Below are 72,089 nucleotides of genomic sequence, written 5' to 3'. Positions count from 1 at the left end.
AAATTCGGCAAACCGAAGGAATGCCGCCTGAGTACAAAACCATAATCAGCATAAGCGCATAATCAGCTGCAGAGGATGTGCCTTGGTGAAGAGTGAGAAGCTACTCCTCAGCCCCACTTCCGTCTGCGGTGTGGTTAAACACATCCTTGAAGTGTGCCCAGAAAACCCTCAAAGAACAGGTGATGGGACCTCGTTGAGACCATACTGCTGCTGCCCACTGCAAGAAGGGTGATCATGAAGGCGATCTTGGGAGCGTCATCAGGGAAGGTGGTGGGTCGGTTGGCAAAGTACAGGGAGCACTGCAACAAAAATCCTTCGCATCTGTCTGGAGTACCATCATATTTAACCAGGACCGCGAGGTTGACCTCCCACTTCTCTGCTGTGGGCACTGTAGCCGTAAAAGCAGCAGAAGTCACCGTGACTGCAGCTGCTGGTGGTGGTGAGAGATTGGGAGTATTGCTCTCTGGTAGGCATAAAAGTATGTGGTTCAGGGTGTCCACAATCTGCTGTAGTTTAGGGTCGTGCTCATCAAGTTGGGCATCCCAGGCAGCCATAGCCGAACTGAGTGGAGACCTCTCCCCTGGTTCCATAGTGGGCTAAGTCTTCTGTGATACCTGACGTGGGGCAGAAGGGTAGAACCCAGGTGTGGAGATGCACAGTGTAGTCGTACGGGCGTGGGTCAAGTGCCAGCAAACGGAATCCACAGGTCAAGGCAAAAGAATGGTCAAGGATACAGGCAAGTGGTCAGGCGATTGTGCAAACGAATAAGTAAAGGGTAATCCGAGAGCGATGGTCAAAGGAGGTCAAAGGTGGTCAAAGGCAGTAACACAAAAAGAGCAACAGGGATACTGAACAGAGGAAAGTTGGAAACAGGGATGTGTAGTGTTGGGCCAATCAGAGTAGAGTGCTGATGGTGAATGTGCAGATGGTGCTGAGGAATGTTAATGGTATAATTGCTCGTTGTGCTGGGGAATTGTGAGTGTCGGGTTCAGTATTCTGGAATGGATGACCTCTGGTGGTGAAATGTGGAAGTGTGAAAAGATAAATAGAAAAAAATACCAACTAAGCTTTAATTTTTGTAACCTGGGCTTTTTCTGAATTGTAAGTGTGGTTCATAAATTAAATTCAACTTTAGATTTCAATCTTGAAGATCAAAGACTTGGACTCAAACCACAGTGACTCGGACTCGGACTGCTGGAAAGGAATCCAGAAATAAACATATATTTTTTGTAATTAAGCTGAGGAACAGAGTTCCTACAAAAACCTCCATCAGCTTGAAAAACTAAAAGGTATTTTTGGTTATGTTTTGGAGGACCAGTCTTAAAATTGCCTGAGGTTTTTGTTTGTGTTTTCTTTGTTTGCACTTTGTTTGACCCCTCTCCCCTTACTCCAACTGTATGCTTAATAATAAATATCTCCTTGGTATCTGACCCAAAGTACAGCAAATGTGTTTACAGTATATAAATACATGAACACACACACACACACACACACACACATTATATATACACTACCGGTCAAAAGTTTTAGAACACCTCAATTTTTCCAGTTTTTATTGAAATGTATGCATTTTAATGTCTCAATGTACTCTGAAATTAAATCAAAGAACAAATAAACAATTAGAGATCAAAAGATATCATGGAATCATTTTGTTTAACAAAATGTAACCCTTAAGCTGACAAAGAGGGCACTAAATCCATGTGCTTCTCTTTAATCCCATGTGTACTCTTCACTGTTGTCTTGTTTGCCATTGTTTGATATCCCATGAAAGCTGAGACTCTGAGATGTGAAGCATTCTCTGATGTGAAAAAAATGTTTTTTAACACCCCCCCACCCCATATTTACGCCTGAGTAGGAATACAGCGCTGTGAGTCCAGTGTTTAATTTCTGAAGTGCAGTTACTTTTTATTTATATATAAAAAATGGAATTGTTTCGTTTTACATTTTGAAATGGGGGAGTGGGGGATATTTGGTTTGAGTAGGAATACAAAATCTCAGAAAATATTTACAGTTATGACACACCCATAGAGAACTCAAAATGTCAAGATGAAAATGCTGTACTAATACACAATGATATTACATATCCAACCCACTGACAGGTGTCATGATAACAAGATTATTATTGTTATTCACTTCACCTGTCAATAGTCATAATTTTGTGGCTGATCGATATATATATATATACATACACACTCACCTAAAGGATTATTAGGAACACCTATTCAATTTCTCATTAATGCAATTATCTAATCAACCAATCACATGGCAGTTGCTTCAATGCATTTAGGGGTGTGGTCCTGGTCAAGACAATCTCCTGAACTACAAACTGAATGTTGAATGATGCTAGAGGTCAGAGGAGAATGGGCCGACTGATTCAAGCTGATAGAAGAGCAACTTTGACTGAAATAAGCACTCGTTACAACCGAGGTATGCAGCAAAGCATTTGTGAAGCCACAACACGTACAACCTTGAGGCGGATGGGCTACAACAGCAGAAGACCCCACCGGGTACCACTCATCTCCACTACAAATAGGAAAAAGAGGCTACAATTTGCACAAGCTCACCAAAATTGGACAGTTGAAGACTGGAAAAATGTTGCCTGGTCTGATGAGTCTCGATTTCTTTTGAGACATTCAGATGGTAGAGTCAGAATTTGGCGTAAACAGAATGAGAACATGGATCCATCATGCCTTGTTACCACTGTGCAGGCTGGTGGTGGTGGTGTAATGGTGTGGGGGATGTTTTCTTGGCACACTTTAGGCCCCTTAGTGCCAATTGGGCATCGTTTAAATGCCACGGCCTACCTGAGCATTGTTTCTGACCATGTCCATCCCTTTATGACCACCATGTACCCATCCTCTGATGGCTACTTCCAGCAGGATAATGCACCATGTCACAAAGGTCGAATCATTTCAAATTGGTTTCTTGAACATGACAATGAGTTCACTGTACTAAACTGGCCCCCACAGTCACCAGATCTCAACCCAATAGAGCATCTTTGGGATGTGGTGGAACGGGAGCTTCGTGCCCTGGATGTGCATCCCACGAATCTCCATCAACTGCAAGATGTTATCCTATCAATATGGGCCAACATTTCTAAAGAATGCTTTCAGCACCTTGTTGAATCAATGCCACGTAGAATTAAGGCAGTTCTGAAGGCGAAAGGGGGTCAAACACAGTATTAGTATGGTGTTCCTAATAATCCTTTAGGTTAGTGTATATATAGTGGCAGTGTGAGACGCAAGGCTGTGGTCAGGGCGGATCTTTCAGTGGAGGAGACTACAAAACCTCTCCTCCAAGACTCCAAACCCCAGAAGCCAGCAGAGATCCTGATGGCCATAGCCCCACCCACCACTTCCTCTATAAAAGGAAGCAGGAAGCGAACCAGTGTGTGCATGCTTGGCTGGGGTAGCAAGGTGCACAGGAGGGTGAGAAGATGACGGAGAGAGGAGAGAGGAGAGAGGAGAGAGGAGAGAGGAGAGAGGAGAGAGGAGAGAGGAGAGAGGAGAGAGGAGAGAGGAGAGAGGAGAGAGGAGAGAGGAGAGAGGAGAGAGAAGTTCACAGTTGACGGATTCACTGGCTTACGACCCTTTTTCTGGACCTGGACCATTCTCCCTCTTAAACCCCGGACTGTCTGACAACCTCCCACTGGTAACGAACTTTGATCACGGACTGTGACTACGAACCTGGCTTGCACCTGTCGTGCTTCTGTTTGCCCGGTGTTCGGATCCACCGACCCGGGCATTTACTGTTATTGTTAGTGTTTGTTTTTAGTTAGGGATTGTTGACGTTCAGTTAGTGCTCGGACAGAGCTAGGTTTTGTTTTGCTTTTTGACACTGTGCCTGCCATTTAGGGAAGCAATAAAACAACAGCAAGCCTGTTTTGTACCCTTTGCCTGCCTTCCTACTGTGTGTTTCAAGACCAGACCCCGCCTACATACAGCCTTTTCTTGTGATGGCCCCCCAACCCATTAAAATATATATATAATTTGATTTTTTTACTGAAGTGTTCAATTACCACTGTGTATTTATCTGAAGTTTGTAATATTCCTTTCTTGTTTGCAATTGAGAAATGAAAAAACAATATGCAAGGAAAAAAAATTGCTTATATATTGGACTTGATCTGGAAGAGTGGTAGGTTTCTTACCTTTACCCTATAACAACACATTAAAACAAATGATGATGTTAGATTGATGGGAGTTTTCCTTTAAGTGCTTGAGTTTGTGTGGAGAAGTTGGGTAATACTGGCCTGAGAGAGTGAGAAACATGGCTACTGTTCCTTTCCTGTCCTCCCTCATTTACCTCAGCTGCCATATGTAATAGTATATCAGACTTAAGTAATAAAGTGAGACTAACCGTCATAGCAAATGAAGGGAAGGTATGATCCACAAAAATTATCCCACCATCCACCATAAATGTTCATTGCTCCACAGTTCTCATTGCCTGCATAGTTATTTGGTTCTCCTGACTGCCAGTTATGATACACAGACTGCCCCCCTCTGTAGAAATCAGTGTCTGTCAGGGACCACTGCCAGCTGTTCATGTCAAAATACAGTCCTATCCAGGTCAGGCCTGTATAAGCGCTGTCTGCAGTGTTGAGCAGTCTGTTTAGCTCTTCTGCGTTGTTAAGGGAGGCCAGGTCAGTGTGTTTCTCTCGGCAGTATTGTTGTGCGCCAGTCCATATGAGGGGTGTCTTCACAAAGACATACTGACGAGTGAGACATGAGGAGAGGCTGCAGAGCCCTGGAAACACACAACACAACACACACACACACTGTTACTCGGAGCAGAGCAGGGATGTACTGGACTTTGACTTTGACCCACCACAACTGGCCCCAGGTACTTGCCCAACATTTACCTGTTCATTATAATTTAAAAATGTAGATTTCCACCTAACAGACATATCGAACATTATTTTTTGATTTTCATGAGAGGGCCATGCACAATATCTGTAATGCTGAATAGTACAAGAAATATTAAAATCTCACCTTTCTGATGAAAATTGCACAGGTATACATAGTACAAATATGATGAAAATATAAATATATATGGTGTATTTTCTATTCAACAAACATTGAGGAATAGAGCTTGAAATTACTGATATGGCTGGCATGTACATTAATCAACAAACTGTCTGTCTGGTATCATCTTGCTGGTACAGTGTAATGTAATTTAGTAAGGTACACAGCCAAGTACACAGCCATCTAAGTATGACATTGGATACTTCAACAGAGAAACATTACTTGACTGAATACAGAAATAGTGCAGTGCCCAGAGATGCTTCCACATATATGCACAACTGTAATACATTTAAACTGATTGATGTTTTCCTGTTGCTGTCGATTTTAAATATTGCTAAATTATTAATAATGAACTTCACCAATTGATCACACTTTTAGAACTAATGGGTTAAACTGAACACTGTGTTTGAACACAGTAGTGTCTTAACACAAGTCTGTGAGGGGAAACACATAATTGTGTTAAAAATACACATTATTGTGTTAAGACACATTGTTGTGTTGTATTTATGTGAATTTAAACACAGTTGTGTAGAATTTAACACATACATCTAATACAAATCTTACAGGAAACAGTGCAAATGAATGGATGTCCCCAGATACTTTAATTGAGCGGTTTTGTGTTTGTATTTAGTATTTGGTGCCATCTAGTGGCAGTATTCATATAGCAGTAAGTAGCATGTCATAGCTTTGACAGCTGAACTTGAAACAGGAAGTTAGGTCTTTGTGTATCACGACTACCCTAGTGGATCTGTTCCATCTATTTGTTGCTTAAGTGAAAGCATCATCTGTAAGTATTTAGTGTTCTATATTATCAGTACTACATATATCAGAGAATATTTGTGACGATGACACAAAAGAAGTGTTTAGGAGCTACCTAAGTCAGACACAAGACAGGTAGAGAGAGGTAGAGCGTTTTTTGTTGTGTTTTTACTTTCAGAAAGTCTTAGCATTAGCATCTTTTTTTTATTGATTTGCCTTAATTGAAGTAAATCTTATTCCTAGTTTGCCTAAATTGTAGTTCAGCCAGCTGTGTGGTTAGACTAGATTGAAGGAAAGGTGACATAGTTTGGGAATCTAGAGGTGGAGTCAGTGAAGTGTCAATTGGGGGCCAGAAGCTGAACACAAAGGTATTTAAGCAGCTTTGATGTTTCTCGGTAACAACAAAAACCAAGAGACAGTGTTTAGACCACCAACAACTTACTACATTTAGAAGCATGTGGCCACTGCAGTGTCAGGTTTTCAGAATGATAGCCTTCCTGGATGAACTCATCCAAGAAGATTTCATTTGTGAACGTTGTCGGCATGTTGAAGACCTAGAGATCAAGGTCCATGATCTTGAGGCTCAGCTTGTTGATCTGCACTGTATTAGTGATGTAGAAGAATTGGTCAATCAGCCCATGAGAGAGATGGTGTGCAGCCAAAACCTATGAGCGTTGAGACTCGATTCTTAGAGGTGTAGCTCACACAGTGTGTTCTAGTGATAAGGAGACCCACATGGTATCTTGCCTGCTTGGTGCACAGGTTGCAGATCTCTCTAAACTAGTAGACGGGCTACTGGCCAAAGCCGGGGGGAATCCACTGGTCATGGTCCACATTGGAACCAATGATATAGGAAAAGGTAGGACAGAGGTTCTGCAAAGCCAAATTTAAAGAGTTAGGAAAGAAACTAAAGAGCAGAACCTCCATGGTAGTTTTCTCTGAAATACTTCCGGTACCACGTACATGGCCAGGGAGACAGGTTGAGATTAGAAAGTTTAAAATCTTGGTGTAGGGAAGAGGGCTTTAGATTTATGGTCTTTCTTCTGGGATAGTTGGGACCTGTACAAACATCTAACAGAAGGGGCTAATGCATTGGGAGAGTGTATGTGCAGAGTAATTGAGAATCTTTTAAACTAGGGACCAGGGGGGCAGGGAGCTCTGACAATGGGAGATGCTCCACTAAGGAAAGAAAACAAATGGAAACTGCTGGTTGGAAAGTCCTGAAATGTTTATACCTCAATGCCAGGAGTATAAGGAACAAGATGTTAGACTTGGAAGCCACAGTGCTGGCATGTGACTATGATGTTGAAGCAGTGACGGAAACATGGCTTACAGAAAATTATGGGAATGAATACAAGTTGAAAAGATACACACAGTTTAGGAGAGACAGGCAAAATTGAAGAGGGGGTGGGGTAGCACTGTGTGTCAGAAATGACATTTGAGGCAGAAGAACTCAAATTAGATGCCAGTAATGAAACAGAATCTTTGTGGGTTAAACTCTTGAATAAAAGATCTAGAGGATTAGCATTAGGAGTGTGTTACAGACCACCCAACTCAGATATTCAGAAAGATGTTGCAATGTACAATGTAATCAGGACTGCATGTAGCAAGGATGTAGGTGTTATAACTGGGGATTTCAATTTCCCAAACATAGACTGGGAAGTCCTGTTGGGACTACAGAAGCAGAAACAGAAATGGTTGAGATGGTAAATGACTGCTTTCTAACTCAATTTGTCAGGGAACCAACCAGGGAGAGAGCATGCATTGACTTGATATTTTCAAATGACCAAGACAGAGTCAGAGGGACACTAGTTAGAGAACCAATGGCAAACTGTGATCAAAATATGGTCAGCGTTGAGGAATTCTTTCAAAAAACAAGGACCAAGTCTAAAACAATGGTCTACAATTTTAGAAAAGCAAACCTTGAAGGTATGAGGCAGCACTTAGAAGAGGTAGACTGGAGTACACTGGTGTAGCGTTATGTTGGGTGTATTTTGATAAGAGCATTTTGGCTCTGAGCTGAAGCACTGATCTAAAGAAGACCTCTCCCCCCCCAAAGTTATCAGATTTCCTTAGCTCATCAGCTTGGAACTGGTTTGCATCAGAGTGACAGTTTTGGGGAGGATGGCACCGAGAAGAGGCCAAATAGTCTGGAATTCTGCTATGAGATGTCTGGAGGAGGGGGCCTGTAGGTGATAAAAACTCTTTGAAGTGGACGAGAGCCGAAATCTCGACATAGAGCTACGAACCCGGGCCAACCGGCATTTCCAAAAGATGGCATGGATTGACATCAGTCATAAATCAAGCCCCCCTCCAATAGGACACTGGGGGCTGAAACCGAAATCCAATCTCAAGAACTCAGGAACCAATCACCTATTGATCTGACAGACTATAAGAAACAGTGCACGGCCTCTCTCTCTCTCTCTCTCTCTCTCTCACCTGAACCAGAAACTCGCTGCCGCAGCTCAACCTGTAGCTCTGTTGCCAGAACCAGAACCAGAAACCAACCAAGTCTTTGCCGGCAACAGAAGAGTTAAACTGGGAGAAGGAGATTGAGCCGTACGAAGAATTCTTTTAAAGGACTTTATCAAATAAAGAACTTTACAGACTGCGCTGCCCGCCTGTGCCCACCTGATCAGTGGAGTTTTACAGCTGGACAATTGACAAGTCGACTGCATACGAAAGTGTCAGTCATTTAAATAGCTATTTGAGTCTTAAGAAACTTGACCCTTGGAAGGAATAGGGCCCTGCTTTCCTCAAAGACTTTGTCTTCAAGTAACTACGGTGGAACCCTGCTTACAAAGAAGATTTTGTGCACAACCTTGGAGCCTTAAAACCAGTGGAAAATCTGTTTGGAAACGACTCTACTTTCGCGAAACCCCAACTTCCAGGTGCATCGACTGAGTGGAAGTTCTTGGACAAAGCCGAACCGGACTGCCTTTGTTCCAACCACACGGACTTCGTGCCGTGTGCTGTTATCTGAGCCCGAAGACAGAGAGGCCTCTCTGCGACGAAGTTCAGATAAGTTTAACAGTTTGGAGTTCATGATTCATGACATTTGAGAAATCAATTAGAAATATTAATCTGTGATTCATAACTCTAGAATGTGTAATATCATTTTGTTTTCTTAAATATAAATGTGTGTTGCATTAAACTGTTTTGTTGATAAAATCTGTCAACGCCGAGAAATATCTTCTCATTCCTGTTTAACTGTTTAGTCTGAAATTGACACAAGTTAATAGACATTAGATTATAGGTGGCCCTGCCTATCCTTAATCATTGAATAATAATCAGTTAAGGGAAATTGTGGTAACAAGTAACGATAGGATCTTTCTCGGCACCTAAACGTAAATGAGACTGATATATATATAACGAGAAGTTACCTGACATAAATACTAACCTGCGTAGTTATTTAATGTCTGACTAATAATACTAATGAGAGACTCACCTTCGTCTTACTAACCGGTATTGTAGTCAATGTGTTTATAACCTTTTTTGTTTAACGATTTGTGTTATCATATGCGATCCCATGGTCTTTGATTTGGTCACGGAAGTGATTTGTCTCTGATTTGTTGATCTAGAGTTGAATTTTAATTAGTTTTCCCTTTTGTATAATTAGTGTAGTGCTACATTTAGTCTTTGTTTTTGAATAAATTTGACAATTTATATCTTTGGAATTGGTGTCTGCGTCCAATTATTACAGAAATTGAGTTCTACAAGATTCGTGATAAGGTGATACTATAAATTCACTTCTTTAATTGAAATTTATAAGTGTACCTTACGCTACACTGGATACAGATTTAGTAGAAACAGTTCAGTTCAGGAGAAATTTGTACCAAAACTTAGCAAATTGAGGACCAAAAAACATTGGCCAAAATGGTTTAATAGAAGTATGCAAGAAAATATAAAGAGAAAGAAAATGTTGTATAGTGCACACAAAAGGGAAAGAGATTAAACAAAATACAAGAATATGTTTGGATTGGAAGCTGTAGGCATTCAGGGTAATGTAAGTAGATGGATTATGAACTGGTTGATGTCTAGGAATCAGGGTGTCGATTAGAGGAGTTGCTTCTAACTGGAATGAGGTTGTTAGTGGAGTTCCACAGGGATCAGTACTAGGGCCTGTGCTTTTTCTAATCTATATTAATGATCTGGACTCTGGGATAGTTAGCAAACTTGTCAAATTTGCAGATGATACTAAAATAGGCGGCTCAGCAGATACAATCTCGGCAGTACAGGCTTTTCAAAGGGACTTCGATAATATTCAGTTGTGGGCCAACACCTGGCAAATGAAATTCAATGTGGACAAGCAGCGATCTGACTTCACCCCAGATGATACAGGTTCATTCATTATATCTTGCAAGTTTCTTTACCAGATGTCTACCTCTGGTTCTCAGGACACATGTTGTTGTTCTATGTTCCTGCTCAGCTACAGGAGTTTCAACAGTTTCTTCCGTGCTTCTGTTAATTACAGTTTGTTCAAAAGTCCCAGTCCTGGGACAATGATGTATTCTAATCTAATTCTAATTCTAATTCTAATCTTGAAGAACAGTACTATCCTGCAGAATCTTTGGGATTTCTTTTCTGTTTCTTCTCGGGTGTTGTCCTGCAGGAAGCTCCACGATATATATGATTTGGTTTGTTTTCTTTTCTTACTGCTTTGGGTGATTCCCAGACTTTTCCTTGCAAACTCTCACCCTTTCTCCCTCTTTCAGAGCTGGCAGTGGTTTCGCACCTTTGTCAAGGAAGCACTTCTGTTTTCCGTTTAGTTTTTTCAGGGTTTGTTTTCAGCAGAGCAGGTGACTGTAGTCCTGCTCCTCTAGGTGTATTTCTGTATGCCAATAGTGCTAGATAGAAATCCTGATTATCTGCATTCGCTTTCCTTAGCAGGTTCTTGATTGTTTCTACAGTTTTCTCTGCTTGTCCATTAGACTGAGGGTACAAGGGGCTTGAGGTGATCAGCTTAAACCACCACTGATCAGCAAAATCTTTAATATTTTTACTTACATAGGGTGGCCTATTGTCAGAGAGTACAGTATCCGGTATTCCATGTCTTGTGAATGCAGACTTCATTAAGATAACCGTGTTGTTTCCCTCAGTAGGTCCATTTCAGAGAATCCAGAATAAGAATCCACCGCCCTCTTTGCAAAGCATCGCAACCCACATTTGTTTTCCTGGAATATGCTTCAAGTCATACTGGTATTTCTGTAGTCTCAGTAGGAATCTCTGAATTTCTGTTTTGTAACATAAACATACTGATGGAATCTTTCACAGTCAAAAACTACAGGCAACATCCCTTTTTCAATTTGAGCATACCTTTGCTCTGTGTTAGTGAGTGCTCTGGGTGCATTATCTTGTAGCAAGGCAACTGCTAAACCAGTTTGAGAGGCATCCAGTGTTAACTTCACTGGCTTGCAGTTGTCAAAATACTTAAACTGGAGCTTTAGTCAAACATGCTTTCATTACAGAGGATGCATTCCAGGAACACCACCCAGCTGGTCTTCATGGATCGTAACCACAGTGGTATGATCAGTGCAGTAAAGTACAGTGTAGTGCAGTATAGTATAGTTCAGTGCAGCACAATAGAGCAAAGTGCTGTGCTGTGCACTGCAGTATAGTGCTGTGAAGTACAATAGTGCTCTACAGCACCCCTGCAGAACTGTACTGGACTGTGTCTCTCCAGGGGGAAACCTCTGACCCCTGAAAAAAGGTAATACATACAGGTAACAAAAATGTCCACTATAATTAAACTATGGGAGGAATAGAACTAGATGAAGTAATGCATTAGAAATACCTAGGAGTCTATGTGGACTCCTCACTTTCTCCATCCAAACAATGTGGGGAAGCAATGAAGAAGGCAAACAGTGTTAGGGTATATTGTCAACAGTGTACAATTGAGAACAAGGGCAGTAATGTTCAGACTGTACAATGCACTAGTTAGAGCTCATCTGGATACTGTGGACAGTTCTGTGCTCCACACTTCAAGAAAGATATTGCTGCTCTATCTAACCAGACTTATTCCAGGTCTGAAGGGAATGTCCTACTGAGAGAATGAGGAACTGAACCTTTTCACTCTGGAACAGAGGAGACTATGTGGGGACTTGATCCAAGTCTTCAAAATCATGAAAGAAAAATTGGGCTTCAAGGCATTCAAGACAGAAAAACAGAAGACACTTCTTCACACAGAGAGTCATCACAATCTGGAACAAACTACCCAGCGATGTGGTTGAAGCTGAAAATTTGGGAACATTTAAAAATAGACTGGATAGGATCCTTGGATCACTTAGTTATTAATGGACACCCAATATATACGATGGGTCGAATGGCCTCCTCTTTTTTGTAAGCTTTGTTATGTTCTTCTTATTTACAGTTTGATACTAGATGCCTTATTGTTGTCACTAGTAGCATATGTTAGCTGAGTTTGCTGTTTGTCTAGTTAATTTGCACTGTAGTATGTAGCTGTAATTTGGATGCTTATTAAGAGAGCGAGTGCTAAATTTCCTCATTATTTTTCTAATTAGTTTATTTACAGAAATGTATGTATCCTTTAAGTTAATTTAGCATGTGGCACTGAATGATTGACATTATGTCACATTTCTGACATATCCCATTATTGTATTACATTGCAGTTTCACTCCTGTTTCATGAATACATCCCAGCATCTTAATAAAAACTGCAGATTAAGATTAATTGTGACTCTTCTGCATTTAACGGATGGAGTTTGGCTTGCTGTTAAATTGTGTCAGTACACACAACGAGAACAGTACAACGGTTATTTGACTTATTGTTGCTTTTTATATTTTAAGGGAAGAAAAGTTTGAGAGAAAATAAACATTTATCAATTTGTTAATGTTTAAACTGTAAACTATTAACATCCCTATTCACATGCACACTATTGATGTTGTGTTATATGTCCCACTCCCTGCCCTGGCCCTCCATTGCTTCTACTGCAGCTGCTGCCCTGACTTTGCTGTCACTTCTCCTTCTTCTGCTACTGATTCTCTAGTAAGAACACCAGCCCGGGGCTGCGGCTCCTCTTCAGCATGGACTGGCATAGCAGCACTACTACCCAGTAAGTCAGTTAGCTTCCTACATCTGACTTTTTTCTCCATTAACTTTTCCGCCCCACCTTTGCATTCTGTATTGTGTTGTTTTTCCATGACTTAATTGAATCAACCTCTCATGGCTGTGTCTCTTTCAGTGGGTATGTGTGAGGGAAGGGGTGGCGCAACGTGTTGAAGCCAATCCTGTTTCATATTCTGACATATTCCTGCTGAACATCATTGGAAAGCCCGGGTGATCACTCAGTTTTGGAGATATTAAATGTAATATTCTGGCTCAGTAACATGCTAATTATATTATTAATTGCGTGGGCCAGCCCAGTCACACGGCCAGGGCCAGGAGATAATGTATTAATATTGTTAATGTTATTAATTAATTAAGCCTGTCCATAGGTCAACTGGGAATTCTCCCAGATCTCCAGATGGCCAGTCTGCTACTAGAGCAGGTACACAGGGACCCAGCAGCTGTCAATGGGGGCTGACAGTGGGTTTGTAGGAAACTGTGTCATGTTTCCTCTTGTGTCTTTAATGGTGTAATTCTGGGCCAACAGTGTGAGGTGATGTGATCATGGCTGTTCCGGTCAGATTGTGTGTCAGACACAGTCAGGAAACAGGGGACACTGACCTGAGAACAGCAGGGTGAGAAACGCCCTCCACTCCATGACTGTAGCCTGTCAGTCTGCAAACACAGAGACATGGGTTAGTGGCATCCTGTGTGTTCAAACTGGACAACACAGGTTTAATGTAAAAGTTAAGAACACATAAAACAATCCCATGCTTTTCTAGTCCAATAATGTGTTTTTGTGACATTCTCCGCCTTCAACGAACATCACCTCTACACAATACTGGAGGTCTAGAAATATCCATCCCTGCTGGACTGACGTGTAGAAACTGAGCACCCTGATAATTAATTAATTAACCAATGAATACAAATAAAAAAATATTATTGGAACCCATTTTACTTGTTTTTACTTTCTGAAAGAACAATCAATATATATTTTCAGTTATATTACTGTTAATTTTCTACTTGAGTTAATTCAGTTATAAATCTTTTATGCAACTGAGTCTCCTAAGGTGTCCCTGAGAAAGAACCCCACCAAATCAGTCAATGTGCCACTGAGTACTTTGTCATCTGTGTTACTAAAATTCATAATTTCTGATAAATCAATAGTTAGAAATAAACCCATTAGAAATACACATCACACATCAAGCAGGGTCTTGTTGATGTTTTAAAGACATATAATCTGAAACGTGTTATAATGTATGTTGCGCTGGGCAGTGGGAATGGCAATGAAATTGATAATAATTATAACATTATTTTACCACATGGTGTCACTAAAGAGCAAAGTTAACAGTTAAATTCAGCTTATTTCCTTGCTGTACTGTTAGATTGTATTTAAGATACAAAGTGCTGTTTTTTGTACATTTTAGATTTTATACAGTGAGGGAAAAAAGTATTTGATCCCCTGCTGATTTTGATCAGTCTGATCAGTCTATAATTTTAATGGTAGGTGTATTTTAACAGTGAGAGATAGGATAACAACAAAAAAAATCCAGAAAAACGCATTTCAAAAAAGTTATACATTTATTTGCATGTTAATGAGGGAAATAAGTATTTGATCCCCTATCAATCAGCAAGATTTCTGGCTCCGAGGTGTCTTTTATACAGGTAACGAGCTGAGACTCTCTTAAAGGGAGTGCTCCTAATCTCAGCTCGTTACCTGTATAAAAGACACCTGTCCACACAAGCAATCAATCAGATTCCAAACTCTCCACCATGGCCAAGACCAAAGAGCTGTCCAAGGATGTCAGGGACAAGATTGTAGACCTACACAAGGCTGGAATGGGCTACAAGACCATCGCCAAGCAGCTTGGTGAGAAGGTATAAGCAGTTGGTGCGATTATTCGCAAATGGAAGAAACACAAAATAACTGTCAGTCTCCCTCGGTCTGGGGCCCCATGCAAGATCTCACCTCGTGGAGTTTCAATGATCATGAGAACGGTGAGAAATCTGCCCAGAACTACACGGGAGGATCTTGTAAATGATCTCAAGGCAACTGGGACCATAGTCACCAAGAAAACAATTGGTAACACATTACACCGTGAAGGACTGAAATCCTGCAGTGTCCGTAAGGTCCCCCTGCTCAAGAAAGCACATGTACAGGCCCGTCTGAAGTTTGCCAATGAACATCTGAATGATTCAGAGGAGAACTGGGTGAAAGTGTTTTGGTCAGATGAGACCAAAATCGAACTCAACTTGCCGTGTTTGGAGGAGAAGGAATGACCCCAAGAACACCATCCCCACCGTCAAACATGGAGGTGGAAACATTATGCTTTGGGGGTGTTTTTCTGCTTAGGGGACAGGACAGCTGCACCGCATCAAAGGGACGATGGACGGGGACATGTACTGTCAAATCTTGGGTGAGAACCTCCTTCCCTCAGCCAGGGCATTGAAAATGGGTCATGGATGGGTATTCCAGCATGACAATGACCCAAAACACACGGCCAAGGCAACAAAGGAGTGGCTCAAGAAGAAGCACATTAAGGTCCTGGAGTGGCCTAGCCAGTCTCCAGACCTTAATCCCATAGAAAATCTGTGGAGGGAGCTGAAGGTTCGAGATGCCAAACGTCAGCCTTGAAACCTTAATGACTTGGAGAGGATCTGCAAAGAGGAGTGGGACAAAATCCCTCCTGAGATGTGTGCAAACCTGGTGGCCAACTACAAGAAACATCTGACCTCTGTGATTGCCAACAAGGGTTTTGCCACCAAGTACTAAGTCGAAGGGGTCAAATACTTATTTCCCTCATTATCATGCAAATCAATTTATAACTTTTTTGAAATGCGTTTTTCTGGATTTTTTTGTTGTTATCCTGTCTCTCACTGTTAAAATACACCTACCATTAAAATTATAGACTGATCATTTCTCTGTCAGTGGGCAAACATACAAAATCAGCAGGGGATCAAATACTTTTTTCCCTCACTGTATATTTTATTCACAGCACAGGCACTGACAACTTTATCTCCAAATTGTGAAAGCAGGTCGACAGAGTCTTCTGTCATATGAGTCTCAGGATCTTAAGATTGGTTAGATAGTGTATTAATATCAGGAAGTGATCCTAATAAACTAGCCACACAGGGAGCTCATATTAAGCAGTTAATTTATTTAGAACCAAATCAGTCAATGTACTTTAATCAATGTGCATGTTATCAGGTGTCCAAAATGACTCAGATGCAGGCAGGGTTCTGTTAAAGTTTAAAAATAAGGAATCTGAGATGTATAACAATGTAAATAATAATTATAAGAAGAAGAATACAAATGTTTGAGCACACGGTGTCACCAAAGACCACATCATGCTGCAAGTTCACCTCTTTAACAGTTAACTATTTTCATTCTGTACTGTGTCAAATTGTCTCTTATATTCCATGTTTTATGTACATTTTACTTCTGTTAAATTTTACCACAGCCACTGATTACATTGTCTCCTAATTGTGAGCGCAGCCCAACTCAGACTTCTGTTATATTAGCTTTGGGTCCTAATGTTTCTGCTGTGTCAGATACTGTGTTAAAATCAGGCAGAGGGCCTAATAAACTGTCCACACAGGGATCTCATATGAAGCAGTACTCCTGCTGCACTGGACACACGTGGATTAGACAGGGCTATTCTGAGTGACAGTCAAGCCAGTAAGTGTCCAGTAATTTTCCATTCTGTCTGCAGAGATGAGATAGAAGATAGTGTAAGATTAATATTTAGTAGTTTACTGCTGTTAAACACTGTCCATTAGTGAGTTTTTAAGTTACTACTGTGATTATGACTTCCTTTTAGAGGAGAGGAAAAAGGAAGAGTGTGTTTCTGTTCAGCTTACATTTGGCGTAGCAACAGAACCACAGGCGCTAAACATAAATTCTCATCGCCTAGTCTGTAGCCTACTGCAAAACAGAATCTGTAGATTAACTAGTAAATAATTTCAACAATACTTTAAGCACTGCTTAATTAAACCAACTAAATGCTCACCATAGTTTAACAACCTCACTTGCTTATTTAAAACAGAATGCCATAGATATGAACAAAAATGGAGAAGTACAAAACTAGAGGTCTTGCACATGGCATGGAATGTCAGTATAATAAGATACAAGTAGGCCCTCTCCTTGGGTAGGTATTCCTACTCCTCTAATAGAGATGCATCAGAATAAAACAAACTATTTCAACACACTAATAAGCAGGTAGAGCCTTCAGAGGTCATCCCTACCCCTACCTCCTGCAATGACTTAATGGATCATTTCAATAGCAAATTCACTGACATTAGTAAACAGATGAAATTGGAAACCTACACAAATACCACAGCCGGTGCGTGCAGTCCTTCTTAGTCACTGCCTGCCTTGGACTTGGACTGAACACAGTGAATCGTCAGGAATTAGTCTACTTAATTATTAAAATGTAAACCACTACCTGTGCACTAGATCCTATACAAGTGGTTCTTAACCCTGGTCCTGGAGGACCCCCTGCCCTGCTGGTTTGTGTTCCAACTGAGCTCTAAATTACATAATTGAGAGCCCTATTTAAGTACTAATTTCCTAAGTCAGAGCCTTTTAATTATTTTAAAGTGTAGTGGCTTTAAGTATGAAATTGTATAAGGAACGTATTATCTTATTAATGAACCAACTTTTTTTCAGTTATACAATTTAAAAAGTCAAATATAAGCAAATTACTTAAATTAAGCTTTCAATTAAGTAACTGAGAGCTTGGTTAGAACAAAAACCAGCAGGGTATGGGCTTCTGCAGGACCAGGGTTGAGAACCACTGCCCTATACCTACTAAGCTGCTAAATCAATCTCTGCCATTATTAACACCTCTCTATCTTCAGGATCTCTTCCTCACACCACTTTTTTAAAAATCTAATTCTGCCTCACTTAAAGACTATCAACCTATTTCAAATCTTCCCTTCCTGTCTAAGGTTTTAGAGAAAATAGGTTCTAACCAATTGCAAATTTTTCCAACTAAAATAAATATTTATTATACATTTCAGTAAAGCTTCTGCTCCAGCCACAGTACTGAAACATTTCTATCAAAAGTATTACATTATGTGTTTCAGTCTTCTCATTTAGGGACTGTCACTGTTATTTTACTAGACATAAGTGCAGCCTTTGACACAATTGACCATCACATCTTGATACACCACTTAGAAAACCTTGTTGGCCGATCTCAGTCTTCTGTCCTGGTTTAAACCATATCTGAAAAAGAGACTTCAATATGTACTGATTAATGTCAACAATGTCAATGTCGATACTACCGCGATACCAAATTTCAGAAACGGTGCTGAGCTATGCATTCGGTAATATCGAAGTATCGGAGCACTCTACTTATATAACGAACATTGTGTGGTTGCGTCTTTAACTTAACAGAAATTAAAAGAAATGCTTTTTGTCCGCGCAGTAACACCATACAAAGAAATGACAGCCGATGTTGTAACCAATGGACCGTATTGCCGGTCCCAGTGAAAACGAGGCTCTGAAAGCATCCGTTCCAGAAGTGCGAGAAACAAACGTGTATCACTGTTGTGTTCTAGCCGTGTGATTGATTCCCTTTATGAAATATATAAAGCCCTGTCATTTCACAGATTTCCAGTAGACAAACAAAGGAAAGCCTGGATTATTACAATCCACCGAAACATTGCACCGCTTTCCAGTAGTATTTTTGCTCAATTTGGTATTCATTGGATTGATTATATTCGGTGAGTTTTTAGCACTAGAGCCACCGAGATCTCGGATTAAATACAACCACCGCACCCGCAAAACGTCGGTCTCCTTTATAAAACAGCTGTGATACGAAAACGAAAAATAAACAATTGGATTTAACTTAATATTTTTACATATGAACATCACACAACATTTGCACAGCAGCAACATTGCATTCACATTGACAATGTTTTTTTTTTTTTTTTTTTTCAAAACGAGCACATATAAACATGAACAAACTAATAATACATGTTACACAATAAACGGTGTAAAGGTTTGGAAATTGTTATGCACATATGCTATCAAACATACAATTAAAAAACACTAACCAGTTATAAAAATAGCATAGAAATAAAATATAACATGGAATGTGAAAGCGCTTTGAAATGGGTTTGACTGTACAGCTGCGTACATCAATTCAGTGACGCGCTTTTCAACACTACAGTGCATTTACATCAGACTGCATTTCAACAGTATGGCAAATCGTTGTGACATTTAATCCATAATTGCTGATATCAAGAATTCAATTTCTGATATCCAAAATACAATTTCTGATATCAAGAATGATCTGGAATTTTTGATATCAACAATTGTGTTCTTGATATCAGAAATTGTATTTTGGATATCAGAAATTGAATTCTTGACATCAAAAATGCATACTAATTAACATCCGTTGACGTGTAACTTAACCCTTTACACTCCGCCACATTATTTTCAGATCATTATAAATACATATATCAAAATCAAATCAAATATAGAAACCAGAGACCAGGAACTTTCAAACGATGTCTGACTCGCCTATGTAGGGCTTGAGCTACAGGCTGGCGAAGTCGGCCATTTCTCACAGTGTACAGGACTAGTTTGCATCTTCTCGAGTTTCTGTTTGTACTCTTGTCAGCCGATTAGCCCTTATAATACGAAAGACCACAGCTTGTTCTTCATTTGATATAAGATGCATGCATATGGTACACACTATCAAGGAAAATGAAATAATACCCGCACACATTGTAAAAAACCTGAGAAGAAGGGGCTAAATAAATATTTTTTATGATTTTTTGGATCTATTAGTAAGTGTGCGGGTATTGTTTTCTTTTTATTTAATATATTTTTCGCTGACAAGTCGAGCTACTAGGGGTGGGAATCTAGGCACCTCTCGATTCGATTCGATTACGATTCAGAGGGCTGCGATGCGATTATAAAACAATTATCGATGCATCTATTTTTTCTATACATTATTTTTTTTCCTCAATGTGTCACTACTTGGTACTTTTAAAGACTCACAAAATTTGTAATCATCCATAATTCATTTACTTCCAATATCGTTTAACAAAACTATTCTGATTCACTAACATACTGTATAAAATAATAGACTTCTAACCAACATCATCCAGTTATGTGCAATGAGAAATATAATCCTTCAGGAAAAAAAAAAAATGTTGCTGTACCAAAATCACAAATAGCTTTCATACAAAATATAGAATTCTGTACCAGCAGCTCTCATACAAAAATAATGCTTGTGGACATAACAAAATAAAAAGCTGCCCTTATTCACAAATAAATAATAAACAGTCCAAGACTTCTCACATCAAACAAAATCCTGAGCATAGAATCCCTCACACATAAAAAAACATACAAAGCATTTTGACTTCGGTTTTGGTCTCGTTGTAGAGTGTGGGGGTCGCTGTGTCAGGAAATTATCTTCGAGATGGGACATTGGATGGCTCCAAAGTGCGCAACATAGCGATCTTTATCTTCATCTCAATTGTGTTCTACTAAACGGATCAGGGCTCAATCTGAGCTCAGATCCGAGCTCAAAAAATATCCTGCTTTTGATCTGGATCAGAGCTTGGTCCGACAGGAACTGTAGACTTCATCTACTTCACCGGCATCAAACACACAGACCCGGGTATTTAAAGACAGGCAGAAGCCGTTAGAGTTTTTTCTGGAGGAAGACGTATAAACACGGTATAGATTAACAGCATGAAACAACACAAATGTGACTTACATTATTTACAAAGATTTGCACTTTCAAATAAACAATATCATGTTTCTACTGTTGTGTCTTTATGTTGAGGTGTAGTTTGTGTGCAATTAGTACATTATTGTAAATCATAATGTAAAAGCTCGTATTTCTCCAGCACCTCATTGCAAACAGGAGACGAAAGGTGGCCGAGCCGACAGAGCAGCTGCTTAGCTCTGAGAAGCGCCACTGTAGTTTTAAGACATTGTTAAAACTCACACTTTAAAAGGCTGTTAAGGATTTCTCCTAGTTGCACGTTTTTTTTTTAAATACTCTTGAGTTACTACTGTGGTGTTGCCTGTTTGATCTTGTCTGTTTTGACTGACTTGTAGAGCTATTGTATGAGAAAAGCGCGTTATATATACAATTGATTATTGGCAAAATATTATTATTATTATTATTTTATTTTTATTTTTTGTATTTGAGGAGTTTGTGAGATGCACACCAGAGCAAGAAACTGGAAAAGTTGTGGTCTTAGTGCGGTTTTAACGGATCCAATGGGTAATGTCCTTGACGGACAACTTTGCGGATTACGGACTAATTAATTCAATGTTGAATTAATAAACCTGTCAGCAATACAGCACAGTATAGTTTTCTGAAAGGTGTATGATTGTATTGAGGTGTTCAAACAGCCGCACAGAGACGGACGAGCCGGTTTACATCAATAGGCGTCCGGGCGGTGCACTTCCGAGTTCGCCTTTATCGTCCCGTCAATATTACGTTATCAATTAACATTTAGAAAATCGATTTTTGACGTTAGTGAATCTATTCAGAATCGTCCACGTCCGCATCGCGATGCATCAACAATCGATGTTTTCGCCGCCCCTACAAGCCACCCCATCGCACCGGCAAAACCAAATTCTACAGAACTGAAGATGCCCGTCAGCCAGCGCTGGACTCGGAATAAAGACACGGCCAGGTTGCTAAACAGGGGCGGCGCCACAGGTTTTGTTCTGCCGGTGCGATGGGGTATCTTGACCTGTCGGCGAGGGTGCTTTGAAAATGTACGGTTTCCCATTGAAGTGCCGGTCGCCTCGCCATAGTTTTAATGTAACCGATACACACATGCGGGCACGTAGGCCTACGCAGTACCGGCTCCGCGACAGTAACAACCAGATAGAGATCCCTATATGGAGTCAGAACTTGTGCCTCAAACGCCAAATGTATTAAAATATAATGAACTTCGTCTCTTGTTGTGGTTCATCGCGAATAATCTAAATAAACCACATAAACTTCTTGGTAGGCGCTAGGGGGGTGCTATGGCTATCCTAGCGGTAGCTCCAGCGCCCCCAAGCCCCTCCCTGGCGCCGCCCCTGGAAATATCACTCAAATATTCTCTTAACTGGCTACCCGTGCGTTACAGGATCGATTTCAAAGTTATTTTTAAATTATTTTTAAGCACTAAAGGAACTCCTACATTTTTTCTTATCAAATAAAAACCAGGTCAGCCATTGCAATCCCAGGAAGTTGGTTATTTACTGTTACCAAAAATACACAAGAAAAGCAAAGGTGTCAGAGCATTTAGTTTTGGGCCCTGTAACTATGGAATGATATTCCAGCCAATGTAAGAGATGCCCCCCTCTGCCTCTAGCTGAAGACTCTCCTTTTAATCTCTGTTTAGTCACTATAAGCAAGGGGTGGCTAACCCTGGTCCTGGAGAGCCGCAGGGTCTGCAAGTTTTTGTTTTATCCAGAGCGTTAATTGAACCAATTATGGGTCTTAATTAGGCTAAATGTCCCTGTGTTCAAGATATCCACAAGATATCCTGCAGGATTGCGACTCTTCAGGACCAGGGTTAGCCACCCCTGCTATAAGCCATAGTGCCACGTAGTGTGCCATGGACATGCTATACACAATTGTATTCTGTCCTGCAGGAAATGTCCTGCATTTTATGATCAGCACCGGAGCACAATTTTCTCTTTTTGTTTTCCAACAATTGCCCCTCTGAGGGGCCAACGAGGCACCTTGTTCCCCACCCTAGAAGCCTGATGAGGCACAACCCACCCCAGAGGGCTGAAGAGGCATAAAGATCATTCAGACACAGTGTAGGAACCAGTCTGTTATTGAAGTTCTTATTCAAGAGCCTCTGAACTCTGCGACATGAGGGAGGAGAGAAGGACAAACAAAGTCACAGTGGGAGCAACTTTGTTTACTATCAGCAAAAAACAAATATATGCACTTGACTACATTAAAAAGTGCATATATTATGTAGATTTTTAATTTTAAAAAATAGTTTCATCTGACTTTTCTAATACATAAGATTTAGAAAACATCAGGCTATGTCAATGCCAATAGTTCCAGGTGTTTTCATAGGTTTATTTCTAAAGTCACTTATCTCAGTGGGAGCTAAGAATCTGAACAGAAATGTGCCATATTTTAGGAAAACTAGAAACAAATATTTAAAAATAAAATACTTATCACTATTATGAAGAAAAAATAGCACCAATGTTTAATGTTTAAAAGGAATTGTAAATCATAAAGTACAATAACATGCAAATCCTTACCTGCTTAGAATGTCAATGAAAATAACTTTATTCCAGTCTGGTTCTGCATGTGTCTGTCTATGTCTCTCTGTCTCAGTGCTCTCTCTCTCTCTGTCTATGTCTCTCTGGCTCAGTGTCCTCACTCTGTGGCTTTGTATCTCTGTCAGTGTGATGGTTTGCGATATTAACCTTTATGTATTCTGTGTCTCGCCCTACATGCAAATATATTTTCTCTTCTGGCAGTGAGCTCCTGTTAGCGCAGCTCCAGGACAGACTGGAATGTAACAGTGATTTCCATAGAGAGTGGAGAGAGTGATCACATGTTGCTGCCACTCCCAAGGCCCTGCTCACATCATCCAGCCCTGGCCCCTGGAGAACTACAGGTTTCTCTGAGTCATAAAGTGTTGCTCAGGAAATCTGAAGAAATATTTACTTTTGGTCATTGTTTTTATAAACAAAATGTATCTGATACATCATTATGCTTATTTATTTATCTGCTTGTGTGTCTATTTTATTCCTTGTGCTTTACATGATTGTAAACAGCATAATAAATACAGGTTTCTGTTAAGAGATATTAGGAAGAGATAAATGTGTATAGACATTATATTCAGACAAGCATGTCCCATAAGAATACGTTTCCATGTGCAACAATAATACTAAATAGCAAATCTGTATTGATATTATCGTCATTTATGCTAGTATATATGTATTTTAAACACACAGCATGACTCCCTTAATTTATTACTCTTACTACAGATTTGTAACTGCAAACAATACTTTTTGCCATATTATTTATAATTTATTTATCAGATGTCGTTAACCAGAGCAAGTGTCACGGTTCCCTAGCCCTGACCCTCTTTCCCCTATAAAGGCCACCACTCTGCCTTTTCTATCTCCCTTCACTGCTCTCATCTCTCAATCCTTCAATTAACATTCCTAACCCCTATGTGCACACTTGTTCCTTACCATTCCTCCCATTGGCCCTGCACTTGCCTTTAAGAGAGTGCTCCTAATCTCAGCTCGTTACCTGTATACAAGACACCTGGGAGCCAGAAATCTTGCTGATTGATAGAGGATCAAATACTTATTTTCCCAAAACACACAGCCAAGGCAACAAAGGAGTGGCTCAAGAAGAAGCACATTAAGGTCCTGGATTGGCCTAGCCAGTCTCCAGACCTTAATCCCATAGAAATCTGTGGAGGGAGCTGAAGGTTCGAGTTGCCAAATGTCAGCCTCGAAACCTTAATGACTTGGAGAGGATCTGCAAAGAGGAGTGGGGCAAAATCCCTCCTGAGATGTGTGCAAACCTGGTGGCCAACTACAAGAAACGTCTGACCTCTGTGATTGCCAACAAGGATTTTGCCACCAAGTACTAAGTCGAAGGGGTCAAATACTTATTTACCTCATTAACATTTGAAATGTGTTTTTCTGGATTTTTGTTATTCTGTCTCTCACTGTTAAAATACACGTACCATAAAAAGTATAGACTGATCATTTCTTTGTCAGTGGGCAAATATACAAAAATCAGCAGGGGATCAAATACTTTTTTCCCTCACTGTACCCCTTAGTTGCTAATACCCTTTGTGAAGTCTTGATTACTCTTAGTGTCATTTCTGATCCCTGTCCCCTTGTGTTGCCTTTACTCGTGAACTGTGACTATTGCCTGCTTGCCTCAACTCTTGATTCCGAGATTGCCCTCTCTGGATTGTTTGCCTAATCATCTGACCCTTTGCCTGCCTCATCAACTGCTTGGTTGCTTGACCAGTCTCTACACCTCCGCACTTGGGTTCTTCTCTCCTGTACCCAACCTCACATCACAATAACTTGGTGGTACTTGGTATTTGCATCTATAGCGAGTTTTACATTGAATAGAATCTGCAAGTTTTTTTTCTTTTTTGCCTCAGTATAAATCTATGCTATAACATTGCTACCAAGTTCTGTAGTATCAATTATCATGTTAGCTAATTAGCCAGTATGTTAAAATCAGCAAATGGGATTGAGCAGTTGTAGCATGCTCTAGATAGGCTTATTTAAACCTGCAGTGTGTAATAAATATCAGTCAGGACCAGATTTCAGACTTTCAAACACATGATGAGTTTGATTTCTAAGGGGAAAAAAGTGCTGGATGAATTTTAAAATGTTTAAAGCAAATGTTTTTTACTTTTGCAATCAAAGGGATATAAAATGTATTATTATATGGAAATACACTGCTGTGTCTTATTTATGTACAGTAGTATTAGTATTACTTTCTGACTAATATTTCAAGGTTGGTACAGCTTATATTTCTATGTGTCATTTCTTGTTAAAATGTAGAAATACGGCCTGTTTACAAAAATTTAAAAAAACATGTTAAGTGCTGTTATAGATTAAAATAGTGAACCACGTTAGTTAAGGGGTTGCAAATGTGTTTATAAATGGTTAAGAACAGTTTATTAATATTTACATGCATTTGTAGCATCTTTTGTTTAGGACGATCTGTTTACAATATTACAAAATTATTTATAAATGATTAACAACAGCTTATGAAGTTATTTTGAACATCTTGTATTCTATGTATAGGTCTATATAATGGTGTAAGAGTTTAAATTTGTGTTTACTACTATAAAAAAAGAGCAAATAATTACCAGTTGGCAGCAGACATTCCCTTTGAAGAGCTAGCAGGTTTAAAAGTTGAGTTTTCAAGTGTACATTTTTAAAGTCATGTGCCAGAGAAGTTTCAGCTGTGCTGTGCATACACCACACCCTCCATACTGTAAATATACATTTTAAACCCATAAGGGCTACAAAGCTCGATGTGCTCTTATGGAATCGAACTGTGTAAAACATGTATGATGACAACCAGCAAGCAAAAGCAGTTGTAATAGATGTATTTTGTTAAATAATTATGGTAGGTGACTTAACAGGTTTATGTAGTATCTCAAAACACATTCTAGTGGGATGTAGAAGAAATTACACTAATCAATAGCAACTGAATTTATGTGGTTATAAAGTATCCACAGGTCTGGGTGGAAGATTTGGACATCATCTATTCACTGGGATATGTAATTTTTTCACCCCAGGATATATGCAGGATATAAAAAGTGAAGACAAGAGATACATCAGTAAAATTGATTTATAAATGGTACTTAATTAAATAGCATTATACTGTATGTTTAATAGCAGCTAATAAACAGCATGGCAGATTATGATAGATTGATGTCGGCTTGTAAATGTCATGTTATAATATATGTTATAAAGAATGTTATTATATATATTATAACATATTATATAAAAAAAAAACTTGTGTGAAGACATATTGTGTTGTCCTTGAACACACATAGAAGGTATTACATTTAACACATTAGTTCTAAAAGTGGAAGTTAGCAATTAATAATTGAGCATTATTTGAAATCTGCAGCAATACGATAACATCAATCCATTTAAATCATTATTGTGTCCCATATACACTGAAACATCTCAGGGTGCTGCACAATGTACCCAATGTCATAGTTAGAATATTGCTTAGCTGTTTTTTCATGTTACATTTCAAAATGCATTTCCAAATATAACAAAAATGCTATTTTCAAAGTTTAAACTGATTTTTTGTATTTAAAATATGATGCCAGACCTATTTTTACCAGAAAGGTGAGAATTGAATATGTCTTATAGTATGCATCCATCCATCTTCGAAACCGCTTATCCTGGTGAGGGTTGCAGGGAAGCTGGAGCTGATCCTGGCAGGAATACACCTAAAACAGGCAACACACATGTCTGTGGATGGTGGGAGGAAACCGGAGTGCCCGGAAAAAACCCACATAGACAGGTAGAACATGCAAACTCTACAGAGACAGGCCCCTGAGCTGGGACTCAAACCCAGACACCCCAAAGCTGTGAGGCAACAGTGCTAACCACTGTGCCACCATGCTGCCCATAATATGCATTATTATAGTTACTGTGTATGGAACTCTCATGACAAATCATTACTTTTGGATATTATTATTATTATTATTATTATTATTATTATTATTATTATTATTATTATTATTATTATTTTAATTTCTTGGGAGATGCCCTTATCCAGGGTGACTTACAACATAAGTGCAAAACAAAGTGCAAAAATACAGTTAAGTAAAGGCATCAAACATTATCAATTACATTTACATAAAACATAGCAATTCAAAATATACTACATTTTACAAATTCCAATTTACACAGGCAAGTACAGTAAGTGAGGTCATACATCCTGGACAGTTAAAGCTAAGTCAAGATGTAGGGTCACAGTCAAGGGCTATATGTCTGTTTAGGTGGAAATCTGCATTTTTTAAGTATACTCAATAGGCAAATGTTGGGCTGTTGAGTATCTGGAGCCGGTTGTGGTGGGCCGGTCTGATGAGTCATTGACACCCAAGGGTTGTTGATGTTCCAACCCCCCACCTGTGAGTGCCAGTGAGTGATCCCCACTAGAGAGAAGACCACAGCCAGCAGCACTGATTAAGAACTTTCTGACTTCCTTGCTGCTTTAACAACTATATTGCCAGGAGGGGAGGCAATCATTAGGCATAGGCCATAAGCTGTTGACCCCTAGAGATATATTTTCTTCAACATGCCATCTAAAATTAGTTTTTGTTTTTTCTCTCCTTCGTGCCTAATGGTTTATTTAATGTTTGTTTATTTTATGTTGTTTATTTATTTAAACTGGTAAAGGCTTATTCATATATTTTATTTTATTTATATAATCACTTGGTAAAGTGCTCTGTGGCATCCATGCGAATGGCACTATACAAATTAAAATTGTTTGATTTTTAGAACAATATGAAAATCAAAGCTTCATAAAATACAAACAAGTTCTACAGGAACATCAAATCACTATTATGAATAGTATAATAATATAAATCTTCCTAGCATTAGTGATTTCAATATAAAACTAACAAATAATACAGCTTAACATTGTACTGATGGAGCTACATACTTTGCACACTGTACTATATGTTATAGAACTCTAGGCAGCACATTAGCACTGGGGCTGCAGTGTCTCTGCTCCTCCCTCCTCCTGGTGGAAAACCTGCCCGTCCGCCTGCTCTCTCCAGCGCAGTGTGGTGTCCTCCGGCAGACCCAGCCTGATCCATTCACTCTTGATCTGAAAACACAGCAGTAACACACTGACTGGAGCAGCACTGTGGCCAAGGGCACAGAGTGGAGGCAGCAGAGCTGTGCTGTGATTGTTTTATGATTACAAGTATAAATGAATAATGCTCATAATAAAGCTTGACCCCTGTAGCCATGTGTCTCCACACTCTACCTCCCTCCCTCTCTCTATCTCTCACAGTCACTGGGTCATCTGGTCCTCAGCACTACTGTGTCTCTCACCTGCTCTAAGAGTCTTTCTCTCACTGCAGGAGCATTGAGGTTCACACCATGTTTCCCCAGGAATTGCAGGTTCATTAGTTCTTTCCATTTCGCTGTGAAGACCAAAAGATCAATTTCCACGGCACACACACCGACACAACTTAATGATGTACCTTTCTGCCACCTACAGGCTGAGGTGAGTGTTCAGCAGGTGTGTGTCTGTCTGTCAGTGAGGGACAGAGTGACTAGGCTGTGTGAGCACCAGCAGGAGAGAGTGATGAAGGAGAGAGACTGTGAGGTGATGTCAGCTGTGCTGCAGTGCAGTGAGCTGCTGTGTGTGGAGGCAGGTGAGGGGAGCAGCAGGTGGAGGTGAGGAGGTGCTGGTGTGATGAGATAAAGTGTGTTGGTGTGAGAGGGGAGGTGTGGAGGGCTGAGCTGCAGTGAGGTGGGGTGAAGGGCACTGGTTGGAGGTGAGGTGACCCTTAGCCAGCCTCTCTAACTCAGCAAGCTCATGTCAACTCACCTTGGTAACAGAAGAAAGGGAACCTGTCAGTGCAAGGATCATCATTCCACTTCCCTCTTTTATCCTTATCTAGATACATTGTAACACAGTTCTCATCAACTCCACTAAAATTGTTGGGTTCGCCTGTGTTCCAGTTGCGGAAGGAGGAGCTCCTCTTGTCTGACCACTTCCAGGGATCTCTGAACAGACCGATCCACACATTCTGCCCCTTTGCTGCTTTCGTTACCTCCTCATTCTCACGCTGGTTCCTCACACTGACCAGGTCTGTGTGTTTCTCTCTACAGAATCTCTGCGCTTCTGTCCAGCTCTTCACTTGGTCAATCAGGATGTATTTTTGAATGGGGTCACTGGTGTCTGTGAAGAGAATGCCCATCTTGTTCAGACTTGAGCAGCTGTGCCATATTGGCCTGAGAGAGATAAATTTGGTTGTAGTTCCTCTCCTGTTCTGTTGTCTCAGCTGCAGTGTTTGACAGTGATAGTTATTTAGTGAAAATAATGAACTTTATATTGATCAAGACTTCCATTATTTTTGGCAGATATAATTAATAAAGTGAGAGCAGACAGAGCAGCTTACCTTGATAGCAAAGGAAAGAATGGTTGTGTCTGCAATTATCATCAAACCATCCACCAATATTGTCCATTGCTCCACAGTTCTCATTGCTACCCTTGTTATTTGGTTGCTCTGAGTTCCAGTTGTGATACTCAGACTCCTTGAAGAAATCACTGTCTGCCAGCGTCCACTGCCAGCTGTTCAAGTCATCATACAATCCAATCCATACCTTTTCTCTATAAGCACTGTCTACTATGTTGAGCAGTCTGTTCAGTTCTTCTGCGTTGTCAATGGAGGCCAGGTCAGTGTGTTTCTCTCGGCAGTATTGTTGTGCGTCAGTCCAGCCCAGGGGTTTGTTCACAAAGACATACTGACGAGCAAGACATGAGGAGAGGCTGCAGATCCCTGGAAACACACAACACAACACACACAGACTGTCACTTAGAGCAGAGGCTCACAGGGGCTCCCTAAGTGTCCTACAGCAATGCTGGTGAGTCGGTGTGGAGAGACAGTCAGTGCTCATTCAGGGTCTCTAGTTGTGGGTGTAGCTGTGCTGGTGCTGTGGAGTCCTGGCTGTGTGACAGTGTTGCTGGTCAGTGTTGCTGCTGAGAGACTGGGCCCAGTCAGCAGAAGGACATTGGCTCAGGGCTGCAGTCCTGTCACTGTAGTGGCTGATGTTGGGCCAATACTGGGCCAACAGTGTGAGGTGATGTGATCAGGGCTGTTTCTGTCAGATTGCGTGTCAGACACAGTCCGGAACACAGGGGACACTGACCTGAGAACAGCAGGATGAGAAATGCCCTCCACTCCATGACTGTCGCCTGTCTGTCTGCAAACACAGAAACACGGGTTAGTTCTCACTGGCAGAGGAGGAACATTTTAGCCCAAATAAATTATAAATATTAAAATGCATGTAGTAGATATATTCAACAGATAGAAAAACTTAAGAGAGAAATGTAATGCCAGTATTTTGACTATATTCTGTATGTCACACTTTCAATATATGGTTCTGTCTTGATACATTGCAAAAGTTAAAGTAAGTGTCTTCTATATTTTTATAGATAGATATAGGGACATGTATTTGTTATTTTCGTCATATGGTGTCACTAGAGAGCTCACTTGTAGTTCTATGTTCCATCAATTACTTTATATGTAGTCTTTTAATTTGATTGCACCTATTTATTTATGTTTAAACTAGTAGAAGCAACATAGTGATAAAGTCCCTTCTTATTTTAAGAGTATTACAACAGAGCCATTACTCATATTAGCCTCCAATCACCATGATTTGATCATGTTTATTTAACTGTCACACAGAGGTCCCAATAAACTGGACACACAGGGTTATATTAAAGAGCGATCCTACTGAAAACACTGGCAGCCCATCTTAGATGTTGATTTCACCATGTTAACAAACCGGGATATTGTTTAATATTTTTTCCATTCGCCCTGTACTGATAAATATGAAAATCTTGTGTGAAGCCCTTTCTAATCCAGCTCGTCTAAAATGCAAATACAGAAACTACCAGAACACGCTTAAAAAAAATGTCATTTTTCTAATTCTCACGAAACAAGTATTTTTCAGTGCGTTTCTAATTAACTTTGTTTTAAACCCTGTGTACCACTGGTAACATTATTTCAGTTCAGTTCCTTATGTATAAAAAGAGAGAGAGAGAGAACGGGAGGCGCTGTGAACATGTGACGAACCAATATCCAGCTGAACATGTAACATGTTGTCGATTAATACTGTGGTCAAATATCCACGCTGCTAAAGTAAATATGGAACAAGGCAAAGTTGTTACGGAAAATGTAATGCTAATAGCCGGCAAGGTATCTTAAGACCAAAAAGTAAAAAATGATTAGATACAAACAAAAAATGCAAGTTTAAGTCATAGACAACATACTGAAGTTTTAGGTAATAACCGTTAGTTAAACTTATCAAAACCAACAGGACGTAAGACCCTGCCACTTGGTGGGGTGGGGGGGCGCACACAAAGGTTTAAAGCAAGACGGGGCTTCAGACTCCCCCTCTCCCCGGGCAGGGTCGGCAGGATCTGGCACGATCCAGCAAGAAGTTACAATAACCAATTCTGTTTTAATTCAATGTGAAAACAATGACAGACTCTGAGATGTTCAAACAGTGTGTTTTATAGTTCGTGCAACAAAAGTCCTACTTCCAGGGTCTGGGACAGCATGACATAATCGATTACCGAGGAATAGAGCAGGGGCTCACGACACGTCCCTTTCTCACCCTCTTTTAAAGCGTGTCTCTCCCCAGTCTGACCCGACACAGGCTCCAGACCTCCGCGGCTTCAAAGGGACCTCGGCTGTATAATAGTTGCTGAGCTGGCTGGCGAGCGGGGACACAGTGATGCTACACAGCGGAAGGTTTCCTGCTCACAGCACCGGCCAAAGTTGCTCTGATAGTTAACTTTCAGCTCGTCTCTCGCTCTGCGCCGCTATAACATCCTTCAGCTCTCACACCGCTAGCTGTGTAAATCCTACACCATTCACCCAATTTGGATGTAACTAGCCTCAAAATAAAGTCTACACTTAAAGCACATCTTAATTGTTTCCTTTCAAATCCATTGTGGTGGCATTCAGAGCCAAAATGATGAAGATTATGTCACTGTCCAAATATTTATGGACCCAACTGTATAGAAAATGGATAGACAAACTCAATTCCTAAAGTTCATTTAAACGTGCAGCAGTTTGTTGGGTGTTTTTCGACATTGATATTAACACTCCGTTTTCCGGTCAATTATGTGACATGGGAGGATACGCAATAATAAACCTGCTTTTGGACAACAAAATATTTGTATACATAATATAAATCATTAAAAATAGCAAAGGCAACTACCCTTGTTTACCAACCCTAATTAATATATTGTTGATCAGATTTTACTATTTTTCTAGAATACTTTTTAGGACCAAAATAAAGTTGATGTAGCCGTAGGGAACTTACAAAATACTCCTTGTTCCTCTATTAAGTTAACTTAAATTAAATTATTTACTTTTTAAGAATTCATAATACAACACTTTTTCAAAAGCAAAAAATTATAATTTAATAGAAATGTACAAATTCTCACCTGATCGGGGATGTCAGTTGTTGAACTTCTCTCTGGTTGTGCGCCTGTGTGTCTCGGTCAGTGTTTGGTCAGTGTTAACCTGTGTGTTTTTCTTGTCTGCTAACCTCTCCTCCGCAGTACATGCAAATCTCAGTTCTGTCCGCTAACACTGAGCTCCTGTAAGCCTGTCAGTGGATATTTAACCCTTCATATCTCACAGAGCTCAGGGACAGAAGGGCGTCAAGTGTACAATGGCATCAGACAGATTCAGAGCATTTTCTTGATTTTCCGTTGAAGCTCCCCTTCGGGGTCAGAGTGCCACACAAAACACACATTCAACACAATGAATCAGTTAATGGAGAAGCTGATGTATCTGAAACTAAAGGTGGTCTATGAGACTGGCCTAAAGAAGAGAATTACCTGTCTGTCAAATAATCCAGCCAATGGGAAGCAGACAGTTTCTTCTCGGTCAGTTACTTGTGCAAGGGTCCAATTAAGGTAGTCCTCGTTGCTGTGACTTGAATGCTCTGATCTCGTTTTAAGCTGTTACTAAAACGGTCTCCCTGTCTGTGAAGGTTCATGATCTCCCCAGTCTCTGTCGGTACAGCAGTGCAGTTGTTGCACCTGCTCTGGGGAACAGTGGAAAGATTTACAAACATAAGAATACTTATTCTGGGCTTTGAGAAACTTGTGTTTTAATTCAAAATATCGCATTACATAGTGTCAATAATATTTATAATTAACTTAAATAATTAGCTGAAGTGCAAAACACAAACGAAAAGTACAAGACAAACTAACTCATATCCACAGCACATACAAGCAAAGAAACTCAGTCAAAGCAAAAACAAGCAAACTCAAAGTGTAAAGCATGCTCTTTACTTTTGTGTATTATGTGATTTTATTAATTTAGAATTTACACAATTTGTTACAATGTGTTTTAATTGGGATGCCCTTTAAGAATCCGAGGTCTGTGTTAACTACCTGGAAGTTAATTTATTGGTTTGGGGTGTATAAAAGACATCCAGGTGTGTAATAAGGAAGATATGTGAGTTAAGTGGACAGGACTGGGGGATAACGGGCTGTTTTTATTTACGTTTGGTAAGACACTCCGGTTTATTCGAGTTATTTTATTATTATTATTATTATTATTATTATTATTATTATTATTAATTGTGTGTTCTATTTATGGTTTGATAACGTATGCTTAGAGTTATAATTTAACTAGAAAACGTTTGTCATATTCTATGGTAGAGCCATTGTATCCTATGTAATCTCAGACAGGTTGACAGTATGCTTTTGTTTATAAAACGGAGGGGTGCTTGCTTTTAAATACGTTTTTAAACGGGGTTGTGTGTTGAAGTTTAAAGCACGGTAGATTTCCTGATTAATGATGACTCTCCATAGTATATTCTGTATACAAACTATACAGCGGCAAGAAAGTATATGAACACTTTGGATTAATTTGTCACAAAATATCATAAAAGTCGCAAGTATAGACAAGCACAATGTGCTTCAGCTAACAACACGCAAACAATTATAATCTTTAATGTATTTATTGAACACATCCCATTAAATATTTACAGTGCAGTGGAAACCGTAAGTGAACTTCGTAAGTGACTACCTTGTTGTTGTTACCTGGATGATCCACAACTGTTTTTTAGTTTTGTTCATGAGTCCTTTTTTATCTTTAAGAGAGTGCTCCTATTCTCAGCTCGTTACCTGTATAAAAGACACCTGGGAGCCAGAAATCTTGCTGATTGATAGGGGATCAAATTCTTATTTCACTCATTAACATGCAAATCAATTTATAACTTTTTTGAAATGCGTTTTTCAGGATTTTGTTGTTGTTATTATGTCTCTCACTATTAAAATACACCTACCATTAAAATTATAGACTGATCATTTCTTTGTCAGTGGGCATACGTACAAAATAAGCAGGGGATCAAATACTTTTTCCCCCCACTGTATATTAGCAGCACCCACACAACCCATGCCACACTTTATGTAATCAAGATTATGTAAACAAGATTACTGAACAATATTCAAAACAATAACTTAAGTAAAACAGATGTAAAATAGAACAAGGGGAACATGTTGCTCTGAGGAGGAGGCTGGCTTAAAGGAGCACAAAATAGGCACAATGGTATCCTGGCTCTGGCTAAATCTACATCTATCCACTGCAGATGTACTATCCACAACCTGGATGAGTAACTAGTATAAATGACTGTGATTGGTCGGTTGACAAAAAGTGACATTGACAAGCTCATCGACTTTATGAACGTTGAACACGTTTCAACAACAGGCACCTGATATAGCTAAATGACCAAACCCAAACCTTCCTTATTACATTACATTATTTGTCATTTAACAGACACTCTTCTCCAGGCGGGCGGGGGGGGAGGCTAGTCTTTACTCATACACTGTGCTCGTAAATAATTTTCGTGCACGTATCTAATTTTAGGGGCATATGTGAGTGAAATAGTTGCACTGTAGATCCCTGAATTGGCTTATTATTGTCAACGATGGAGACTTGCTATGAAGTTGGGCTGCCCTCACCATGCACACCTTGGGTGGAGGAGGATGACTGTCCTGCAATGGCAGCCGGAGTTGGCACCGTTGCGACTCGAAGACAGTCGAAGGTTCTGCATTTTCCCTTTAACTGATGCACAAAGTTGAGGTGCTTAATCATTGCTGTAGTGTCCCCCCTTGCAAGAAATTACCTTCCAACATAAATTACATGTCGTTTCCTCCCTATCTTTGGCTTTATTAAAATGCAGCAAGCCTTTGACCGCTTAGTACGTTCAGCCATCCTAGCAAGCAACGAAATGAGAAATTAAGCAAATTAGGGCATGAGGCAATTAAATTCTTCTTCGTTTAGTTTAAAGGTGGTTGGCAGGCAATTCAATTGACTTTAGTAATTTTATTAGACAATCGATGTATGTTTGTGCACCAGTGATTTGATTTAAATTACATGACTCTTGTCTCTCGAGATACAAGTTAACATTACATTCTATCTATATGTTTGGACTTTAGTATGCCTTTCTCCATTGTTAAATGTACTTTTAATTAAAATATTTTATTCTAATAAATATACAAAATCTAAATCTAAAATACAAATAATCTTACCCTTCAAGCTACCACAGACGATATATCTTAAATTAAAACTTGGAACTTTGCTTAATGTAAGAAAACAATTATAATGCATTGGCCACGGACTGTTTATATGCAAATGGTGCTTCTTGTAAATCAGCCACAGGCAGAGTTCATAATACAAGGTGAAAGCCGAGCTGTATTCACTCATTTCCATTCGCCTGTAGAGACAGGATACAGGAAACTATGGAAATGATGTGAAGACCTGATGCTTATCTCTTCCCTGATTGTGTAATTGAGAAAGACATCTGTAGGAAAAACATATATAGTATTTGTCAAACACACTGATTTGTAATCATATTTCCAATCCCTAACTCCAGCGACCCTGGCTCTGAACTTTTTTACTGCCATTGTTATTCTGATGGTTATGATATTGAAAATGAATATTGTTAGCAGAATTGTAAATTACGCAGTTTAAAAAAATAAACAATATCTATATAAAATAACGAAGACTTAAAATAACTTCTAATGTCAATGAGAATGTATTAAATTAAGTACAGTGTAACCCACTACCTGACCATCAGGTATCACTCGGGGGGGAGACCCTGACAGTTGTCCTGGGCCCAAGCTTTACAAGTGAAAGTGCAGAGTTTCATAATACAGTGTATTATGTGGCAATAGACAACCTCATCAGTCAGTGAAGCAGTCAATTTCAGACTGTTTGGGCTATCTGTAACGACTTTGCAGCAATTCTGAAGTTTAGAGGCATGAGTGCTGAAGACATCAATACGTCACGTGAAAAGCTTGTCAGTAAGAATTCACAGGATCTGACAAACGGTTTGGGTACTGAAGTTCTCCATCTAACTAAAATTGATTGCGCCACATTTGAAAACAATTTAAAGCCATTGGACCTTCTGAATGCAATATACCGATTTAAACTGTCCCGGGGATCATAATTCCTAGCTGCGGCCCTGCTGACAATACCTCTCACCCTCTCTCTCTCTGAGGTTCTGCATTATTTACCTGTATATTTCATGCTCTACATGCACACTTCTGTTCATTCCCATAATGTATGACTGCTGTCAGTCCACTTTTCTATGGTTTCGAGTGTATATCTTTGGAGGCATTTGTATGGAGCTTAATTACACCTCAGCTAAACACAAAGAAATACAAGGAAGTTCCCTTTTACTTATCCTGATTGGAATTTAATAAATTATGTCCTTCTGATGACTTCTCCAGACCCAGGGATGCAGACCCCTGCCTGTCAATATCACCCCATTGAGGGTGTGAGAAGGGCCTCAGGGAGAGGCAGCACCATGTGATCACTCTCTCCACTCTCTATGGAAATCACTGTTCCGCTCCAGTGTCCCCTGGAACTGCACTGATGGGGACTCATTGACAGAACAGAAAATAGATTTGCATGTAGTCAGAGGCAGAGAGGGTGTCAAACCAGCAGACACGCAGGTTTAAATAGCAGAACCTCACACTCGCACAGAGAGAGCACTGAGTCAGAGAGATAAACAGGCAGAGCTGCACTGACAGAGAGAGAGAGAGTGTAGAGCTACAGATGAACAGATAGACAGACCCAAAGCACAGAATTAGGGAGACGTTGTTTTAAGCCACATCCTAAACAGGTAAGGATTTATAATTGTTATTACTGAATTGTCAATTACTCCTGCACACTGATTAGGTATAGATGACAGCTGTGTTCAAGGAGTGGTTTTGTTCAGCAATGTGTTGCTGCTGTTTATATTCTTGAATTATAAAGTTAAACTGTCTAATCAATTATTTCTGCTGTGTCCTTAATTATAATATTTTTGCGGATAAATATGAAATAACAGTGTAAAATGCTTTTTGAGAATCTGGGGTTAGGTACATAAAAAGATTGTTTTTGCGTTTGCTTGCCTGTTCTTTTATGATAATTTCCTTGTACTGTAAAACAATGACAAATATGTTTATGTATTTCTATGTCTTTATATGTGTTTTATTGCAGTAGAACAATCACAAGTATTGTATGTGTGTTTATATTTGTGTATATATGTAATCACCATGAAGTCCACACATTTTGTCTGCTAGACAAAGGCCTCGGCCAAATCAAAACCTTGACCTACAGAGTCATCTCTGTATTTATTGTCAGAAAGTATGTCTTACGCCTCCTCTTTGTTTCCCATTCCTGAACAACAAACCCCACAGTCAACACAGGCAGTTGGAAAGATGATCAGGTAGAATGATTATAAAGGATTTATGAAACTGAAAACAAATCAATTGTGTTGCTTACAATGACGTATCTTTTCTGTGTTGAACAAGGAAAATGCCTCAGTATGGAAATTATGCAAAGACTATCTCATCTCTGCACACAGAATGGAAACATGCTGGATACTACCTGGCTTAGCTGTCACTCAAAATAGCCCTGTCTAATCCACACTGACTGTGTCCAGTGCAGTAAAAGCACTGCTTAATATGAGCAACCTGTGTGGCCAGTTTATTAGAACCACTTTTAGATATAAACACACTATCTCACATCAGGACATCAGAGTATAAGGCTGTCGGACTACTCTCACAATTACCAGAAAACTTTACCAAGCATCTGTGGTGTGAACAGTACAAATCTGAGGTGATACAGTGGGGGAAAAAGTATTTGATCCCCTGCTGATTTTGTACGTTTGCCCACTGACAAAGAAATGATCAGTCTATAATTTTAATAGTAGGTGTATTTTATCAGTGAGAGACAGAATAACAACAAAAAATTCAGAAAAATGCATTTCAAGAAAGTCATAAATTGATTTGCATGTTAATGAGGGAAATAAGTATTTGACCCCTTCGACTTAGTACTTGGTGGCAAAATCCTTGTTGGCAATCAGAGAGGTCAGACGTTTCTTGTAGTTGGCCACCAGGTTTGCACACATCTCAGGAGGGATTTTGCCCCACTCCTCTTTGCAGATCCTCTCCAAGTCATTAAGGTTTCGAGGCTGACGTTTGGCAACTCGAACCTTCAGCTCCTCCACAGATTTTCTATGGGATTAAGGTCTGGAGACTGGCTAGGCCACTCCAGGACCTTAATGTGCTTCTTCTTGAGCCACTCCTTTGTTGCCTTGGCTGTGTGTTTTGGGTCATTGTCATGCTGGAATACCCATCCACGACCCATTTTCAATGCCCTGGCTGAGGGAAGGAGGTTCTCACCCAAGGTTTGACGGTACATGGCCCCGTCCATTGTCCCTTTGATGCGGTGCAGTTGTCCTGTCCCCTTAGCAGAAAAACACCCCCAAAGCATAATGTTTCCACCTCCATGTTCGATGGTGGGGATGGTGTTCTTGGGGTCATTCCTCCTCCTCCACACACGGCGAGTTGAGTTGATGCCAAAGAGCTTGATTTTGGTCAAGATCCTCCCATGTAGTTCTGGGCTGATTCCTCACCGTTCTCATGATCTGAGAGCCAGAAATCTTGCTGATTGATAGGGGATCAAATACTTATTTCCCTCATTAACATGCAAATGCAAATGCATTTTTCTGGATTTGTTTGCTGTTATTCTGTCTCTCACTGTTAAAATATACCTACCATTAAAATTATAGACTGATCATTTCTTTGTCAGTGGGCAAACATACAAAATCAGCAGGGGATCAATAGTTTTTTCCCTCACTGTAAATACATTAAACGTATCAGTTCCCAAAGTGTAGAAGAGGTGAACTTTGTCCATCATCTCATCTTTGGTGACACCAGGTGGAGAGACTTGTTGTTTATAACAGCAATTTCTGGATCTTCTCAGTATTGACTTTTACACTAAACCTGTCCTGCCCTGCTTGCACACACACAATCCCAGCTCCCGTCCTGCCAGTGAGCACTAACCCATCTCTCTCTGCATTTGCAGACTGACAGGCCACAGTCATGGAGTGGAGGGTGTTTCTCATCCTGTTCTCAGGTCAGTGTCCCCTGTGATCCTGACTGTGTCTGACACACAATCTGACAGGAACAGCCCTGATCACACCACCTCACACTGTTGGTCCAGAATTGGCCCAACATCACCCACTACAGTGACAGGACTTCAGCCCTGAGCCAGTGTCCTTCTGCTGACTGGATCAAGTCTCTCAGCAGCAACACTGACCAGCAACACTGTCACACAGCCAGGACTCCACAGCACCAGCACAGCTACACCCACAACTAGAGACCCCGAATCAGCACTGACTTACTCTCCACACTGACTCACCAGCATTGCTGTAGGACACTCAGTGATATCCAACATTACAACACTAAAGACACAAGAGGACACATTGATCTCCCAGTTTCCTACAAACCCACTGTCAGCCCCTGCTGGCCCCACAGCTGCTGGGACCCTGTGTGCCTCTGCTCTGAGTGACAGTCTGTGTGTGTTTTGTTGTGTGTTTCCAGGGCTCTGCAGTCTCTCCTCATGTCTTGCTCATACGTTTGTCTTTGTGAACAAACCCCTGGGCTGGACTGATGCACAACAATACTGCAGAGAGAAACACACTGACCTGGCCACCGTTGACAATGCCGAAGAACTGGACAGACTGCTCAACAATGCAGACAGCGCTTATAAAGGCCAGGCCTGGATAGGACTGTATTTTGAGTTGAACAGCTGGCAGTGGTCCCTGACAGACACTGATTTCTACAGAGAGGGGAAGTCTGAGTATCGCAACTGGGGCACAGATCAACCTGATAACTGGGGTGGCAGTGAGTACTGTACAGAAATGTTCCCTTATGGTAGCTGGTTTGATTTTCCTTGCACAATAAGCCGTCCCTTCATTTGCTATCAAGGTAAGCACCTATGTCTTTTTCACATTATTACCAGTAACTAGTGCCCTGTCAAGGCTTGGCTTTTGTGTTCTTCTCTGCGTTGCTAGTGGAAGAGGGATCAAAATCTGATGGATGATAGCAGGTTCCTGTTGTCTCTAGTTGTTGCCTACAGATTACAGCAGTTGGAGTTTTACCACATGGGGACAATTAAAATATGCCTGATTTCTATTATATGTTTTGCATTGTCTGTTAGTGTAATCATCTGGAGCTGCATATTTATAAGCATGACATGCCTATTCATTGTTTTTATTGAGTCCAGCTTTAGATGGCCATTCAAGGGTTTTTCTTTATTCTGCTCTTGGGCCCTTGATCTATAAATAGGGTCTTTTTTGGTACTTGGCCGTTTAACCTGTATTTCGTTAATCTAGCCCCAAGAGACCGATATAGGGTCCTCTTGAAGACATGAATTCAGCAATCCTAAATCATCCCATTGTGGTACCTAAATATTCTCAATTGATCTATTTGATAAATTTAACCACATCAGCACACAGGTTAACGAGGTGATGTGCCTGGCTACTGACAGTTATTTAATGATGCAACTGTTTTATACAGACAGTGCATCAAGAAATGAACATGTTCACTGGCAACACACACATTTTTTTAAGAGGTGAAAAGTACTGAAATGAGAAAATCACAGCAGCATACTGTACATGCTGCCTCCATGCGGCACCGTGCGTTCACTGAATGGTACAGAGCAGCCAGCTATACACATTGCGAGGTGCAGGGAGCAGATCATGCACCACCACGTAACATGGGAGCAGTTGTCACCTATTAGCACAGCTAATGCTAAAAACTGTGTGGGGCTAGCAACAGGCCGTAGGGGAGAACAGCAAACTCGAACGCTTGGCCCTCGTAAGTGAAGCAAAGGAACCCCGTGTACCTGCGCAATAGGGATGTTAAAGTAAGCGACTTTCATGTCCACCGTAATGAACCAGTCACCGGGTTTGATGGCCTGGGACATCGTCCGCAGGTTGAGCGTGCCGAAGCGCAACACCCTGAGGTAGCGGTTCAGGTGTCTCCAATCCAAGATAGGGCAGAAACTGCCATTTTCCTTGGGTACTAGGAAGTGTGGGGATTAGAATCCCCCGTGCTGCCCCAGTGGGAGCGCTTTGCAAATTGCTTGCTTCTCCAAGAGAACAGCGATATCAATGCAAAGTGCCACATACTGCAACGGGTCCCTCTCTTGGGTCCACACCACGCAGAAGGGGGGTGGACAGGCCTGAAACTACAGGGAGTAGGCAACTGTTGCTGGGAGGTGTATGGGTGGGCCAGAGACTGTTGGAATGTCACAGGGCCGAAGTGCAGGAGGGGAAGGGGCGGAGGTCCGCCAGCCATCCTCCTGACGCATGCCATGCCGGACCACTGGGGGCAAGGACCTAAGGCCACCCGAGTCTGGGACTCCAGGAGGTCCAAGAGGTCCGGGAGGTCCAGGAGGTCTGGTAGCAGCGGGAGGGTGTGGGTTGCCACGGCCGGTGCTCCTTCTCGAACCTCTAGCATGGGGGGGTGGGGTCAGAGGACCAGGGGATCTGCAAGCAGTCCACAGCCCTCTGGATCACCACCCAAAACTCATGTTCCTGACTTACTGGAGCCGGGGGAGTGTTGTTGCTCAATGGGGTGGGGGGGGGGCGAGGCCGGTTCCCCCTCCATGAGCTCCACCTCCGAATTTAAGCCTGCGTGCAGGCTTAGCAATAGGCAGTCCTCCTCCCAAATTACCTGTCCATAGACAGGGCAGAGAGGCTCCCCTCAGAGTCCAGTGGCACATGGGCCAGCGGTGGAGACTTGAGATGTGGGGGGGTAGGGCCTGGGCTGCAGTTTGCGCTGCCTGCGCAGACAGGAGGGCGCAGATGTGGTCCATCCTGCTATTCAAGGCAAGGATGGCCTCATCTTGCTCTCTGTCCATGGAGCCTGACCTCCATCGCGGCAGGGAGAGGGCTAGCAACAACTCAGAAGAGGGTGAGGGGGCCCATGGACATCGCTCCACCACACTTCCCTGTCGCTGACATCCCCACGGTGCGCAGCTGCCATGGGGGGAGCAGCTGCCGAGGCAGGTGCGGTCACGGCAACGGGCGCAGCAGCAGACAAGAGGAGAAGCTGGCGTGTTAGGCATGGTTGTCTCCAAAGCTACATGTCAGGAGGAGGAGACGGAGGGGTTAGGGGAGAGGCAGAGGTCCAGAGCCACCGAACCCTTACCGTCACTCGCCGGAGTGGGAGATTACCTGGCATGACTGCGATTGCGGAAATTGAGGCTGGGGCTCCAGGTGCACCGTGGCAGATCCAGAAGTTGCGGTCAATTCGCACACGCTGTCGGTGCCCAGACAGATGGGGCAAAGGACCTCACCACTCCAGGCGTCAAGGTGCGTCGGCCACAAGCAGCGCAATGGCAGGGGCAAGAGGAGCTCATCGCTGAGCGCACACCCGCGTGACCAGGGAAATGTGCAGCGGAGGCGCCGGTCAGTGTTTGTACAAGGCAGAACACAACTGAAATGCTGCCTAGTGCGATCGCCGCTGTAAGTGTGTCTCCACTTTTTAACGTTTATGGACATGGGAGCACTGCAACACCAATCAGAAGCAACCCTGTTGTTGCCGGACAGAACACTGTATATTCCAAACACCATGTGCAGGATACAAGTGCCGCGTAGGCCTGTAGGCTTAACCATATCATGTTTACTGGGGTTTCTGGGGACACCAGTAGATGCGGGGTCCAGGATTCTGTGGGGGAGAGGGTAGTAGGCCACCAGCCAAAGCGGGGCCTAGAACCAAAGCTGCATCCATGGATGGTGGAGCACAGTAGAGCTCGATCCCAGCAAGCTGAGAAAGCAAGATCTCCTACAGCCGCAGCTGCAGGCTGTAGTGCGGGTACAAGCCGGCGGAGGAGCACCTCAAGCGTGTGAGATCTCTTACGAAAGACCGAGGCTTAGGCCGGGCAGCTGGGCCTTGGATTTTACTGCCGCTGCTAGCACTCCTGCTGTAGAGGAAAAAGCCCTGTGGACAAAAAACACAGCATCAGATAATATATGGTACTATTTTAACACGATCATTATTATTAAATGCTCTATATGTGAACCGAAACTGGAACTGAAAGCACAGCTGAAGCTCCGGTGCGCAGATGGACAGGATCGACATTAGCTATAAATATAACTAATAAGACACACAATAGAGACAGAGATGTAGCGAAACAGTGGTGAACAACACTATTAGTGAAGCCAGCCAGCCCGGCAAAAGAGGATGAACCTGCGTGGACGTCACCTTTTACGCTAACAGGAAGTGGAAGGGACCTGTTCTGAGTGACGTGCGCAGGGGCCAATGGCAGCTTTGATAGAGTGATGTTTTCGATCGGGTTCCTACGGAAGTGCACAAAAACCCCTCCCCCTTGGACTTAAAACGTGTTGCTACATCAACACTCGTAATCACAACCAGCTTAGAACCATCTTGCAATGACACGTTGCAAAATGTATTTAATAACAACAATGTAACCTGTTACTTATATTTCAACAGTAATTATCATCTTCACTTTTGCAATTAGTGCTGAATAACAAAAGATATAAAAATAACTAGGTGTTGCTGCACTAGCATAACTCCTATTTTGTTCTTGTTTTATAAGATGCATAACTCATATACTTGTAAATGCATGTATTAATTTAGTTTTCTTAATATTTCGTATCACTCATTTCCATCTCTACAGGCTGCCTCATAATATGTCTGATTCACTGCAACTAGCATTAAAAAAAAGGACTCAAAAATTTCTCAAAAATGTTTCCAAAACAAAAGACATCAAGGGTAACTCTGCTTCTTTAAAGTTAAATAATTATATATTAAGCTGAAATATCATGAAAAAATATGTTTTAGGGCTTTCAAACTCTTTACATCTGTTTTGTTTCAGGATCGAGGAATCCATGCAGACTATCACTTGTTTTCCCTGAGAGCACTCCATGTCGGAGATGTGCACCACCTTGAGGAATTTACCAAAAATACAACCCTTTTGCTTTGAATACCCTAATATGAATTTTATTAAATTCATGGGGGTTACACAAACATTATTTGATTTGATTAATAATCATTTTACTTAATGTCATGCGACGACTCTGCTTCCCCACTCAATTTTGTCATGGCACGCCACTGGGAAATACATATTGTAGCACTCGGGGGGTTTTGCAAGAGATGAGCCCGACTCATATTTCAGGATGTAACAAAAAATAAAGTCCCATTTATTTTTCAATTAATTCACAACTTCTTACATGCCCTGTACACACCATTACACAGTCACACTCTCCCCTTCCTTCCACTTCCTTTCTTCCTTATTCCATCTCTACACTCCACCCACCACACCGCCTACCCATTAACTTCTACAGTGTGGTGGCATGCTACAATATGTTTATCCTGTGTTTTCATAATTATTACGTAATTTACTCAAGTATTTGGCATTGACCCTGTCCATCTTTGTCATTTCTTCTTTCACTTCAAGTGAACGGGTGCTTTTGGAATCTCTTGGAGACAGCTAAAAGCAAGCGAAGTGTGCTCTTTCGTGTTTCTACAGATTAAACTAACAGAGTTGGATCAAGAATACGTTTTCATTTTACTTCTCCAAGGTGGTAAATTGTGCAGTAGTACAGTCTCACATTTAGAGCAGGCTTTGTCTCATCTATAGAGTGATTAATGGCTTCTTATATACAATTTTTTCAGAACTTCTAACAAAAGAAAGAGAGCGTCTGAGAGTGCTAGCAGCTGCTGCTTCCATGCATGGAGCAGCTTCCTGAGCTCTGACTCGTCCAACGTTCGACCACAGACTCTCCAAACATCTCAACGTCAACACTAAAGCCTTAACATTGACAGCCCCACATCGACACCCTTCGACATCGACAACACATTGACCACATCCCCGATGCTGGTGACTTTGAAACCAGCCATCCCCACAGGTGTGAGCAGCACACTCCTGGATAGGATCTACTGTGAGGAACTTGGGGAGGCAATTCTTCCACAAGACCTCACATTTCTAGAGAGTCTTCTACAGAGAGACATACAGACATCATCTCTCCCCTCTGATGAAGCCTAAAGGGGCATTTCACCATCGCACATGGTGCGAGGTGAAGCTCCCCTCCGATGACGGGCATGACCTGTGCATCAGGTGCCCGTCAGAAGCTCTTGGGAGAAAGGGACTACAACCACTGCGCAGAATGCGCAGAGAGTGACCAGATGCAGGAGGGCAGGGAACCCCTCCCAAGCTTCCAGGACATCAGCTGGCAGCTATGGGCACCCGCACTGTCACTGAGGCAAAGCTGTCCATCAGAAACATCTTCAGTGTCTAGCTCAAGGGGCTCCCCAGCCAGACAATGGTCAGCTTCCCCTTCGCCTCCACGCGATAGATGGAAAGACGGGCATATTCTCACCGGTGAACAGACGGTCTCGCTCACTCCAACACGCCTCCCCCAGCTATGACTACCCCAGACACACTCTGCCAAGGTGTACACCACCACGTCAGTGTCTGCCAAGGAGGACACGGGAGGCTCTATTCCATCGGGCAAGGAAAGAGGAGGCTGACTTCAAGGCCACACTCATAAAGCAGATGGGGGAAATAATCACATCCAGTGGGAAACCCCACCATTACCATAGGCGAGCTTGAATCGATGACTCAGTGCCCCCTGTGGTTCTCAATAAAAGCAGAAGGGGGCCCCCTGGGCATGGACGCCCTTGCTCATCCATGGCCTCAGGAACTGCTATATGCCACTTCGTCCAATGACAATGGAGAGGATTCACCAGGAAAGAGCCCCACCTGGTTGCCCCCTGGTGGCCAACACAGTTATGGTTTGCAACACTGATGCAGATGCTCAGTGTAGACCACTTGCAGCTTCCCCTATACAAGTACTTGCTGAGCCAAGCAGACAGACTCCTATGGCACATCTCAGCACAACACAGTTGCAGTTGTATGTCTTGCCCATGAAAGGCTCCATCAAATGTCACTGGGACTGCCAAATAGCATTGTGGAGATGCTGCAATCGGCCAGAGCCCCCTCTTCCAGAGCTCAATATACATATAAGAGGTCTGCCTTCCAAAACTGGTGCCTAGCCAGACATGGGGATCCAGTGTTGTGCCCCATGATGACTACACTGTGCTTCCTGCAACAGTTGCTAGAGGAAGGGAAATATGCATCCACTCTGAAGGTCCATCTGGCTGTTATCTCAGCTTGCCAGGATAAGATTGACAATGTCTCCCCAGGAGCCCACTTCCTGGTGACACAATTCCTGAAGGGAGTGAGGCGACTGTGACCTCCATTGAAAGACACAATTCCAGCCTGGGACTTGGAATTGGTTCTAGGGGCTTAGCGGAGCTCCCTTTGAGCCCATTTCCACAACAGAACTCCGCTTTCTATCACCTTCCATTTAACGATAACTTTGGCAAGAAGAATCTGTTAACTTCACACTTTGTCAGTGGCTAAGACCTGTTTGATTTTCTCAGGAAGCAATGAAAAGGTCACGCTGAGGACATACCCGGCCTTCCTGGCCACGGTTGAATACACAATGCTATCTGGGAGTCAGCCTTTCACATTAATCAGCCTATTGTCCTGGAGTCATTTCACCCCCTTCCACGTGTCGGATGAGGACCACAGACTACACACACTCTGTCCGATCAGGGCCTTGAAGTGTTATATGAAAAGGACTGTGCACTTTCGTAGCGCCGATCAACTTTTTGTCTGCTATGGGTCTACCACTATAGTGTGGGCTGTGACTGAAAAAAACAACTGGCTCACTGTGTGTCGGACACTTTCAGTCTCACCTATGAACATGCAAATGTCCCAGATGCCCGAGCACATCTCTGCACACTCCCCAAGGGGACAGAACATGTCATGGACTCTCTTTCATGGCGCTTTACTGGAGGACCTGTGAAACAATGCAACCTGTACTGGTCGACAAACTTTGACATGGTTTTACCACCTGAATGTTCCAGACAAGGTGTGCCCTTCCCTGGGCACTCAGGAACTGCAGATGGCTCGCCCTCAGGCACCATGAGGCTCTGCTCCTCTTGCCATGGATGGGACTGGGCTTGAATCAGTGGTCCAGACTTTGTGAAAGCTATGACATTGTCATCCCATTCAGCAATGGCTGTCGTTCAATTTGAAAAGGAATGGTAGGTTATTATCATAACGCGGTTCCCTGAAAAAGAAAGACAGTCGTTACCTTAAGGGGTCACCAGACGACCTTCATGATGAAGAAATTGCAGTCAGCAGCTGTCAGAAGGAGACTCCTCCTGCCAGCAGGGCCCCTATAGGTCAGCTTTGGTACAAGATTTCACATGATTCAGAAGGCTCTTCCTATTCGTTAATGGCTGTCTTTCTTTTTCAGGGAACCAGGGTTATGATAATAACCTAACGGTTTAAAGACAACAAACTATACACTTGTGGAGGGTTGAATATCTTTATTGGCTTCAGAATGTTGTGTCCTGGTTGAATAAAACATGTTCCCTTTTTGCAGTCATCTGGGCTGGGCTGGGTATTTTGGATGGAAACCGAAAAATCTCTGCATATTATTTTTCCACCTGTATTATTATTATTATTATTATTATTATTATTATTATTATTATTATTATTATTATTACCACTCATTGTGCCTTAATTTGGGATTCAACAATAACAACTCTGTGCTCTATGCATTATTATAACACATTTTCATAATATACTTTTTCTTGTCTTGTCTTGATCAGGTTCTACATATTAGTCAGTTTTTCAGTAAAATTCTGAAAGTTTTCCGTTTGTGGCACAAGTGCTGCACACCTCTTATTACCATGCTTACCCTGTATGTATTCATTCCTCTGGAGCAGCTTTATTGGTAGAGTACAGCCTTCTGTTCAATTGCAGCTCTCAGGTGGGCTGTAAGACATTACTGAGGAAATGATTGCAAACAATTTAAGGTTGCAATTCGTGTGTCTGGCATCATCAGAGACAAATCTAGATGCACTGCTAAGGTCCACATCAAATGTGTTTAAACTTTGCACAATGCCCTGGGACACTGATGAGTACTTGTGTGAGGGCAGATTGTGAGAGTTTCTGAGATGTTGAGTTTTGATAAATGTGCACCAAAGATTAATTGCAGGTTGTTTGAAGTGTGTTACATTCATGTACAGCAGCAGCAGAAGAAGAAACCTGATTGGGCATTGTAGGATGAGATGTTGATTTGTTGTGCTTTCTGTCACTTCCATTTAATAAATTCAGCACAAGATGCTCTGAACCAGCAGTTCTACAGCTCTAGTTCTACTCCTGTGATCACACACTGAGAAACACACGGTACAGTCTGAACCAGCTGAGCTTTGTCTTTACAGAGACCAGTAATGCCACACTGAGATACGTCCTGATTAACCAAGGAAAGAGCTGGACAGAGGCGCAGAGATTCTGTAGAGAGAATTACACAGACCTGGTCAGTGTGAGGAAGCAGAGTGAGAATGAGGAGGTAACAAAAGCAGCCAATGGGCAGACTGTGTGGATTGGTCTGTTCATTGATCCCTGGAAGTGGTCAGACCAGAGGAGCTCCTCATTCCGCAACTGGTACTCAGGCGAACCCAACAATGGAGCAGGAAATGAGTTCTGTGGTGCAGTGTTCCTACAAGTGGAAACGCCAGGGACATGGAATGATGCTCCTTGTGATTACAGTTACCCGTTCTTCTGTTACCATGGTGAGTTGACCCTGGCTTTCCTGGGTTAGAAAGGCTGGCTGAGTTGCCTGTGTTCTGTGCGAATATGCAACAAATTACATAATCCTCCCACCCAAACATTTTTTACAATTTTCTGCTTTTCCTGTTGCTGGTGGTGAACATGGGGCTGGGCTGGCAGTGCATGGGCACATGTTTCTCCTTACTGTAAGTGTGCTGCACTGCAGTTTTGAGAATGTTTGCGCATATTGGAAATTCAGGCCCCAGGTCTTGCACCAGAGCTCCCCAGACAATAGAAACCCAACAGCCCCTCACCGAGCCCAACACCTCCTATGTAAACAACACTGAGCCCCTCCCATCCTGGACAACTTCATATTATTTCACCATTGAACCAGTAACAAAACATTATACAAACAATAACAATCATTCATATCTAACACATCATTATATCACTTTATACTATATATAGTCTAGGGCTAGAGTGCTCTGTAATTTTTAAACAACATTCAGTACTAATCCAGCTTCCACTCAATATTACCACATCCCTGACTGCGTACAAGAGACACACATTCCCACCTGGACACCAGTCCACATACACATAGCACAAACTGCCTGCAACTCCAACCAGCCTGAGGGAAGAGAAACTTCCAAAACACCAAACCTTTCATTGCCTAATATTTGTTCTATTAATAATTAACAAGCTTAAAATATTAGTATCAATACTACCATATTAATGAAATTTTAAAGTTCGGGAGGACAGCCTCCCGCCTTCTTAAGCAGAAGTAATCTGACAAAAAAGTACTTTGCCAGCATTCGCATTCCTCGCTTTGCATCCTTCCTCCAACCTCCACATCACCCATGCACCAGCTCCTTGAATCATTCCATCTAGGGCTTCCGATGGCCTCATCCTCATGGCCAAGTTAGCATTCCCTTAGTCAAGCGAGTGCAGGCCCAACTAAACTCTATTTACCTTCTGCATCTATTGGGGTTGCCCAAACTCCTGAACTCGCTCGTTTCATGTCTTTGTTCATGGTTTCATTCTCTGCAATGATGCTACCTTCTCTGGGCCTGTGCCCTTACTTAGTGCACCTGAACGTCCCACACGCCCTCCTGCCAAACAACCCATATTTCCCATTCCTTGTTTAATTTGCCCGACACTAACCAACTCTCAGACACATACATATACAATTTATTTGCCTCCAAATAATCCTGTTTAATCATAGTTTATTGAAACCATCCTTAGCAGGTATGTAATTAATTTAAGGGATATTTGTTACATTAGAGTGTATACACGTGCTATATAATTTAAGCAGTGGTAGTATTCTTATAATGGCAAATAATTGCCTTATTATCTGTTCCCACGGTGCAGACTATGGTCAGCACATAGTAGAGAGGGCTGTGGGTGTGTGACTGTGAGGGTGTGTGCTGTTCTGATTAATCAGTTGGTCTCCACAGAGAACAGAGAAGTAATGAAGCTGCATTTCCTGGGAAAACGTGGTGTGAACCCCAACCCACCTGCAGTGAGAGAGAGACTCTTAGAGCAGGTGAGTGACAACCTGGCTGTGGCCCTGAGTGCTGAGGACCAGATGACCCTGTGTCTGTGAGAGAGGGAGGGAGGGAGGAAGAGTGTGGAGACACATGGCTACAGGGCTTTATTACAATATTAATTTATCATTTTCATCATTAAATAATCACACCACAGCTCTGCTCCAGTCATGTGCTGCTGTTGTGTTTTCAGATCAAGAGCGAATGGATCAGACTGGGTCTGCCAGAGGACACCACACTGCGCTGGAGAGAGCAGCCAGATGGGCATGTTTTCCACCAGGAGGAGGGAGGAGGAGAGACACTGGAGCCCCAGTGCTAATGTGCTGCCCAGCTGAGACAATAACAGCAGTCTCCACAAGCAGGCTGGGAAAATGCAGAGACCAGCTGTTTCTAAACTGGGAGCTTCATACAGCAGTTGTCCCATTAAATTAGAAGCCTTTATTAGAATCCATTATTCATTTCTAAATGGCAACAGTTGCTTTTGTATTCTTGTATCCCCCCCTGCATAAGAATATGAAAATACATTATAAAACAATGTAAATACATCCCTGTCAATTTACCCCTTACATAATTTGTCCCAATCATACGTTCTCCACAAATGAGCATTTGTAACCTTGAGTTCATTAACTTTTCCTCATTAATTTCTCATTAATTTTTAGGAAAATAATTAATTTAATCAATTTTGGAATAAGGCTGTAACATAACAAAATGTGGAGTGAAGCGCTGTGAATACTTTCCAGATGCACTGTATTATAGATCAATATAACATATAACATATGTACACAAACTCCACTAGTTCAGTCATTTACAACAAATTAGGACAGTTGGCTGCGGGAGTCAGCAACTTTGAACGTTTCTTACTGAAGCTGGTATCTCCACTTGCACAGTGGTTAAGGAACAGCACTATGGGCCGGAGGTTGTGGGTTTCATTCCAGATGTGGGGATGTTACTTCTTACGTAGATATATTTCTAAACCATTACTTGATTCATCACTTTACACTCACCTAAAGGATTATTAGGAACACCTGTTCAATTTCTCATTAATGCAATTATCTAACCAACCAATCACATGGCAGTTGCTTCAATGCATTTAGGGGTGTGGTCCTGGTCAAGACAATCTCCTGAACTCCAAACTGAATGTCTGAATGGGAAAGAAAGGTGATTTAAGCAATTTTGAGCGTGGCATGGTTGTTGGTGCCAGACGGGCCGGTCTGAGTATTTCACAATCTGCTCAGTTACTGGGATTTTCACGCACAACCATTTCTAGGGTTTACAAAGAATGGTGTGAAAAGGGAAAAACATCCAGTATGCGGCAGTCCTGTGGGCGAAAATGCCTTGTTGATGCTAAAGGTCAGAGGAGAATGGGCTGACTGATTCAAGCTGATAGAAGAGCAACTTTGACTGAAATAAGCACTCGTTACAACCGAGGTATGCAGCAAAGCATTTGTGAAGCCACAACACGTACAACTTTGAGGCGGATGGGCTTCAACAGCAGAAGACCCCACCGGGTACCACTCATCTCCACTACAAATAGGAAAAAGAGGCTACAATTTGCACAAGCTCACCAAAATTGGACAGTTGAAGACTGGAAAAATGTTGCCTGGTCTGATGAGTCTCGATTTCTGTTGAGACATTCAGATGGTAGAGTCAGAATTTGGCGTAAACAGAATGAGAACATGGATCCATCATGCCTTGTTACCACTGTGCAGGCTGGTGGTGGTGGTTGTGTAATGGTGTGGGGGATGTTTTCTTGGCACACTTTAGGCCCCTTAGTGCCAATTGGGCATCGTTTAAATGCCACGGCCTACCTGAGCATTGTTTCTGACCATGTCCATCCCTTTATGACCACCATGTACCCATCCTCTGATGGCTACTTCAAGCAGGATAATGCACCATGTCACAAAGGTCGAATCATTTCAAATTGGTTTCTTGAACATGACAATGAGTTCACTGTACTAAACTGGCCCCCACAGTCACCAGATCTCAACCCAATAGAGCATCTTTGGGATGTGGTGGAACGGGAGCTTCGTGCCCTGGATGTGCATCCCACAAATCTCCATCAACTGCAAGATGTTATCCTATCAATATGGGCCAACATTTCTAAAGAATGCTTTCAGCACCTTGTTGAATCAATGCCTCGTAGAATTAAGGCAGTTCTGAAGGCGAAAGGGGGTCAAACACAGTATTAGTATGGTGTTCCTAATAATCCTTTAGGTGAGTGTATATTAAAATGAATAACTTTGGAAAAGTGAAACCAGAATGTTTTATTTTTTCATTACTACATTTTGTCCTGGAGTTAAACAGAATCAGAGTAGAACAAACAATTAGTATTCACCTTAGTAAAGTCTAGCACTGTTTAATTAATTTACTCTTTACCCCATTACACAAATATGAAATGGTTTAACAGCTATATTTTTTCTTAATCTCATTACAGAAGTTCCTAATTTAGTAACCCCCCCTCTTATTATGGGCAAGGTCTAGGCTATGAAATGCTTTACAACAATTGCAGTATTCCATTATTTACACAACCAATTGCAATAACCTCACTAACAATACAAGCAAATATAGAAGAGAATGTGCCATCAATTGGACAACTCCTTATACCTTGACACTTTTTATTTTTGCTTACAGACACTGTGTACTGTATAGCTGTACAGATACTGCACACAAGGCTTTAATACCTGTGTGTAAAAATACATTTTTTCAACAAAATATTGTACTGCTACTGTATTTAATAAGTAGTTTTCTATGTGAGAATATTCAGTTCATTCATTAATTCTGCTGTTCATCACAGAATTGTGAAATGGGTGATCTGAAGGAGCTATTGATGTAATGCTATATCTGTATTATTTTGATGCAGGTATTTGAATCTGAGTCTTGTTAACATGATTTTGAAAGCAATCATTATATTTATTTATGCATTCATGTTGTTGCTCAGTACAGTCACTATATTGTCATTGACCTGCTGATTGAAATGCCACACAGTCTCTGCCACAGGCTGATCTCACACCACTGTTTCACACCCCACTGTGTGGACAATCATTAACTGTGAACCAGCACTGAGCTCCCTGTGCCCATAGAAACCCATCAGGCAGCAACCTCTGATCCTCAGCCTCCAATCAGAATTCTCACAGCACAGCGCTAAACATGAAGCTCCAGTGTGGAGCCTGATCTCACAGCCACCCAAACCCACTGTCAGCCCCCACTGGCCCCACAGCTGCTGGGCCCCTGTGTGCCTCTGCTCTGAGTGACAGTCTGTGTGTGTTGTGTTGTGTTTCAAGGGCTCTGCAGCCTCTCCTCATGTCTCGCTCGTCAGTATGTCTTTGTGAACACATCCCTGGGCTGGACTGACACACAACAATACTGCCGAGAGAAATACACTGACCTGGCCTCCATTGTCAATGCAGAAGAACTGGACAGACTGCTCAACAGTACAGACAGGGCTTATATAGGCCGGGCCTGGATAGGACTGTACAGGGGAGACAGAAGTCTGTGGCGCTGGTCCCTGGGAGACAGTAATTTCTGCAATGAGGAGGACTCTGAGTATCGCCACAGGAAAGAAGGGAAAACAGATGATGTTGATAAAAACTGTACGGTGAAGATGAATTATGGCAACTGGGATACTGAGTCTTGCATTGAAAAACATGATTTCATTTGCTATCAAAGTCAGCAGTATTGTTCATTTTCACTTTGAAAAACGTAATTTAAACTTAAACACACACAGAAATGGTGGACAATACTGACTTTAGTGAGACACTATCAGGAACTGGATTTGCTCCTTGTTTCCATTAGATAAAAGAAGCACAAAACCCTTTAATAAAACCATTCCAGTGCTCTTGTCTTGCATAAACTCTTAAAGCTGAAAAGCAATGGTAGTACGGCACCACAGCTTCCCTCCAGTCTCTTCCAATCTGCTGGAATCAAGTTTAGAATATTCCTTAATCACACGTTTACTAATTAACAGTATACATTAGTGTATGATCATTATTAGAAGTAGTAATAGTTGTAGTATTATTTATTTATTTGAAGTCAGCATTACCCTTGGGGGGTTACAGTAATCAGCAACAAACACTGCTAACAAAATATTAAATAAAAGGGCAATTAAGATGAGTCCTATATGAGTCCTAATTAAATGTTTAAAAACAACAAAACACTACAATAGTTAAACAATATTGTTTGCGGTGGCATCAGTGCAGACAGAATTACTCATAGTAGAGCAGGAGTAAAATAAAAATAGAAAATACTTATATAATAATAAAGTAATACGGCTGTATTTTTGAGCAGGGTGGTGTGTGGTGTGGTGTTGTATATATTATAATACCTGATCTACAGCTACAGATGAAAAGAGTTGTGAAACTATTAAAGGGAAAACTACTTTAGGCCAAGCATGCACATGGAAACACTCTGCACACACTTAGAACATGGAATCACAATTAAGGACATTAAGAATGTGTAAATGTGTAAGTGTACTACTTACATACTTTAAGGATACTCAAGTGTACTTATAGTGTATGTATTTTTATTTCTCAAGCTGGGCTGAAAACCAGTGAAAACCGGTGAAGAAAGCAGCGAAGGGGCAGGTTGTGTGGATCGGTCTGTTCAGGGATCGCTGGAAGTGGTCAGACCAGAGAAGCTCCTCATTCTGCAACTGGTTCTGGGTGAGCGGGGAGCCCCTCTGCTACAGTAACTTTGCTCCAGGCTTTGACAGCAAGTGTTCATGTGACCAAGCTAGAGCCCTGGCTGTGGCAGGAGGCAACTGGACCGCCCTGCCCTACTCTCAACTTCATCTGCTACAGAGGTGAGTCACACAGCAGAGAAGGCAGTGTTGGTGGGTGATCAGTTTAGCCAGTGTAAAGCATGCACTGAGAAGAGTCTCAATCACAGCACAGCACAGCACAGCACAGCACAGCACAACAACCATGCAAATAAAAGAAAATGCCCATTTGTAACCGCATTATACTATACAATCAGTTAATTAACCACATTGTCCTGTTAAAGGAGATAACTATTTGTATGAGCACTTCTATATATATACATAGGTGGCTTTCCCAGCTCTATGTCTCTCTCAGCCACACTGTGTTGTATTGCAGGTCCTCCCAGTGGCTAGTGAAGTTTGACATCCAGATCTCTCCACTAATCTGCTGGTCTTCTCGAGACGAACACAGGGGTGACGCATCTGAATGGATGCTGCTTCCTGGAGTCAGACATCTTTTTGGTTGGAGTGAAGATCTCTCTCTCCCTCTCTTTTTCCTCCTTACTCTGTGTGACCTGTATCAATATTTTCTGTCACAATCGTACTGTAAGTATGCTCCAGGATCTCATCATTCACAGTCAGAAACTGACCCAGATGGTATGTGAACAGAGGGAGTCACTCAGAGAGGAAGGAAGGTTGGCATTTGATCAGTCACTGGGCTCAGATTTTAACTTTGTATTCAGTGTTGGGATATATAACTCAAATATTATTTTATTCATAGGTAACATATAGAGGCCTTCAATTATATCAGTTTGTTTGTAATACTTCTGTATTTGTATTTGTGTATTTGTGATTTGAAGCTGTGGTGTTAAAGTGTACTGTATTGCCCTGTTCACTCTCTCTCTCTGTTGACAAATAAAGTATGCAAAAGGATTTCTATGTTCATAATCTGTTGTACACACTGATGGTAAAAGTCTACCACTGATACAGTGGCTCTATCAGTCACCAGAGACTAACAGCGTGACAGACAGTGCCGTATCAGACTATCCCTGTGAGAATCCGCCTCAGTCTAACGACTCTTTCCCAGCGCTGGTCGTTCTTATCTACAGCACACACAGACAGGGACTGGGCCGTTGCTCACGTTCACTGAGCAAATCCCCATTGGCATGAAAATGACTGGTATCCCTCCAATCAGACACAGGCTTCAGCATCACGGTCTTAACAAAGTTAAAAGCCAGAATCAAGACACACAGCATCTCACCATGAAAGCAAATATTCGGTTGTAAAATCCAGCGCCACCACTGTATCTCTGCAGCGTGTCAGCGGTGTGTGTTGTTGAGGCTCCGTACTCTCAGCCCTTTCGAGGGAGTCTTATTTACCCCTAAGAACTAGCCACACTAGTGTCAATTACACACCCATTCTCCAGTTCACCAGGCCAGTGCACTGAATATGGCCTCAGGCCACTGACCGGATTTTCCCCCATTGGCTTGATCTGACAGGGGTCATCATGCTCTTCTGGCCCACTGAATGAGATACATTGTAGTATTCAATACGGGAGTTCAATCTAACATTGCTGTCACTGTCCCACTCACATGATTTAGTTAGAAAATCTAAAACTGTTTACATAGATCAGCCAGAACATTATGACCACCTGCCTAATATTGTGTAGGTCCCCGTTTTGCTGCCAAGACCAGTCAAGGCATGGACTCCACTAGCCCTCTGAAGGTGTGCTGTGGTATCTGGCAGCAGATCCTTTAAGTCCTGTAAGTTGCAAGGTGGGGCCTCCAGGATTGGACTTGTGTGGCCAGCACATCCCATAGATGCTCGAGTGGATTGAGATGTGGGGAATTTCGAGGCCAAGTCAACACCTTGAACTCGTGATTCATCAAACCAGGCCACCTGCTTCTATTGCTCCGTGGTCCAGTTCTGATGCTCACGTACCCATTGTAGGCGCTTTCGGCAGTGGACAAGGGTCAGCATGGGCACCCTGACTTGTCTGCGGCTACGCAGCCCCATAAGCAACAAACTGCGATGCACTGTGTCCTGAAACCTTTCTATCAGAACCAGCATTCACTTTTTCAGCAATTTGAGCTGCAGTAGCTCGTCTGTTAGATCCGAACACACGGGCCAGCCTTTGCTTCCCATGTGCATCAATGAGCCTTGGCCGCCCATGACTCTGTCGCCGGTTCACCGCTTTTCCTTCCTTGGACCACTTTTGATAGGTACTGACCACTGCAGACCAGGAACACCCCACAAGAGCTGCAGTTTTGGAGATGCTCTGACCCAGTTGTCTAGCCATCACAATTTGGCCTTGGTCAAAATCGCTCAGATCCTAATGCTTGCCCATTTTTCCTGCTTCTAACACAACAACTTTGAGGGAAAAAAAATCACTTGCTGCCTAATATATCCCACCCACGGACAGGTGCCATGATAACGAGATTATCAGTGTTATTCACTTCACCTGTAAGAGGTCATAATGTTATGGCTGATCAGTGTATATGAAGAAAACTGAGTAACAAAGGAAACAGGATCCCAAACTGTACTGTACTGTATGAACCGTAATTATACTGTAAGTCACCCTGGATAACGGTGTCTGCTAAGAAATCAAGTAATAATAATAATTGTTATTTATTATTTCCCCCCAAATACCATGTGCAGTTTGTAACAGAACATTTTCATAAAGTATAAAAATATAGTAAAGATTTAGAAAAGGGGTAGTTGAAAAGTTTTGGGATCTCTGGGACTGCTCTCACCTGGTTCTTCTCCTCTTCGACCGGTCCTACCAAGTGACATGGCGAGGCTCCTCATCCACCCCCCAACCTCTCCTCACAGGTGTTCCCCAAGGCTCCGTCCTGGGCCTGCTCCTGTTCTCTCTCTACACTCGCTCCCTGGGCCCCCTCATCGCTTCCCATGGCTTCTCCTACCACTCCTACGCTGATGATGCCCAGATCTTCCTGTCTTTTCCCTCTTCTGACCCTCTCATCCCCTCACGCATCTCTTCCTGCTTGTCTGCCATTTCTGCCTGGATGCACTCGCAGCACCTCAAGCTCAACCTCTCCAAATCAGATCTTCTCTTTTCCCCCCACTCTTCCTCACCCTCTGCTGACCTCCCCATCTCGATCCCCTTGGAATCCACCACACTCTCTCCTTCTTCTTCCGCTAAAAATCTAGGAGTCACCCTCGATCCTGCGCTCTCCTTCTCCCAGCACATCACCACGCTGACGCTCACCTGCAGATTCTTCCTGAGCAACATACGCCGGATCCGTCCCTTCCTCACCGACTACTCAACTCAGCTACTCGTCCAGTCACTGGTCCTGTCCCGCCTGGACTACTGCAACTCCCTCCTGGCCGGCCTGCCTGAATCCACTGCCCACCGCTCCAGCTCATCCAGAACTCTGCGGCTCGTCTGGTGTCTCTCTGCCACGATTCACACACGCTACTCCACTGCTCCGCTCCCTCCACTGGCTCCCGATAGCGACACGCATCCAGTTCAAGACTTTGACCCTCACCTACCGCTGTCTTGACCACACTGCACCAAGCTACCTTCAGTCACTCGTCTCTCCATACATCCCCTCCAGACCACTGCGCTCCTCCAGTGCCAGAAGGCTAACTCTGCCTCCTCTCCACTCTCCTCCCTCCAGAGCCGCTCCTTCTCATCCCTGAACCCTAAGTGGTGGAACGACCTGCCCACCGAAGTCAAAACCGCAGAGTCCTTGACCTCATTCCGGCGCTTACTCAAGACGCATCTCTTCCGACAGCACTTGTAATATTAGTCCTCTATCCCTGCTAGATAGCACTTCAGCTTATTATGCTCCTCGCGTTCTTGATTGTTCTCCTCCTTGCTCCCTTTCCCGTAGCCCTCGTCTGTAACCCGACATCTTGACAGCACTTAGCTTTCACCGTCCAGGATGTAGGAAGTCTCTTACTGTACTTGTGTAAATTGTATATTGGAATCTGTAAAATTTATTTTGAATTGCCTAGTACTTAACTGTATATTTGGACTTATGTTGTAAGTCGGCCTGGATAAGGGCGTCTGCCAAGAAATAAAAATAAAAATAATAATAATAATATGCAGAACCCGTACTAATCGCAGACCTGTACACTAGCTATTAAATAGAATTATAGTATATTTAACAAGATATAAATTAGAAAAATACTGTCGTACATCACGTTTAACAAACAATATAATAATTGCATACACACGCATATATACATATAAAAGGAACACTAAAAGGAAAAGACTCAGACAGCGGGATCTGTTTATGTACACAGCGCTTGGCAATATTTAACAAAATACTCGTGTCTAAAGAAAATACTACAAACAAGAAAAAATATATTCTAAGATTAATATGTATATTTAGCGTATACTCACATACAATTCTTGCTAAAGCAACAATGTTTCTGGCTGTTTCTACGATGCCCATGTAAACAATTAGTGTTCTATTCTACAGAATGTAAGATGCACTTTGATCTTATACAGGCAGTGCTTTCCAACCAATCAGAAATTATCCCTCGCTGCTCAGGGAAGACGTTTACAAATGTAACAAATACGCCACTAGGTGGCAGAAAATCCAAACATAAAACGAACTTAAAGTAAAGCCAGAACAGTCCCCTTCTAAAGTAATACCGTTTGGCTGCACCTCAGCGTGGCCGTGCCGTGCCGGGGGGTTTCCACTGGGGCTCAGCTGCACCTCCGCCTGTGCTGGACTGGTTTCAGGAGCGCAGTTTCTATATCGTATCGGCTGAGTCCCACACGGGTCCGGGCAGTACTGTGACGTCATGACGCAGCACGTCTGCATTCTGACACTGTAACTACAGTGATGGCGGCCGCTCTGATGTGAGAGATGCGCTAGAAACTTTCACAAGAAGGACGATGTGTGTTTACCTTGGGAAACGATTCATCTGGAGCAGATATTAATGCACGGTGCAAAAGTGCCACACAGGATTAGTTGCTTGGAGCAGAAAGACATTTAAGTGTTTGAAAAGATCGCGAAAATCCTGCCGGAGAAAGGACTGCAGTACAGTGTGCCCTGACCACTTCGTCCTGGATTTAAATTAAATGTCCCGATGTCTTGTAAATGATTTACGGTCATACTGTAAATTTCATGATATATAGACATAAGCAGAGCTGTAGGCTGTTCATTTGAGCACCAGGAAGACCCGCTGCAGTGATGCTCAGTGTTCATGTCAGGGAGTATTCACTGTGCGCTGCATGCTTACATAGGGCTCTGTATCAAATATAATCTGATAAAACACAAACAGGTCCCCCGCCTGTGTGTCGGTGCAGCTTCACTTCATCACGTCTGACTGAGGAAAATGTATACGCGCAAAGAAGCGTTTTATTTGGTCCATTAGCGACATTAAACCTCGTGGCATTTGTGGGGATTTTAGCAGCTTTTATTGTATCTTTGTTTTTAGTTTTGTGGCCAATAGGACGAGACACGCCTATTTTAACCAATACAAATCCAGACTCCCATAAAACAGCTTCAACCATAATAATGCAATTTACTAGAAAGGGCGTTTCTATCTCTCACATCGTTTTTTAAAAAATATTACTTGATTAGAAAGTTTGCGCTATTAATCCAAATCGTCCATCAGAAATCCTCCCGGGTGTAAAATCGCACTTGCAGTCTTTACTCCGTGAAATAGAAGGGTATAAAACATACAATACAATTAAACATAATAAAAATACATACAATCTGACAGTCCAAAAGAAAATACCAAAAGCATCGTGTCTTAACCAAACGAATTAACAATACAAAAACAGCAATAACTTCAAACTGGGCATGTGTCAAATAGATTATGCTAATTGTATTACAATATACAGTATTTCAAAGCCTTCTTTAAAAAAAAGAAACATCACATTTGTCACTTATTTCCACAACATTTAAAACATGTGTTATGCTGCATGTACAATATATAATGATGAAACATACTTATTTGACTCTAGGCAAAGCTGTGGTTAAGCCTTGCCTATTCTAACAATTAATCTTCTCATGAACGAGCCCATGTTAATGTTGATTTTAATTTCCATACGGTTACACAGAGACGCCAGTAACGCCCTTTCTAATAAACTGCACCATTATTGGCTGAAGCCGTTTTATGTGAGTCTGGAGTTTTATTGGTTAAAAAGGCGTGTCTGCGCCTATTGGCTAGAAGGACTGAAGTGGGTTGGGAACAGATCATGATTGACAGCTGGTCTGTTCGTCTGGAAGTTCAATTGGTTTGTCTGGAAGTTGGTCTGTTCGTCTATTTATATGAATGAATAACCACATTAGTTAATTACAAAGTTGATAAAGTGTCCTGGATGAATGTGCTACTGTATGGCCAAATTGATGAATTTCACAATGAATTTTTCAATGAACTGCCAAATTGACGGACGAACAATTTTGGCACAAACGGCGCTCCACATAAAAGCATGTATTAGAGGCGCCTAGGAAAGAGTACGTGGGTTTGTGCGGCGGCTCAGTTACTCTTATAGTGACTAGCTGGAGTGATAGGGTGCTTCAGAGCCTAAATGTGTATCCCCTATATTTTACTTTTATTTGAATGGTTTTAAGATTTGAATCTTTGTAATTGCAATCCCTTGTCTTTTTATTCCCTGGTGTATTAATAAACTTGTATTGTTAACTTATTAAACTTCCATTGTTTTACCGTAACTGCAGTGCCAGATTTAAAAAACCTGAATTAACCTAAACTGAAGGTGGTTCCTTCAGTGGAGTTGGCTACACAATCGTGCACCCAGTAGCCGTCGCTACATGATGCCTTTCTGTCCCTGAGCTCTGTGGGATGTAAAGGGTTAAATAGTTGACAGGAGCTCATTGTTAACGGACAGACCTAAGATTTACATGTAGTGCGGGGGAGAGGCTGACAGACAAGAAATACACAGGTTAATATACATTTTTCTTTTAAAATATTCTTATATGTAGTATAGTGTGACAGGGTTGACAAGGATACAGAAGTGAATATTTACAGGCTCACAGGGAGACGGACAGACGTGTTGTATCCGGATCAGGTACGTTTACAGACCACTGCACTGTGGAGATGTGTTGTTGTAGTAGATGTAGTTCGTGTTTTGTCGAATACAACATTAACACAACTTGGGATTGAATTATTGTTCGCTGTAATTCATTGGACAGAACACGACTAACACAAGAAACTAGTTTAAAATGCCTTATTTTCGCATTAATAATAGCAAAATTAGTAGCAGTAGAGGAGCAGTCTTTCTAAAGCAGAAAACATTCCTATGACGAGTGCTGTAAATGTCCTGGAGTCTATGACTTTTTAATGAAGATTTTAGTCCTATTCAATAGTTTTTTCCTGTTGAGTCAGGTTGCTTAAAGGAACCACCACTCGATACAGGAGGAAGGCTCATAGCATTATAAAGTATGTCGGTCATCCAGCTCATGACTATATTCTCAATCTTGCCATCTGAACAACGCTATCAAAGCATTATACCCAGTAGGAACACTTTCATTCATAAAGACGCGGTTTGATGCAAGACCCCTGTTTTACGATGGATTGCATAATTGGAAATGTTTATAAATACAATTAAAATAAAATGAAGGCTGTATAATTGAAGTGTGTTGCACAGTTCTTTGATCTCAAGCGGGAACTGCGTCATTCTATACATCATTTCCATATTATCTGCCATCACATCTCTACAAGCACAGGGGAAAACATATGCATAATTCCTGCAAGGGACAGCTGATTATGTACGCTGTGAATATTAACTGATTATGTGCCTAGTTCATTAGTAGCACTGCACAATATTAACCTGGGTGGCCAGTTGGTTGAGATCACCGTGATATTGTAATGTGCACCCCCTATCAGGGTGTTTTATCTAATTGGGTTCCCTGCTTATCCCAGGTAAGGTCCGGTATTACATAATTAAAACACCACAGGGAAACCAATATTTGCACACAAATACAGGTACCAATTAGAAAAAGACCAGAGCAGGGTTTAGTGAGAACTAACCCGTGTTTCTGTGTTTGCAGACAGACAGGCCACAGTCATGGAGCGGAGGGCGTTTCTCATCCTGCTGTTCTCAGGTCAGTGTCCCCTGTGTGTCTGACACACAATCTCACAGAAACAGCCCTGATCACATCACCTCACACTGTTGGCCCAGTATTGGCCCAAAATCACCCACTACAGCGATAGGACTGCAGCCCTGAGCCAGTGTCCTTCTGCTGACTGGGCCCAGTCTCTCAGCAGCAACACTGACCAGCAACACTGTCACACAGCCAGGACTCCACAGCACCAGCACAGCTACAGACACAACTAGAGACCCTGAATCAGCACTGACTGACTCTCCACACCGACTCACCAGCATTGCTTTAGGACACTCAGTGATATCCAACATTACAACACTAAATACACAAGAGGACACACTGATCTCCCAGTTTCCTACAAACCAACTTTCAGCCCCTGCTGGCCCCACAGCTGCTGGACCCCTGTGAGCCTCTGCTCTGAGTGACAGTCTGTGTGTGTTGTGTTGTGTGTTTCCAGGGCTCTCCAGTCTCTCCTCATGTCTCGCTCGTCAGTATGTCTTTGTGAACAAACCCCTGGGCTGGAGTGACGCACAACAATACTGTCGAGAGAAACACACTGACCTGGCGTCCATTGACAATGCAGAAGAACTGGACGGACTGCTCAACACTGCAGACAGCGCTTATACAGGCCAGGCTTGGATAGGACTGTATTATGACATGAACAGCTGGCAGTGGTCCCTGACAGACAGTGATTTCTGCAGTGAGAGGAAATCAGAATATAGCAACTGGGCAACAGGTCAACCTGATAATTCCGGTGTCAATGAAAACTGTGTGTATATGTTTGCTGGTAGTCAATGGCATGACGATATCTGCATCAGGCCCTATCCCTTCATTTGCTATAATGGTAAGACACCCTGTCTATTCTTATGCAAGTTTACCCTGGTAGATCGACCATAGGATTATCACACTGGAAATATGGGTTGACTGTTGAGGTACCTTAGTTCTACAGGGGTCTCCAGTGGTTTCAACATGTCTTCACTGTGCTTTACTTCTACACACTGCCATGCGAAACCACAGTCTACCATGGGAAACATCAAATAGAAATAGAAATCATGGTATAGCATGGTATTCCAGCTGTCCAGGGTAGTAAAGCACAGTGAAGGCATGTTGAAACCATAGGAAACCACAGTAAAACTGTAGTAAAACCTCAGATAAACCCTGATATCATCCTATGCTATATTTTACAGGGTGAACTTCAATTAGGTTCTCCTCACTGTAATTACAAACTTCAAGACCAATGATACTGGGCACAGTTAGCGTCAGAGCTGATTTTATTTTAAACAACAAGCTCAGGACCAAACTACAAAATGCCTTAAAACATTAGAAGCCTAAACCCTAAAGCTGGATCAAAGATGGGCACAGGGGCGCTCAACACAGCTCTGGAGCAGCTCCCTCCCACAGCAGCAACTCCTACTGACCACAGTCTTCCTGCTTACAGACTGTGTCCAGCTGGCCTCCCTGAGACCAACCACAAACATTACAGGGAACAGAGAGAGAAATGCATTAAAAACAACATTAAAAATGTAATAACAATGTTTTCAGATAGGAAGGATGACCACACAGGTCTGTAAACCAGAGCTTTTCCAGGCTGACAATAAATAATTAAATAAAGACCCTCTCTTAGGAGTATTATGGTAATAAGATTGAACAAAGCCCCTGACAAAACTGCCTCTGTAATGGCCTCCTTGCCCCTGACCAATGTGGCAGTCCCACACTTTCAAACATACAGAAGAAATGTAAGTCCCCATCCCATCCCTCACAATAACCTTAAATGCACAGAGAGGGAGCATCTGAATATTTGTCTAAATGAAAATGATTAATGAAGAACTTCAGCTGAAACAGCAACAATAATAATAATTTGATATTGTGTATTTTGGTGTGTACATTGATCATTGTTCAATAATACGTAATAGTAATAATAATTCATACTGCTTATCTTGGTGATGACTCAGAGGAAGTGTTCAGAGATGGGAGGTGCAGTTCTAGAGCTCTAGTTCTCCTCCTGTGATCACACACTGAGAAACACACGGCACAGTCTGAACTAGCTGAGCTTTGTCTTCACAGAGTCCAGTAACGCCACACAGAGATACATCAGGATTGACCAGAATATGACCTGGACAGAGGCGCAGAGATTCTGTAGAGAGCATTACACAGACCTGGTCAGTGTGAGGAGCCAGAGTGAGAATGAGGAGGTAAAGAAAGCAGCAAATGGGCAGCATGTGTGGATCGGTCTGAACAGGGATCCCTGGAAATGGTCAGACCAGACCAGCTCCTCATTCCGAAACTGGTACATAGGCCAACCTGACAGTTATGGAGGAAGTGAGAACTGTGCTGAAGTGTACTTGCAGGAGGATAGGAAGGGGAAGTGGAATGATATTCATTGCACTGAAAGTCATCCTTTCTTCTGTTCCCAAGGTGAGTTGACCTGAGTTCCCTGGGTTAGAGAGGCTGGCTGAGGGTCACCTCACCTCCACCCAGCGCCCTTCACCCCACCTCACTGCAGCTCAACCCTCCACAGTTCCTCTCTCCTCCCCTCCACCTCTTCCTACAATACACCACAAAAACAACCCCCTCAAGATGTTAGGATAATAATGCAAATAGGAATATGAAAACAAACAATTGTCTCCCTGCTCCTCGGTCAGCTCAGTGTCTCTGCTCTTCCAGGTCAGCTGTTCCTCATCAGAGAGAATAAGAGCTGGGAGGAGGCGGTCCACTACTGCAGAGCCAACTACACTGACCTGGGGTCTGTCGGCTCAGCCGAGTGGCAGCGCTTGGTTACTCAGTTGGCTCAGAACGCCTCCTCTGCCCAGGTGTGGCTGGGTCTGCGCTACACCTGTACCCTGGGCTTCTGGTTCTGGGTGAGCGGGGAGCCCCTCTGCTACAGTAACTTTGCTCCAGGCATTGAGAGCAAGTGTTCATGTGACCAGGCTGGAGCCCTCACTGTAGCAGATGGCAACTGGATAGCCCTGCCCTACTCTCAACAGCTCAATTTCATCTGCTACAGAGGTGAGTCACACATGTGGGGAACAAAGTTTTGGGCCAGTGCTGGTAGCCCGTCAGGCCACGTTGCGGGGACCTGGAGTGATGCTCAGCTTTGCTGGAGTCAGGTGAGGTACATTTGTAATTTGAGAAAGTTGTCAGCTTCTAGAGGTACAGACAGACAGGGATCAGAGTAGACCTGCAGGTTTTAGCCAATCACCTGGTACTCCTCTGTCAAACAGGTTTCTGCAGCAGGGTAACAATCCTGAACACTACAGAGAACAGGATGTGTCCTGTAGTCAGACCCCTCTGCTCTCCAATCACAGCCATTTTAGACATTCTTCCCAGCAGTTCCAGGGAGGGGGTGCCGCACATTCTATGATGTATGTAGGAAACCTTTAACTTCATGTTACTTGTAACATGTTTTTCCTTCCACTTCCTCACAAAGGAGATTGTGGAAGCAGCTGGGTATGTGCAATGAATGTCATGCTGTCTGTCCCAGTTGTCCATATCTCTCTGTCTGATCTGTTGTTGTTGTTGTCCAGGTCCTGCCAGTGGCTAGAAGAGCTTCACAGATACAGTCCCTGAGAGAGATGCAGAGCGATGCCACTGATTGGACAGTTCTTCTCCAAAGCAGACATCTGATTGGTTGGAGCTCTCTCTCTCTCTCTCTCTCTCTCTCTCTCTCTCTCTCTCTCTCTCTCTCTCAGTGACATCTCTCTTCTCACCTGTAGGCAGGGACAGCTGTGACCATCACTGTAAATCACTGCAAATACATTCCCAATACAGTGTACGTTTGCCCACTGACAAAGAAATTATCAGTCTATAATTTTAATGGTAGGTGTATTTTAACAGTGAGAGACAGAATAACAGCAAAAAAATCCATAAAAACGCATTTCAAAAAAGTTATAAATTGATTTGCATGTTAATGAGGGAAATAAGTATCTCAATCAGCAAGATTTCTGGCTCCCAGAAAAACACCTGTCCACAGGCGCAATCAATCAATCAGATTCCAAACTCTCCACCATGGCCAAAACAAAAGAGCTGTCCAAGGATGTCAGGGACAAGATTGTAGACCTACACAAGGCTGGAATGGGCTACAAGATCATCGCCAAGCAGCTTGGTGAGAAGGTGACAACAGTTGGTGCGATTATACGCAAATGGAAGAAACACAAAATAACTGTCAGTCTCCCTCGGTCTGGGGCTCCATGCAAGATCTCACCTCATGGAGTTTCAATGATCATAAGAACGGTGAGGAATCTGCCCAGAACTACACGGGAGGATCTTGTTAATGATCTCAAGGCAGCTGGGACCATAGTCACCAAGAAAACAACTGGTAACAAATTACGCCATGAAGGACTGAAATCCTGCAGCACCTGCAACGTCCCCCTGCTCAAGAAAGCACATGTACAGGCCCGTCTGAAGTTTGCAAATGAACATCTGAATGATTCAGAGGAGAACTGGGTGAAAGTGTTGTGGTCAGATGAGACCAAAATCAAGCTCTTTGGCATAGACTCAACTCACTGTGTTTGGAGGAGGAGGAATGACCCCAAGAACACCATCCCCACCGTCAAACATGGAGGTGGAAACATTATGCTTTGGGGGTGTTTTTCTGCTAAGGGGACATGACAACTGCATCGCATCAAAGGGACGATGGACAGGGCCATGTACCGTCAAATCTTGGATGAGAACCTCCTTCCCTCAGCCAGGGCATTGAAAATGGGTCGTGGATGGGTATTCCAGCATGACAATGACCCAAAACACACAGGCAAGGCAACTAAGGAGTGGCTCAAGAAGAAGCACATTAAGGTCCTGGAGTGGCCTAGCCAGTCTCCAGACCTTAATCCCATAGAAAATCTGTGGAGGGAGCTGAAGGTTCGAGTTGCCAAACGACAGCCTCGAAACCTTAATGACTTGGAGAGGATCTGCAAAGAGGAGTGGGACAAAATCCCTCCTGAGATGTGTGCAAACCTGGTGGCCAACTACAAGAAACATCTGACCTCTGTGATTGCCAACAAGGGTTTTGCCACCAAGTACTAAGTTGAAGGGGTCAAATACTTATTTCCCTCATTAACGTGCAAATCAATTCATAACTTTTTTGAAATGCATTTTTCTTAATTTTTTTGTTGTTATTCTGTCTCTCACTGTTAAAATACACCTACCATTAAAATTATAGACTGATCATTTCTTTTGGCAAATGTACAAAATCAGCAGGGGATCAAATACTTTTTCCCCCACTGTATGTATATATGTATACACTCACCTAAAGGATTATTAGGAACACCTGTTCAATTTCTCATTAATGCAATTATCTAACCAACCAATCACATGGCAGTTGCTTCAATGCATTTAGGGGTGTGGTCCTGGTCAAGACAATCTCCTGAACTCCAAACTGAATGTCTGAATGGGAAAGAAAGGTGATTTAAGCAATTTTGAGCGTGGCATGGTTGTTGGTGCCAGACGGGCCGGTCTGAGTATTTCACAATCTGCTCAGTTACTGGGATTTTCACGCACAACCATTTCTAGGGTTTACAAAGAATGGTGTGAAAAGGGAAAAACATCCAGTATGCGGCAGTCCTGTGGGCGAAAATGCCTTGTTGATGCTAAAGGTCAGAGGAGAATGGGCCGACTGATTCAAGCTGATAGAAGAGCAACTTTGACTGAAATAACCACTCGTTACAACCGAGGTATGCAGCAAAGCATTTGTGAAGCCACAACACGTACAACCTTGAGGTGGATGGGCTACAACAGCAGAAGACCCCACCGGGTACCACTCATCTCCACTACAAATAGGAAAAAGAGGCTACAATTTGCACAAGCTCACCAAAATTGGACAGTTGAAGACTGGAAAAATGTTGCCTGGTCTGATGAGTCTCGATTTCTGTTGAGACATTCAGATGGTAGATTCAGAATTTGGCGTAAACAGAATGAGAACATGGATCCATCATGCCTTGTTACCACTGTGCAGGCTGCTGGTGGTGGTGTAATGGTGTGGGGGATGTTTTCTTGGCACACTTTAGGCCCCTTAGTGCCAATTGGGCATCGTTTAAATGCCATGGCCTACCTGAGCATTGTTTCTGACCATGTCCATCCCTTTATGACCACCATGTACCCATCCTCTGATGGCTACTTCCAGCAGGATAATGCGCCATGTCACGCAGGTCGAATCATTTCAAATTGGTTTCTTGAACTTGACAATGAGTTCACTGTACTAAACTGGCCCCCACAGTCACCAGATCTCAACCCAATAGAGCATCTTTGGGATGTGGTGGAACAGGAGCTTCGTGCCCTGGATGTGCATCCCACAAATCCCCATCAACTGCAAGATGCTATCCTATCAATATGGGCCAACATTTCTAAAGAATGCTTTCAGAACCTTGTTGAATCAATGCCTCGTAGAATTAAGGCAGTTATGAAGGCGAAAGGGGGTCAAACACAGTATTAGTATGGTGTTCCAAATAATCCTTTAGGTGAGTGTATATATAACGAGAAGTTACCTGACATAAATACTAACCTGCATAGTTATTTAATGTCTGACTAACAATACTAATGAGAGACTTTTTAATTCGTTTTTCCCTTTTGTATAATTAGTGTAGTGCTACATTTAGTCTTTGTTTTTGAATAAATTTGACAATTTATATCTTTTGAATTGGTGTCTGCGTCCAATTATTACAGAAATTGAGTTCTACAAGATTCCAGGATTCGTGATAAGGTGATACTATAAATTCACTTCTTTAATTGAAATTTATAAGTGTACCTTACGCTACAGTCCTGACTAACGAAGCGAAGACCTGGACAGAGGCACAGAGATTCTGTAGAGAGAAATGCACAGACCTGGTCAGTGTGAGGAACCAGAGTGAGAATGAGGAGGTAAAGAAAGCCGCGAAGGGGCTCCAAGTGTTGATCGGTCTGTTCAGGGATCCATGGAAGTGGTCAGACCACAGGAACTCCTCATTCTTCAACTGGGATACAGGTGAACCCAACAATGGAGCGTGCAATGAGGAATGTGCTGACCTGTATCTACAGAGGAGTAACAGAGGGAAGTGGAATGATGATCCTTGCAATGACGGTCTCCCTTTCTTCTGTTGCCATGGTGAGTTGACCTGAGCTCCTGGGTTAGAGAGGCTGGCTGAGGGTCAACTCACCTCCACCCAGCGCCCTTCACCCCACCTCACTGCAGCTCAGCTCTCCATAACTCCCCTCTCACACAAACACACTTAATCTCATTACACCTCCACCCTCCTCCTCTCCCCCACTCCCCCACTCCACCTCCACCTCACACTCTCTCCTTCATCACTCTCTCCTGCTGGTGCTCACACAGCCCAGTCACTCTGTCCATCACTGACAGACACACACACCTGCTGAACACTCACCTCAGAGCATCGCCTGTAGGGGGCAGAAGGTTACGTCACTAAGGATGCTAAAGGTCTGTGAGGGTGTGTGCTGTAATGATGGATCTGTTGGTCTCCACAGAGAACAGAGAAGTAATGAAGCTGCATTTCCTGGGGAAACGTGGTGTGAACCCCAACGCACCTGCAGTGAGAGAGACACTCTTAGAGCAGGTGAGTGATGCCCTGGCTGTGGCCCTGAGTGCTGAGGACCAGATGACCCTGTGTCTGTGAGAGAGGGAGGGAGGGAGAGTGTGGATGCATGGCTACAAGGGTCAAGCTTTATTATGAGCATTATTCATTTACCCTAAGCATTATTAATTTACCCTAATAAGAGTAATATAGAAACAAATTAATTTAAAATTAAATGTAAAACATTTGCAATACTGCATCATAAAATGTATCCCTTTCAAAATATTCAATAATGTATTCAAAAGCTACAGAGTAAAAATAAGTTTTTAAAGAAGATTTAAAAATGGCTAATGATGAAGCTGACCTCACATGGAAAGGGAGACTATTCCAGAGATTAGGACCTATCACAGAAAAGGCACGATCGCCCTTAGATCTATAGTGACAACGAAAGACCTTAATAAAAGTTTATCAGAAGACCTAAGCACTCTGATAGGTAGGAATAAGGGTGTAGAAGATCATTGATGTATTGGGGTGCAAGAGCAGATAATGCCTTGTAGACATAAATCAAAATTTTAAAATCAACCCTAAATTTCACTGGAAGCCAGTGTAGAGATGCTAAAACATTGGAAATGTGATCCCTCTTTCTTAACCCTATTAAAAGCCTGACACATTTTGAACTAGCTGTAGGTGGGATAACGCAGTTTGGGGCAAACCAATGTACAGTGAATTGCAATAGTCTAAACTTGATGTAATAGGTGAGTGGATCAAAATTTCAAAGTCTTTATAAGATAGAAGATGTTTAATTTTTGCAATAGATCTCAAGTGAAAAAAACTACCCTTAACAACAGCACTATTCTGCTTATTGAAAAGTAGCGAGGAGTCTAAAATTAATCCAAGACTCCTCACATGATCTTGTACATTCGACCTAACTGAGCTACCAGACCAGGTAAGGAGGACATGGAGGAACCTAAAATCAGAACTTCAGTTTTGTTTTCATTTAATTGTAAGAAATGTTTTGACAGCCAGTGTTTAATATCTTTGAAACAATTTAGGGTGTTCTCAGATTAAAAATTCTTGTCTACACTCACTGGGAAATAAAATTGGGAATCGTCCACGTAACAATGATAAGATATGCTGTACTTCTGAAAAATTGAGCTCAAAGGAATCATATACAGTGAAAATAACAACAGTCCTAAAATCGACCCTTGAGGAACACCACACTGTAA

At 42.2% G+C, this 72,089-nt stretch overlaps 3 protein-coding genes across 4 annotated transcripts; 2 read left to right on the top strand and 1 right to left on the bottom strand.

Annotated features, from left to right (window-relative positions):
• Positions 1–28,069: 28,069 nt before the first annotated feature.
• On the bottom strand, positions 28,070–30,860 carry LOC136772075 (C-type mannose receptor 2-like). Its single transcript, XM_066724768.1, has 6 exons — positions 30,841–30,860; positions 30,253–30,306; positions 29,502–29,911; positions 28,928–29,281; positions 28,426–28,517; positions 28,070–28,195 (listed from the first exon to the last, which is right to left on the bottom strand). Exons 1-6 carry the CDS (start codon positions 30,858–30,860, stop codon positions 28,070–28,072), a joined length of 1,056 nt encoding a protein of 351 aa, XP_066580865.1.
• Positions 30,861–37,088: 6,228 nt separating this feature from the next.
• LOC136771485 (C-type mannose receptor 2-like) lies at positions 37,089–51,380 on the top strand. The gene is made up of 6 exons (XM_066723822.1): positions 37,089–37,266; positions 39,498–39,548; positions 40,016–40,402; positions 48,749–49,099; positions 50,531–50,619; positions 50,814–51,380. Exons 2-6 carry the CDS (start codon positions 39,515–39,517, stop codon positions 50,937–50,939), a joined length of 987 nt encoding a protein of 328 aa, XP_066579919.1. The 5' UTR covers positions 37,089–37,266; positions 39,498–39,514; the 3' UTR covers positions 50,940–51,380.
• Positions 51,381–62,117: 10,737 nt separating this feature from the next.
• LOC136771859 (C-type mannose receptor 2) lies at positions 62,118–67,181 on the top strand. Of its 2 annotated transcripts, none has more exons than XM_066724407.1 (6): positions 62,118–62,202; positions 63,311–63,364; positions 63,822–64,208; positions 65,429–65,779; positions 66,029–66,370; positions 66,889–67,181. In XM_066724407.1, exons 2-6 carry the CDS (start codon positions 63,328–63,330, stop codon positions 66,903–66,905), a joined length of 1,134 nt encoding a protein of 377 aa, XP_066580504.1. In that variant the 5' UTR covers positions 62,118–62,202; positions 63,311–63,327; the 3' UTR covers positions 66,906–67,181. The 2 variants fall into 2 exon arrangements, with proteins under 2 accessions (XP_066580504.1, XP_066580503.1); XM_066724406.1 differs by having other exon boundaries at positions 62,119–62,328.
• The last annotated feature ends 4,908 nt before the right edge of the window (positions 67,182–72,089 follow it).

The sequence above is a fragment of the Amia ocellicauda genome, chromosome 15 (genome assembly GCF_036373705.1).
Source record: "Amia ocellicauda isolate fAmiCal2 chromosome 15, fAmiCal2.hap1, whole genome shotgun sequence".
NCBI lineage: Eukaryota > Metazoa > Chordata > Actinopteri > Amiiformes > Amiidae > Amia > Amia ocellicauda.
Note: the sequence above shows the minus strand (reverse complement) of the source record. Positions and strands in the feature narration are given on the sequence as shown.

What these genes read in the sequence shown, in the direction of transcription:
- LOC136772075 (XM_066724768.1), bottom strand. Translation starts at nt 30,860, where the DNA reads ATGGGCTGCCAGTGTTTTCA. An exon ending in TCTCATCCTGCTGTTCTCAG is followed by an intron (nt 29,912 to 30,252) that starts GTCAGTGTCCCC and finishes TCTAAGTGACAG; the next exon opens with TCTGTGTGTGTTGTGTTGTG. An exon ending in GAGAAAGACTCTTAGAGCAG is followed by an intron (nt 28,196 to 28,425) that starts GTGAGAGACACA and finishes CTGTGTTTTCAG; the next exon opens with ATCAAGAGTGAATGGATCAG.
- LOC136771485 (XM_066723822.1), top strand. Translation starts at nt 39,515, where the DNA reads ATGGAGTGGAGGGTGTTTCTCATCCTGTTCTCAG. An exon ending in GTTTCTCATCCTGTTCTCAG is followed by an intron (nt 39,549 to 40,015) that starts GTCAGTGTCCCC and finishes GTGTGTTTCCAG; the next exon opens with GGCTCTGCAGTCTCTCCTCA. An exon ending in TCCCTTCATTTGCTATCAAG is followed by an intron (nt 40,403 to 48,748) that starts GTAAGCACCTAT and finishes TTGTCTTTACAG; the next exon opens with AGACCAGTAATGCCACACTG.
- LOC136771859 (XM_066724407.1), top strand. Translation starts at nt 63,328, where the DNA reads ATGGAGCGGAGGGCGTTTCTCATCCTGCTGTTCTCAG. An exon ending in TCCCTTCATTTGCTATAATG is followed by an intron (nt 64,209 to 65,428) that starts GTAAGACACCCT and finishes TTGTCTTCACAG; the next exon opens with AGTCCAGTAACGCCACACAG. An exon ending in TCCTTTCTTCTGTTCCCAAG is followed by an intron (nt 65,780 to 66,028) that starts GTGAGTTGACCT and finishes CTGCTCTTCCAG; the next exon opens with GTCAGCTGTTCCTCATCAGA.